This window comes from Vidua macroura, chromosome 3, assembly GCF_024509145.1.
Source record: "Vidua macroura isolate BioBank_ID:100142 chromosome 3, ASM2450914v1, whole genome shotgun sequence".
NCBI classification, from domain to species: domain Eukaryota; kingdom Metazoa; phylum Chordata; class Aves; order Passeriformes; family Viduidae; genus Vidua; species Vidua macroura.
Genome location: NC_071573.1, coordinates 42,984,624 through 43,054,092, shown reverse-complemented (window position 1 = coordinate 43,054,092; position 69,469 = coordinate 42,984,624). Strand labels below are relative to the sequence as shown.

The window sequence follows — 69,469 nt, the reverse complement described above, 5'->3', positions numbered from 1 at the left end:
GCACAGCCCTGTGCCTGCCCCCTGTAGCAGAGTCTTGTTTACTGATCTCATCTCTCTTGGTGTTTTCCAGATCATTGCCCCACCTGAGCGTAAGTACTCCGTCTGGATTGGTGGCTCCATCCTGGCCTCCCTGTCCACCTTCCAGCAGATGTGGATCACAAAGCAGGAATATGATGAAGCTGGCCCATCCATTGTCCACCGTAAATGCTTCTAAACATGTTTACGTGATCACTTTGCCAATCACGCTCAGGATGACAACCTTCAAGGTTGCAGGCAGCCGAGGGCCCGCAACAGCCATGTAACTTTCTATTTTGTAATGACTTCTGGTTACTGTTGCTGCAAAGCTCCATGTGACACAGTGTATGTAAAGTGTACATAAATTAATTTATTTTATCTCGTTTTGTTTGTTTTTAAAACCAACGCCCTGTGGAAGGAAACAAAAAACTTCAAGAAGCATTAAATCATCAGTCATTCTGTCACACCCCTAATGCTGTCTTTTGTCGTCATTTGCTCAGGCTCTTCCATCACTTGTGGACGTAGTCTGGGGGCGGTGGGCGGTGGGACAGAGGTCCTCAGATAGGAGCGGGACTGGGGAGGGGACAGGACCCCAGCCAGAGGAGACAGCTCTGTGACTCCCTGCACCCTTCCAGGTGCAGGCTGCTCGGTGGCACTGAGGACAGTGCAGGGGAAGCTGCGTGTTGCATCGCGCTGCTGCAAGGGGGTGCCCTGACACTCTGCAGCGTGCCAGTCCCAGGCGGGAAAGGGTTACCTGGAGCCTTTGCTTGCAAAACATTTCCTTTGGCTCAGCCTGCCAAAAAAGTAGCCCTGGCATGCTCCCGAGGAAGGCAAGGCTGCGGCTGAGGGCAGGTGGAGGGCGCAGGTTAAATAAAGAGCTTTCCACTCCACTTATGGGAAACCCACCTGCCATCGTGCTGTCCCTGGGGGGCTGAGGGCAGCCAGGGCCACTTCCTCACCCTGCCTGACACGCTTGCCCTTGCCAGTGGTCACACATGAGGAGCTGCCTGCGAAGTGACCACCCCCATCTCTGCCCCCTTGAACCACCCCTTCCCGGGATCACATCCTGTACTCATGAACTCCCCAGGAGCCCGAAGGAAAATCCCAGGGGCTTCCCCTTGCCACGGGCGTTTGCCTGCCCTGTTTGCCGATGAGGAGGCAAAGCAGAATGGGAGAAGGGAAAGATGCTCCTGGCATGTCTCATTTCTTTCTTACTGGGGCGAGGGGGGGTCCGAGACCCCCCCTTTATTTCCAGCATTCACGCACACACACACAAACACACCCCCCAGGTGCGCTCTCTGGGAGCTCCACTCCCTCTGGGAGCCATCCTAAAGCCCTGCCCGGCTTGGCACATGTTCCTGGTCAGAACACATGGGCAGGAGCCATCAGCCTTTGAAGGGAGAGGACTCTGGGAGCGCAGAACCCTGTCATGAAAGCAGTGCCTGAGTTTTGGGGTGTTTTTTTGCTGTGGGAGACAGCAGTACTAGGGAAAAAAGAGATTATTTTCAGATGAACTTCCCGCCCAGGAAGGTTTTTTTTCTCTACTGTGGCTACGCTAAGGGTGCATTTGTTTTGCACTTTGGCTGGTTTTACTTGTATTAAAGTGAGACCCACACGTGAGTTCACTTTTGCTTAGCACTATCCCAAAACAAAATCTTGTGGGAGGAGCTGCCCTGGTCTTTCCCTGGTACCTGAGAGCAGGGAGGGCCACAGGGCAGCCCTTAGGGCTCTCAGTGACTGTGGATAGACTGGAAACTAGTTGCCTCTCAAAAAACAGTTGCTTCCCAAAAAGCAAAAACGAACTTTTGTTGCCATTTGTGTAGTGGCACGTGCTCTATCTGTCAGCTCCCTGCTGGGATTTTGGGAGGTACTTAACATTAAGTCCTCATTAAGTACTTGACCCCTGATCTCAGGTTCAGTTGTGGCTTAGGTGATGAGATGGATTTTAGCACCTGCTTCTGTTATTTAATTAAAAGACTGTTTTAAAAGCACAGATAAAAGTTAGCTTGGAATAGTAGCCTAATGAGTTAGACAGCATTCACAGACTCCACATTTTCACATATTAATTTATGGCCCTAAACCCACAATGGAATAGGCTGATTTTTGAAAGGGGGAATGATGCTGAGGTCTCTCTCAGCTCCAGCCTGATCAAAATCAAAGGGATCAGGAGATGCTTACTCCTTCTGAATGAAGACCTATATTTTGCAGTACCAAACTTGGGGTTAGGACCCCTCATGAGCACAGCTGTGGACAGAGGTGAGTCCTTGAGCAGTCAGACTGCCTTGCACTGAAAGTCTAATGCTGCCACTGGCATGTCATTGTCTGCTGCCTCTAACAGCAGCATTTGGTCTTACTCTAACCCACAGCATCAGGTATTCTCAACAGTCTCTGTGCTAGTTTCATCCAGTTGAATATAAATGACCTAAAGTACGTTCTTACAGCTGAAAAGAAATGATTGGTTTGTTGTTTTTGTTGCTTAATCAGTGAACAGGAATGTCATGAGTCTTCAGCCTATGAAACCACCCCGTTCAGGTTTTAATTTCAAACTTAAATACTCTATCCTGAAACCAGCCTTTTATTTGGGCTTGGGGTTTTCCTCAATATTTTTACCAATTGAAGACACAGATTGTTTGGAAACAGGTGAGTTGGGTTTTCATATGGCTCACAAGCCCCATTGTTGAGAAGGTGGTTTGGAGAATTTTGCTTGTGCATAGCGGTCTGAGTTTGGTCTTTATTGTGCAATTCTCTGTAATTTCATTACCCTCCCTGCGCCTCTAACAGTGATGTTGGCAGCAGGCAAAGGATCCCCAGGACCCAAAGGATCCCCAAGACCAGCATCCTCTGTTTTGAGAAAGGCAAAGGGATAAATGGGACATCAGAGGAGTAAAAGGGGATAGAAAGAAGGATGCAGGACGCTTGTGTACTGTGGGAGGGAGGGTAACAAAAGGGAATGGCTCTTACCTACCAAAAATATCCTCTGGGGCTGCAGCTCACTCCTTGCTCCACTCCTTGCTCCACAGACATCTGGATCCAGAGCTGGACCAGTGCTGGACAACCCTCCATAACTTCAGTCTACATCCAGTGGGCAACACAAGAAACTGCCCTCAGTCCAAATATCACCAAGGGATGGAAAATCTTGAGAAAGGAAGAGTCCTTGAAAGGATAAAAATTTTGTGGGGCTGTTTAGATGAGCTTGGGAGGCACAGTCATAAGTGGATTTTGATGTAAGCGTCCCCCAGATCTGTAGATGCCTGGGCCATTACCTCAATTATATAAGGAGCTATGGGAAAACCTGAGTTCTGAGGGAAAGTCTTGAGGGAGCCTCTGAACAAAAGAGCAAAGGAAATCCTGGAGATGATGAGCACACTGGAGGGGTTTCCTAATTTTATTTTGATACAGATTTTGCTAAAGTGAAATCGGCATTTGCATAGAGAGCAGAATGCGGCCCAGGATGGGCTACCCTCCCACAACAGTAATGGCTTTGTGCAAAGGGAACTGGCACCCCAACATGCTTTTCCCCTTGGGTCCCAAAACTGCAGAAATAAAAAGCACTTTGACCCACAGTATTTACTGGCCTTGGCTTTGCTGGGAGGACCTGAGCACCCCCTCAGACCTGACATCAGTACAGCCTCACTGTGTCCTCTGTTGACTGTGTGCCTCCCATGGACGTTTGGCAAGTAATATTTATTCAATGAGTTTTACTAAAGGGACACTTGAAAATCATCTTTGCTTTTCACAGGAAACTCCTAAAGTGAGGCATTAAAATGAAGACCTTCAAAGATTCAAACAATTTTATTTTATAGGAAAATTTTGTGCTGTTTCTATTTCATTAATCCACAGGAAAAAAATAATTGAATGGAACGTTTCTTGTTAGGGTGTATTTATTTATTTATTTATTTTTGAACCAGACAGGCATTTTTTCTTAAAAAAAAAAAAAAAGTTGTATAGATTTTCATGGCTCATCTCCTGGGGCTGGAAAATGGAGTGCACAAGGGTGACTGTAACCTATTGATCAGCCAGTAGATAATTGTAGTCAGTGCTGGTGTGCAGGGCTCCCACGTGGGACAGATGCTGGTCAGCGTGGGCTGCTTTAGCAACAGGACCATTGGAAATATCCCCCAGCCTTGTGTACTTTCCTGGGAATTGCTGGCGGTTTTGGGGATCCTCTTCAGACCCTCATGGCCAAAATATATTTTGGAAGGACCAAAATGTTCTGGCTGCAGGCTTTGGGAAGTAGTTGTATTTGCAGCTTGCAAAGACTCTGTTTTTCATTTGTCCAGGATTTGAAAAATAAAGCAGCTGCTGATAGCTATGTGGCAGGGAAAGCTGGAGCTTTGCTGGCTCCCACTTGGGCTGTGGACTGTGTGTGATGGGGATGAGCAGATGTTGGAGAAATCTTTCATTTCCCCTCTTGTCTCCTTCTTCCCCCCTCCAGGGCACCCTGTCAACCTTGAAACTGCACTGCCCTGTGCAGAGCTGGGGCCAGCAGTGTGCAAAACCCCACACTGTGGTGACTCTGGGCAGCTCATCCTCTGTGCTTGCAGGGACCACAGCCAAACCCTGTCTTGTCTCGGCTGCTCAAGGCCACACTCTGAAAATAAAGCTGCAGCTTGGAGGCAGTTCTGGCTGTTGATGTTCAGGGAGTGCCACACGCAGCCTGGGAATGAGCCTCTATGTAACCCCACCTCAGGGAGCTGCATATATATAGATCCCTGGAAGCAGATTTCTTCATTGGCACATCACTCCCACCCATAACTCGCTCCAAACAAGCACTCCCTGCTCTCCTGTGCCCTCACTGCTTGGCTTCCAGCAGCTTCTCTCCTTTCCAGGGTAAACAAGGCTTTAAAGTTAAGAAATCTGCTGCTGGAGGGAGGAGGGAAAAGGGGGAAGATCACCTTATAAGAAGACTCTGGCACATGCTCAGAGATGAGCAGCCCAAAGTCAGCATCAGCAGGCATCAGCCCTTGAGCCTGGCTCCCAGAGACACAAGGACCTGGGCTGTGGTTGCAGTGGAGGTCACGCCCTGTCGCACTCCTGCTGGGTTGTCCTCTCTGCAAAGCAGAAGTGCTGTAAGGCTTTAGGCGCAGGTGTGTAAGGAGATCTCTGTATGGATGTAGCTCTGTTCTTTTCCCAGGGGAAGAGCTTCCCTGCTGTGTGCAGGCAGGGACAAGAGTGGTCCCATGGGCAGATTGATGGTGGTCACAGGAGAGTCACCCTTCATCTCACACTGCTGGTTCCTCAAACCCCCTGGACACAGGCACTATCTAGTCTGAGTGCAAAATAAAGGGAGTTTACACTGCTGTTTGCCATGGCCAGCGCTGAGCTGCTGGTGTTGCATTGGGTAGGTCAGCACTGGGAAGGAGGAAGGGCTGGGGACCGGGGCAATGCAAGAACCACAGGACTGCCAGCCGTGCTGAGGGAGCGGACAATGGCAGAACAGTCCTGCTCTTCCCAAACCTCCCTGTGGCTGCCTGCAGAGGAAAGGGAGGAAATCTGAAGCTGATCAACCCAAAAGAAGCCCACAAGGTTTCCCAGGGCAACTGTATCTGCTTCTATAAGGCTTTTTAATTCCCTTTAGCAACAATAATCACAAAAATTAGTTACAATAACAGAGGCATAAGAGTCTAAACCGGTTTGAGTTTGCTAGCATTGAACAATGCTGTCACTGGGCTACCTGCCTGCAGAGCACAACCAAAGGGCACCGTGGGGAGCCCTGCCTGTCCTGCACTACATTCTGTGCTGAAGATTAGGAGGTCCAGGTGCTAAAGCTGCCCACTTTCTTGCCACAAGTTTTTCGGAGTGGTGTGGGGGGACTGAGGCACTTTTCCAAAGGCAGGGTATTTTCTCTATAGGGATTTCTTGTCCTGGAAGCCTTTATCCTCAACACTAGAAAAATTTTTAAACAAACAAAAAAAAAATCTACTAAGAGCTACCAGAAATTCCTTATCCCAATAATTTTGAAGTAGTGATGGTGTTATTCCTACTTAATCCCAGCAGCGCTGCAGCAGGTGACAGGCCATGTTTCTGTGACTGTAGGAACCAAGCAGTTCACCTTGAAAAGCTGATTTTCTTTCTCCTTTCTCCTTTCCCATACCAAGCCTCCATCACAGTTTTCCTCTGTGACCATGAGCAAGTCAACATTCATAGCTCTGTTTGTTGCCAGCGAAGTGGCCTTCCTATTTTCCATCTCAAAGGAAGATAAAGAAGAATAGCAAATGCCCATAAGGGGTTTTGAGATGTTGTCATAGAAGGTGTTTGGGGAATGTGAAATACCTGTGATCCTAAATTTAGCTCTGAAAGTCATGCAGCCTAGCTTCCTGGCACAAATACCAGAGAAAGTCTTGAAATCTGAACATTTTCCAATTGCAGCCACAAGCTGGAGGCTGCAGTAGCCACAGGTGGTTCTGGGAATCTCTGGCTGTGCCTCCTGCAAGTCCCTTGCCTTGCTGAGAGCCCAGACCTCCCACTTCTTCCCAAGCTGTTCCCACCAGCAACCCAAAACACCAGTAGTTTCTGTCCTTGTTCTGGGTGTGATGCCTTTATATTGGGCCTCCAAGAGCTCTTTGTAATAAGATTGTTTTTCAAATCTAATAGAAGTGACAAATTTAGGAGAATTACAGTGTTCAAACCAGTCTATTCAGGGAGAGTATGCAAAATCTTTCTTGGGATAAATCTTTTAGAAGAAACATGGTGATTGATTTTAGACCTTCTACTTTTAGATATATTCCTTCTTTCCTTAATTTTTGTTAGTCCACTGAAGACAGACCATCCTGGCCAAGACTGCATGCTCAAGCTATTACGATTCCTCTGTTCACACTTGATGGGTTAAATACCAGACCGGTTAATAAAGAAGATTGGTTCTGCTTAGACAGCAAAATATGGTATTAAGTGGAACTTGGAGCTAAATTCCAAAGTCAATTAAAATGAGTGTAATTTAATCCTTGATGTACTTAGCTTCTGCTGACATGTTGCTTTATCTTTTTTGAGTGCATGCTGCACAAGTGCCTGAGCAGAGAAGAAATTGTTTGACAGAAAGTTGATGTAACTCCTGTCACAAAATCTTGATCATAATCCAGAAACCAGGTGTGGCTCTGCCCAAACTGGAGGTGCTTGGTTTCTTCACCAGTTGCAGCTTCCCATGGCAAAGGCTGCAGCAGGACTGCGGGCAGCCCAGGGGCTGCACCTGCTGAATGTGCATCACCGTTTAAAAATAAAAAGGGAAGAAAAAAGAAAAACACAGAAAATACTGCAAGGTCAGCAGATGGCAGGGGAAGGATTCATGCCTGGGCAGGGGGGGTTGGGCAAAGACAGGACAAATACTGGGATGGAGGCATAGCCACGTAAAGAGAAGGTGAATGGGATGTTCTGCAACACAGCAGAAATTGAGAAGTCTCTGGGTGCTGTACTGGCATTACACTGAGTATTAATTTCTACTATTTGTGCATGTTATATTGGCTCCATTTCAGCATTGCAGCAAAGTTTCAGCCCGTGTACCCAGTCTCAGACACCCTCTGCTGCAATGCAAACCTGCTGGAGTTGATTCAGCCCCACTGAAGCTGAGGGGGACCAGCAGATTTGATGAATGTTTAAGCACTTGACTGATCAGGTCCCAGATCAAGTTAAAAAGCCATAGCAATAAAAGCAATCACAAGAGGAAGCAGAAAGGAGAAAGAAGGAATAATTAATTTTGCTACTGTATGTTCAAAACCTGGCATGGCTTGAGGCATGGAATATATAAGATGTATGTGTTGAATCACTTGCCTGTTCTGTAGAGATTTTATTGCTTATTTCATAATTCCCATCTATTTTTATCCATTTTCTGTGGAAGAATGTCTGAATTAATGATCAGTTGAGCAAATGAGGGTATAGAAGAAAACTGAAGAGCAGTAAGATCCAAGTCTGGACCACAGGTATTCTGCAGGAATTGTAGTTTTGACGAATAAGTTACATGGGTGGAAAAAAAAAAGCATTAAAAGAGAAAATGTTTTATGACATAATTGTTATGCCATTGACTTTGTGCTGGGGAAGAGTGCTGAGCTGCACTGGTGGAAGCAATGGCAGGCTCAAGCTCAAGGAGGTGTTTTCCTTTCTGACTCTAGTTTATCTCTGACCAGCACAACGGTAAGTGGCTTTGGAATAGTTTTGGGAAAAGTAGCATAAATACACTGATTGCACATGGGAAGGGTGTTTTTATATGGGAGGTGTAACTGTAAGGAGGGTTTGGTATTGCTAAGTGAATATTTAAAACAAGCGTCTGATAAGTTTTTCACTGGCAGTTTGACTTGTGAGTCATGTTGCACAGCCCCCAGGCATGCTCCTCTCTATTTATAAAGTCATGCCTGGCTATATCTGACTCACCAAATAAGCCTTTCAAGCTGTGGAGGGGATTCTAGTGGCATAGTGTGGGAACCAGGGAATAATTCGGAGGAGTAAGCGAGGTTAGAAAAGACACAACAAATCATTGCATGCTGACTGCCCTCTGAAGACCAGATAAAATGTGCTGCTGGGCTTCTTCACCATGAAAAAGTCCAGGATGCAGGGATGTATGGCTTCAGTCTGCTGGGCACAAGGTGGAGAAAGAAGAGTAGAGTGAAGGTTTGTCTGAGCCGAGCCCCTGCAGGTGTTCCAGGATGTGTGGAGGAGCAGGGGGAGGTTACCCCAGGGAAGCATGCCAACAAACCCAACAGCCAGTGGATTTCTCCCTGTGCCCAGTGCCTCCTATGGAGTGGAGTGGAGCCTCAGTGGGGGTCCCTGCCAGCATCTGCCCTGGCTCCTGCCATACATGGGAGCCGTTTCCGGGTCACTGCCCCTCGGCTGGCTGTGGCTGTGGGGTGCCTTGGTGCTGACAGGGCTTAGATGTGCATGACAGGAGGGACACAACTCCAGTGTTGCATCCCGGACCGACAGCAGAACGCCGCACTCCAGAGCTGCATCCTCCTGCCCTCCTGCCTCTCCTCCAGCTGGAGCTGCAATAAAGTATGTTTCCAAATGCTGATAACATAGTAGTTATCAAGTAGGTGCCGGACAGGGGAGATGAGGCAAAAGGACATGGGGAAATGCAGTGGAAATTGTACTGGGAAGGACAGCAGGGGTGCCAATAAAGGTGGAAGGAAGAGTCCTGGCCTGCTTTGTCCATCTTCTCGTCACAGACAACAGACAAGGTAGGACAAACACATGCAAATTACTTTTAAAGAGTGGTTTGGTTGAATGTTATTTCCCTGCCAGTTCATTTTCCACAGTGGTCATCTGCAAATGACCGGTAAATGAGAGATGAGGCCTGAATGTGGGACACACGTACATCCTGAGCCTGCCTTTGCAGAAGTGGGGCCCCATCAAATGTAATGGTTACCTGGGGAGACAAATGCCATCACTCCAAATGTCCCCCTCTTCCTCCTTCTTCCTCCCACTTTCTATACTGACATGATATCATATGGTCTGGAATATCACTTTGGTCAGCTGGGGCCACCTGTCCTAGCTGTGTCCCCTCCCAGACTCCCATTCTCCCCCAGCTTCCTCACCAGTGTGGCAGTACCAAAAGCAGAAAAGCCCTTGCGTCTGTGTAAGCCCTGCTCAGCAATAACAAAAGAATCTTGATATTATCAACCCCGTGCTCAGCACAAATCCAAAACATACCAGCCACTGTGAAGAAAATTAACTCAACCAAATCCAGCACCTTGGAATGCAGATCGGTGGGGTTACAGCATCCCCTGTTTTCTGAGACTTTAGTGACTGAAGAAACTGGTTTTATTCCTGCTCACCTCTTTCTGTGTGCAGGAGCTAACTGCTTTCTGCTGGACATAGTTTTGCTCTGAAGGACTTCACAGGAAGCCAGTTTCTTTCCTATCCAGCTCAGCAAGGCAGCAGTGCCATAGTGTTCATTCACCTACCCTGAATGCCTTTCTCCGAAGAGGTTTTGGAGCAGACATTGGATCTGAGCACCCTGGGGACAGCATTTGGAAGCAGTCACATAGGGCTCTACACCTACAAATGAATGAGTGTTTCATTCATTTGAGCCAGAGGAATATGTTTCTCTGGTCTTGGAGGGCATAGGGACCAGGATTATGGGGTTGACAAGGGTGCCCACACAGCTGCAGGAGTGTCAGGAGCACAGGCCAGAGCCCCAAACTCCCAGTCTCCTTTCTCAGGAGTAAAGCCAGCTGCCTCAGCAGCCACTGCTAGCAAAATGCCCTGCTCAGTAAGCTTCTCCTGTGAGCTTGGCTCAGTGAAGCTTTGTTAGTTCTGTATCCCCCATGTTTCTCACAGTGTCCATCATCTCTGACCCAGGGCAAGTGGGGCAGCAGGTGAATGTCGGTGCTGGGGCAGGATCTGACAAGCTCCACAACCAGCTCCTTTTCTGCTCCAGAAACAGCCCTCTATACCACCCTTGCCCCCCTTTGGTGGCAAAATCAGAACGTAATTTTCCAGAAGCAGACTGGCTGATGCTTACAATGATGTTCCTGATGATGGATGGCTCACTTTGTGTGAGGTGGCAGGGACAAAGGGGGTCAGGGCACCAGGGTGGATTTTGCAGGGAGAAGTCTGGTTCACAGGAGGCTCAGGATTCCCACCAGCAGGCTGGGGAGATGAAAGCCAGCCTAATGCTGCTCTCCAGAGCCAACAGGTTCCCCATGCTGAGCAGATAATTCATGATAAACAATACATGCAGATGTCAGCACTCTCTGGGGGAGCAGTTCACAAGTGGTGCACAGGTTCTTTTCAAGAGCATCCATTTGTCAAACCATTCTCAAGATAATTTCTGGTGCTTCAGAGGGATGTTGTGTTTCAAGCTGGGGCTTTTCCCACTGGGCACAGGTTTTGCTTGCTCCCCATCCTCTGACAACCGAAATCTGAGCGCTAAACCATGTGACAGCAGAACTGAGGTACCCTTCTTGTAGGGATGCTGCAGGATCCACAGCTGCTTTTTGATTGCAGCTGGCCTTTTTGGTGACTGTCCTTGTGAGGAGGCTGCTTTGCTGGAGTGGGTTTGGATGGAGAGCACTAGAGGGGAAAACCAGGTGCCTGGAGATAAATGTATTTAAGGTTTTATCTGAAGAGACCTTGGGGAAACGGTGGTAATGTTTGCTTTTCTGTATTTTAAATCAGTACTGAGTTTGCTGAACAGCTGGATTTCCTCCCAGGAAGTGATGAGGAAACCCTTAAGACACAATGGACGATTTTACAAAACGCTGTGCCATGTGAGAGGCTGCGGATACACACCCTGCTCCCTGCCAAGGTAGGCTGGTGGTTCAACTACACAACTGGAGGAGGCTTGGGCTGGCGGGTGTGTCGCCTGCTGGCCATGCAGCAGGGGCCAGGGGGTGCAGGACAATGCCAGACCACAGGCCAGGATGGCTGACATGCAGGTCTGACGGCTTCACAGTGGCGCTGACAGAAGGGATGAGCCCCTGCCGCAGGGCTGTTCTGCCGCCGGCAGCCACCAGCGGGTCACCCTCCCCGGAGTGTCTTGCTTTTCCTTGCCTCAGGCAGAGCTGGGAGGATGCCGAGGTCATTTACCCACACCCAGAAAGTCCTTTTCCAAAAAGAAAACTGCAAAGCTGGTGAGCGGTTCGCAGTGCTTAGCACGTATGGGAGTGCTCAGGCTGCTGGCCGGGGTTGCTACCAAGGCAAAGGAAGGAAGGGGCACGATAAGACTTTAATTTCCCTCCTCACTGGGGGATAAACGAACCCTGACTGCGGTGGCCTTTCCCAGCCCGGTAGCCAAAAGGCTGATCACACGCCTCTCCCTAGCTGCCGAGAGCTGCTCTCAGGGGGTTTGCACATCTGCAGGCGCTAAGGGGTTAAAAATAGATCCCACCCCGCTGATGGCACATTTTATGTCCATTTAAACGTGTGCCATGCATTTCCATCCTCCGTGAGACTTGAGCAAATGCCTTCATGGTGCTGACATTTTGTTCAAGGCTCTTTCTCTTTCCTACGCCCACGGCTGCCCGGGCTGGCTCCCCACTCTGAGCGCTATTTTGGGGGGCTGCGTTTGCCCCCGGCTGCCCTGTTCTGAACGAGCAACTGCAGTGTGATCGCTGCCATGTCTGTGGCGCTCCTGCCGCAGTCCTGCCCCGACACACAGCCAGCAGATAATGGATTTGTATTTCTGAGCAAGTCAGAGAGCTGCTCTCTAAACGAGTAAAATGTCTGGGGTGTTTTTCTTTTCTTTTTCTTTTTTTTTCTTTTTTTTTTTTTTTTTTTTTTTTTTTTTGTTTTGTTTGTTTGTTTGTTTGTTTGATACCAGCCTCTTGGGTGTCATCCCAAAAGAAGGAGAGAAAGATGTGCTGGGATTGAAAAAGGAACATGAGCAGAAACAACAGCAAAAGCAATCCTGTCCAGCGGCCAGATGGCTGCCTCAGAGCTCCAGAGGGAAGGGAGTATGAGCCAAAAGCAGCTTTGGGTGGCCATATGAGCTTGAGACAAGACTGAAGAAAAGTGTGTGGGTACAGATGCTTCTCCATTGCCTGTCTCTCCCTGAGTGGGTGCACTCGGGCTGCCTTCTGCCCTGACTCGTGGAGGTGGCACCATGCAGGTGTTACTGAGAACATGAACTCTGGAATGTCTTGCACACTGCAAGTGACTGTGTTGGAGTCTGACACTTGGAGCATGATGCAGGTCTGCCTTCATGACTTTTTTGGGAGCAAGATCCCACCACAGGGTGAACTGCCTCAATCCCTGTTTATCCTTTCTTTCAGGGTAATTTCATAAATGACACAAGTTATTCCTGACAGAATTCAAAACCCAGGCATTTTCAGATTGGGTTTCTTTGTTTTGAACCATCCCCTTTAAGCATGGTGAAAGAGAGGTGAATGCAGGTGCCCACTGTGGGCCCAAGACTTTAGCAGAGCCTTTAGTTTTGGAGGGAATATATGTGGATTTTTAGAGAGCAGCCAACTCTAGATTTACTCCCCATTCACTAGCCTCTTGGGAAAAAGAGATGTGGTGAGCAGTCCCCTCCACATGTGCCCACACCCCACTGCTTGTAAGAAGCTGTGGGAAACCCACATCCATCATGAGAAACACTCAGGCTGTAGCTGAGAGCTGGGTGTCCTGCACTGCCTGTGGAGCTGCACATATGGAAGCCAGCTCTTTGCCTTGGCCATGGGACAGGCAGCTGCTGAGCAGAGACCCAGGGGTCACCAGTGAGCCTGCTTCTCACTGGGGCTGCTCAAGCAGGAGATAAAAAGGGACATGTGGGAAATGTCTCCCAATTCTCCTGCCTCTTACTCAGCTGGAATGTAAACTTGGACTTTTCTCAGACTGAGTAGGCAGCCTGCAAATATGTTGCTGGGGGCAGTGCCTTGACAAGCACCCTGTTAGTGCTGGCTGTAAGATCTGTTACCTTACTAGGAACTGTTCAATTGACCAGTCAACAGTGGTGTGCAACCTTGCAACCTTAAGGGGCCAGGAAAAAAAAAAAAAAAAAAGAGAAAAAAGAGCTAATACCAGTATGGACTTTATTCTTTGCACTGTGACAATTTAAAACTGGGAGCTGAGCTGTGTGAACAGCCAGCCTCACTGAGTGCCCAGTCCAAGACTCAGGACTGCAGAAGCCAGAAGACACTCAGGGGTGGGAAATGCCTTTCCCTGCTCCTGGCCACATTCCTAGCACACAACCCAAGGAGCTGCACCTCTCTTTTCATCTTTTAGCAAGGTGGATGGAAAGCATGGACCTCTGACAAGACTCAGAGGAGTTGCTAAGGTTGCTGTGAACTCTGCTGCTGTGGGTGCTTGGAGGCGCAACCACTAAGGTGTTACAGCAACAATATTCAAGCTGCTCCAAGAAAAAAAGTGATACTTGCACAAATAACAAGACTTGTGATCAGAGCTGCCAGAGAGGGGTTGCTGGGCTTCCCTAGCAGGTTGCAACTCACAGCAGCTGTGGTCAAGTTTCCCAGAACTCTGGATACCAGGATCAGGCAGTTCTGGGAGACTTCTGCAGCCATGTGCACTACTGCTGACTAACCTGCCCCTAAGACCATTTGCACCAACTCTTCTGATCCTTCTATGACAGCATTACCCTGTGGGCAGCTGGTGTAGGCCTAAAAAGGATAATAACCCATGAAACCAAAGAACCTGCATCTGTAGGATTAACCAGGCTACTATGAGCAGCATGATGGCTTGTTCTGTGAAGTAATTGGGACAGCTACCCCCAGTATTTGGCAAAGATACACTGATCTAAATGAAAGCAGAGTTTACATGTCTAAAAGGATCGTGTTTTTCCCTATCTGGCAAAATTTTCTTTCTGATTTGGAGTTTATGGTGTTAAATACTTTAAAAATGCATTTCTTTTTAAGAAACAACCTTATTTCTTTTCCCTGGTTTCTTTCTCCTCCAGACTTTACCCAAGCAAACTCAGCAGCCCAGTTTCAGACTCTGACAGCTCCTGATTTGGCTGGAAGCCAGTCTGTGGATCTGAAAAATATGTTGACATGTAATTTTCCCACTCCTACTGCATATAAACTGTCCACTATTCCCCTTATTGACTGGAGCTAGGGAGAGGTGCAACGGCAAAAGACTGCAAGTCAAAACCATGTGTAAACAACCCATGTGATTACCCAGTGTTTTTCTGGATCATACTCTGCAAAATAACATCTATGCTCATTTTTCATTACCTGCTACTTTTTGCATAAAACTCAGGCTATCTCTGCTCTTGACTTCACTGTGGTTATTTCAGACAGAAATAAGGCTGTTTCCCAGCCCTGGCTGATATCCTGCCTGGTGGGAATGGTGCTCCCATTCAAATGGGGGTAGTGGAGGAAACTGGAACTCCTGGGGTTTGGCATCAATCAGTCATGTGTCATGGATCTGGTCAGAAACTCTTGACTTACCTGGCCACCTGGTTTGCTGCGTGTAGAAGAGCAATAATAGGGATTAAGAGGCATAAATAAGATCCTCAGGGAAAAGTGCTTTAAAAGGAAAAAAAGCATGTTTAGAATTTCAGTGTTATGATTCAAATGGTGTTTTTAATTCATTTTTTAATCTTGCAAAGTATGCAAGAGAGAAAATTCTAATATTAGTATCAGCCTCATAAATGATGTACTTCCTCATTTAGGAATCATTTAATAATTGGCTATTCTCAGTACATGGAAGTCCCTGCCATGAGGTATTGGAGCCAAAACTCATTAGGATTAAATTAATAATAATGTTTATACAGCTACACTGAGAATATCCAGAGCTGCTCTGTCGAGGACAGGAAATGATTCTTGTCTTGTTCTTCAGCATATGGAGCTGCTTGGCTGTAGCTGGAAGGGTGAGGGAGGAGTTGCTCTTTACCTGTGGCAGTCTCAGCACCCTGCCCTGGAGCTGCCCAGTGTCTCTGGAGCTGGTTTGGGTTGCTGGGTCCTGTTGCCTGGCAGTTGCAGCACTGTACATGTCAAGATTAGATTGTGGCATGAGGAAGGTGCCTGGCAGCCACATCCAGGCTTTTGCTTACATCAGCCTCAGGTAATGTGTGAAGTACAATATCAGCTCTGCTGGGGGTCTCTGCACACTTCTGTCACAAGTCTTCTTACACAAGTTGTCCCCAGTCGGTTTCCAAGCTGCCCCTTCCCCAGGCACTGGGGAATGCACACACAAACTGTTGGACTGGGAGGGTTGCACTGTGAAGGAGAAACTTGAGCAGGAATGTGAAGGTGCAGCTTACCCCATACCACACGGGAGCTGGGTGCTCATTGTTTTGTCAGCAAGAGTGCTAACATTGTACTCTGTGCAGTACAAGGGAGAGAGATCAGGGCAACAGGGAAAACAAGTCCTTTGGGAAATGAAAGTTTGATACTGTAAAATATGTGGAAAGAACAGCAGCATTTTCATAACCACAAGTGACCAGCTAAAACTGTGCAGGTTGGTTCAAAATGACATTTTGTACAAAATAACATTTTATAAAAGGAAAGGAAAATCTGCAGCCCCCAGACCTTGCTGTTTATCTGAAATCCACTTATGTCATCTGCTTGTGTAGATTGAGCACAGTATCAGAGTAAGAAACCAGAGTCCAGGTTAACTGGGAATCTACTTTCCTCTCCAGACAGCACTGCTACAGCTGCTTTCTCCAGTTCTGTCTTCAGTTACACGTGTTTATAAACCTATTGTTCCTTGTTATTTTCCAAGAAATACCCTCTGTAACAGCAGATGGTGCTGAGCACATGGCTGGACCCCAGTGCGACCACTAAGGCCAGAAGGAGAAGGCACCAGGGACAACCCAGATGCCACTGGGGCCCTCAGTGGAGAAAATAAATGAGTGAGGCAGCTCCCAAATATAATCCTCAGGACAGCACTGGATGGCGGGAGAAAACTTCCCTGGTTTTATTCCAGGGAAGTATGCAGGCAAGGCTCCTGCATGTCTGCCTTGGGCAGGACACCGTGAGTGTCACAGCATGGCGAGAAGGAGCTCCCCAAAGGAGCTCCTCTCTCATTTTTGAGGCTATTGAGCAGGGGTAGGTGCCCTGCTATTTCTGTGCCTCTCTTCCCAGTAAATACACTGCCCAGACTCTCCTTCCTGGCAGCCCTATCACCACCCACCCCTGGGAGCAGCAGGCAGAGCTGAAGGGAGCTGGGGAAGTTAGGATGGGTTTTAAAATGGAACTGAACAGGTTTATGGATGCAGATCTGCAATGTGTGCCTGCAGCACCGGGCACTAGGTGTCACTGCATTTGGCCTCTCCTGACTGCATCTTTCTGAATTGCAGTTGGACACGCTGGATTTCTCCAACATCCTGCTGTCACGGGGCTGTTGACATAACTGCAGGGGCTGGGGGGCTGTGAGGGCTGGAAGGAGATACCCAAGTGCTGCTGCAAAGGTCAGGCAACATCTCTGTCCCCCTCACTCATGCCTGGGCACCACGGGGTTGGAAAGCCTCAGCCAGCAGGTGCAAAAACAGGGCTAAATACTCCTTGATCTGAGCATCGATTAAAGTAAGTCAATTTGGTTATGCTAGCTGTATCGATGATTGCATCACTCTGCCGTGCAGGCAGAGGTGCTGTGTGTAACACCCGCCCCCTCACCTTAAAGCCACCAACAATTTTATTTCACTGGAGGAGTCTGGGCCATCGCTTATCATCCTGGGAATCCGTGCCAGCTTGTGGGTTTTTTCATTTATATCAGTTAAGGGACACACAGGGCAAGGCAAGGAAAAATACTGTTTGCTTCCTTATTAGTTAAAACAAAAAAAAACAAAAGACAAAAAAAAGGAAAGGAAAGGAAAGGAAAGGAAAGGAAAGGAAAGGAAAGGAAAGGAAAGGAAAGGAAAGGAAAGGAAAGGAAAGGAAAGGAAAGGAAAGGAAAGAAAAGAAAAGAAAAGAAAAGAAAAGAAAAGAAAAGAAAAGAAAAGAAAAGAAAAGAAAAGAAAAGAAAAGAAAAGAAAAGAAAAGAAAAGAAAAGAAAAAGTCTCCTAGAGCTGTTTTCTGTTTCTGAAAATCCATCAGTGCCCCCGTGTGTCGGAGCGGGGGCTGGCGAGGAGGCCGAAGAGGCTCTGTGCAGAGCCTATGCATGGCAAGGGCAGTCAGGTTTGCAGGTGTCCAAAATAGGGCGCTCGCAGCCCGTCGGGCAGCGGGTGGGGCTGGTCGGGGGGAACACACTGTCCCTCCCAGAGGGGGCTGAGAAGTGAGCGAGGCGTGGCAAAGGCTCTGCAACAAACCATTTTCAAGGACAATCGTGTCCCACAGGGGCACGATTCGCTGCGATGCCCTAAATACGGTGTGTGAGAAAAGGAAATATCCAGAAATCGCTGAAGAGCCGAGAGTGCGTGTCCGTGTGCGGGCAGGCAGGAGGGCGGAGGGCGGCTGTAGAGGCCGCCCCGGTTTCTGCATTTGTTTCTAGAGCGTTTCGTATCCCCAGAGACGGCGGCCACCCAGCGCAGGGCTGGATTAGGCGAATCCTGTTCTGGCGACGTGTTTTTAAAGCAGATTAGTGCAAAATGGGGAGAGGTCCCTGTTGCTGCAGAGGCTTTCGCCTCCCTCCGGCCGGCCCCAGCTGCTGCGCATCCTTTGCTCTTACAGAAGCAGCATGGGAGGCAGCAGCTCCCCCGCGGTTACCCCGCGGCCCGGGGTGCTGCACGCAGAAGATGCTGCTGCTGCATCAGTTCTGACGCACTGCACGGACTCGCTGGGTTTCGGTGTGCCCCGACAGGCGGCAAGCAGCGCCAGGCGGGCCGCTCAGCCGGGCGGCGGGGAGACTTTCCCGGGGCCTTACTTGGTGCAGAGATCATCCGGGCCCCAGCACGCCTACTGCTGGACCCAGGGCTGCGGTGCTTTGGTGTATTCATGATTTATTTTATATTTGATTTAATTTTCATTCTATCTCATCCCGTTCGCTGTGCCTCATGCCCCCGTCCCCCCCCGCCATGCATCCCTCCCCGCTCGGGGCGGGGCCGGACGCCGCTGTTTGGATTTAAATGTAGCAGCGGGAGGGGGCGGGCTCTGCCGGCGGCTCCCGACTCCCGGCTGCGGATCCCGGCTCCGCCATGGTGGTGCCAGCGCGGCGCGTGAAGACGGAGTACATGAAGCGCTTCAAGGAGCCCAAGTGGGAATCGTGCGGCGCTTGCTACCTGGAGCTGCTGCACTACCGCCTCAGCCGCCGGCTCCTGGAGCAGGCGCACCGGCCCTGGCTCTGGGACGGCTGGGAGCAGGACAGCGGCGGCGGCAGCACCGCCGGGTCCCCTTCGCCGCCGGGCGCCGGCAGCCCCGCGGCCGCGCGGGAGGAGGAGGAGGCGGCGGCGGGAGCGGTAGCGCCGAGTGAGGCGGGACGGGCGAGCCCCGGTAGGGAGCACGGCTGTGGCGGGGGGGACACGTGTGTCCGGCGCGGCTCGAGCCCCCTCCCCGCGGCGGGGCCGTGCTGCCTTGCCCTTCTCCGCGGGGCTCGGCACAGATGGCTCTGCCCGAATAGCCCTGCCGCGGCCTGGGGGCCGATCCCCGATCCCGGGGGCGCCCGGGCCCAGTGAGGGGACCGTGCGGGGGCACCCGGCCGCCGCCTGGCCCGTCTTACCCGCCCTCAGGACATGGCCCGAGGGTGGCAGGGCCCATCAGCTGGGCCCCGCTGCCTCCAGCCGGATCCTGGCTCGGCCTGAGGAGAAGCCATGGCTGCGGCATCGGAGGTGTCTCTTTAAAGAGCAAGTGGTGGCAACTCTCATCCTGAGTCACAGCCACTTATGTAAACTGTTGCCATGGGATCCAAGCATCTCTGCAATTATATAAGTGAGTTCTCTGGCAAAAGCAGCAGCAAGTTGGACTATATGCCAGTGGCTGGCTCTAAATGCAATTGCTTTCCTGGACCTGCACATGTAATGTGTCTCGGCTGAACACTTGGTACTTAATGCCACCTGAGGTTTGATCTTGGGTATGCAGCTGAGTGTGGTCAACTTTGTAGTCTGAACAGGTGCTGACCTGGTAACTGTTCTCTTCTGGCACAGAGTAATTCCCTTCTGCTGTCTCAGGAGCTAAGAGAGTGGTTAGACAGATAATAACACGGTGAAGCTTCTCAAGCTGGTATTTTTTATCCCATAAGATATGGTTTCTTATCTGTAGTGAAAGAATACTGTATCTGACAGCCATTGATTGGTGTTTAGAAAGATGCCTTTTGAATCAGCTGTCTCTGTTGTACAGCAGCAGGGAAAATCCTTGAGAACTGTTCAGTTAAGCCTTATGCTGTGTGTTTGTTGTTGTGGTTTTTTTTTTTTTTTTTTTGTTAGATGTGCTTGTCTGGAGTGGGGGAAACTAATCTGATCCTATGCCCTTTGGGACCCGAGCTTTCCAGAATGATCTGTATTCTGATATCCAAGACTAAACTGCATTCATTGACCTTAAGAACACCACATTACACAAAAGCTTTAGCTATGCTGTCATCTGTTTCAGAGCATATTAGTGATGTGGGGTTCTGCAGTCAGCTGGGTGGGCCTGTGGTACCCAGGTCTCACATGGGGTGCACACAGCTGCTGGGTAATACACTGCACCTCCCCAAAGCTGTTGTCTGATTTCAGCTGAGATAATTTTATGCCTGGTGGCTGGTACAGTCCTGTGTGTTGGATTCAGTATGAGAATAATGTTGATAACACATTGATGTTTTTAGTAGTTGCTCAGCAGTACTTACCGTAAATAAAGGATTTTTCAGTTTCCTATGCTCTGTCAGAGAGCAGGTGCACCAGAAGATGTGAGGAAGCACAGCCAGGACAGCTGACCCAAAGGGCCAAAGGGACATTCCATGGCCAGGAAGTCCTACCCAGTGTATAAACTGGGCAGAGTTGCCCAGGAGCCACCGACTGTGCATCACTGGTTTCTCTTGGGTTTTATTCTTCCCTTTTCATTACTATTTTACTTCATTTCAATTACTGAGCTGTTTTTATCTCAACCCAGGAATTTTTCTGATTCTTGTTCCCATCCCACTGCAGAAGAAGTGTGTGGCTGCGTGATACTTCATTGCTGGCTGAGGTTAAACCACAACAGCTCACCAGTATGTAAGAGGCCTAGTATATAAGTATGTAAGGCCTAGTTTTGCTTTCCTCAATCAGGCCTTGAGAAGTTAGACTGGGAGCATGTGTGGAAGAACTCCATAGTATCTCAATGAGAAGAACTAAGGAATTGCAAAAGATCAGGGAGTGGTTGCATGGGAAAAGGCAATGCTCTATAAAGGCTTGGCTTTTAGTGAGAGGAGGGGGAAGCTGTTGAAGCTGTACTCAGAATCTGGCATTCCCAGCTTTTCTGATGCACTTTGAATATGTACAAGCCTGGGGCAGTTGTTGTAGGGACCTGAATTTATCTTCGTTCTTGTTGAGCCTATGGGTAGAGCACATAAACCTGCTACAATCTAATGGCACCAGCAGTTGCCAAGGCTAGAGACTGCTGGCCAGGGTGCTCAGCTCACTCATTAGCCTGCTCCCTGATTCCTTCCCTGACTCCTCTCTAGGGAAACATCCAGCTGGAGTTACTTGGTAGTCTGATTCTAGTTGGGATTCTGCAGGGAATAACAGCTGGCTAGTTGTGCAGGCCCTGTCTGTGGTCAGTGATGGTGTGTGTGACTATCCAGTACATCCAGTTGTGTCCTCAGTCCTGCAGCTGTGGCAAAGGGACTGTGCAGCTCCAGTGGCCTGCCAGGCTGCAGGGTTTGGGCAACTGTGCTTCTGTAACTGATATACCTTAGCCATGGATGCTGTAAGGGAATGCCTAAGGTTTTGCTAGGTCCTTGCTATTTTTTACTTATAGTGGGAGTACTTCACATTCACTTCTTTGCCAAATGGCTTAGAATAAACATTTTTTAACTTCTGCGAGTATTTAAGAGCTTTGCTAAGTCTTTAGCAGAAGGACTGAAAACAACTCTGCTTAGACAGCTGGATTTAGTGGATATTTATTGTATCTTAATGCACATATAATATATAAGGAGGTGACCCATTTAGTATTGGACAATCATAAGGATACATTTTTCTTCTGCTTAGTGGCTGGCTAATTAAGGCATGTGGAAGAGATAACATAGAAACTACCACTCTGAAGCTTTTGCTATTAAACTGCCTTTTTTTTTTTTTTTTTTTTTTTCACTCTGAAATAACTTAATTACACTGAAGTGCTGTGGGGGTAGCTGAGTGTGCTCATGTTGATGACATCTTTTGTCTTTTGAATCTGACATCCACCCACATGCTGGAACATCCTAGCTGTTACCTGGCTACTGCTGCTTCCTGCTGTTTTGTGGGGAATCTGATTTCTGCCTGAGTGGTATTGACAGTGCTTGTTGCCAAGATGACAACAAACTGGTCAGCACTAATGTTGTTTCATATCTGGGCATGTGAACCCCTGGGGCAGCATATGGGATAAATGTGCTTTGTTGCTGTGTCTTGCACTGAAGCTATGGTTGAGTGATACCAAGGTGTGTTCGGAGGCAACTTTGGGTTAATTCCTTCTGGCCCTCCACTTGTGGCAGCTGTTTGTGGGATTGTTCTGTGGAACATGCCCAGGCACAAATATGCTTTAAACATAATCCCACAAAATCTTGACCTAAATGAACTGGTGTAGTTGTGGTGTAGACACATCCTCAAAGCTGTCAACAACCCAGTGGGCTGGTAAGTAGAAGACAGAAGCTCTTGGCAGCAGTGCTGCTGTCAGACCTGTTGCTTGTGAAATGACACTGCTGCACACACATACAGGATGAAGGCATCTTCCAATCTTTACTGCCATTTTGTCTTCAGCATTTTTGTGCAGTGGTCTTAAGTGACAGCAGTGATAAGCTGCCATCGAAGGAGTTGTCTCAAAAGTATCTGGAAAGTGACTGATCTGGATTAGTGGAACTAAACAGAAGATCTGATTTCAAACTTGTTCCCTGATCTTGTCTGTCATCGTGTTGCAGGTGCATTTGCTGGTACATGTATGTGGGAAGGAGCAGTTTGTGATGGGGCTAGAAGGGAAGGGTATCAATTCAGGGGTTTAGAGTATTGTTATTTAAAGTTGCTCCCATTTTTTTTCCTTTGCTATCAAGCCAATCCAGTAATTACTTTCCAAACTCTGCCACAGATGAAGCTTGTGTGAATCTAATCACCTCTGAGCTGCTGTGCCTCTGCTAGCTCCAGTATTGACTCACGCAAGATCTGCCTTGAAGAAATGATGTTGCAATCTGGTTCATCTGTAGTAACTTACTTTCTACCCAGCTGTAGTTTGTTGATACCCGCAACTGGTTATATAGCCCCTTCAAGAGGGGTAGCAGACCTGCCCCACTTGGGGAAGTGTGGGTACAAAAGCCACTGCCTGCAGCAGTGCAAGCACAAAGTGCTTCTCCTGATGCTGAGGTAGTGCTGTAAGGAGCCAGCATCTCTATATAGAGATAATACTGCTGAGGCCTGTGACCTGGCCCGTGGGTCTAATAAGAAGGCTGTTGATATCTGTAGTAAGTCATCAGGGCCTTTGAAATGGGGGTCCTGTCTGCCCCCTGGGGGGGTGCAGTGTTGTGGGAAAGAGCAGCTCCCCTGGAGCGCTTCCTGCCTAAGTGGGGGATGCAGCAGGGTTTAAGTGACCTCTTCTGGGCAGGAGCTTTCAGCAGCCGTGTTGGGTGGGCCTGACAAGACTTGTTCTGCCTGTTAAGCACTTAATCCTCTCCTGTCTATCCAGTGTGCTCTGCTTAGCATCCATAATGCAGTTTTAAACGTTTCTAGCTTTTCCCCTCTCCTGTCTAATCCCTGTAGTGCTGCAAACCAGTCAGTTTTGAGTTTCCTGTGTCTGCTGGAGCTGGTGCTCTGCATGGGAAGGAGAAGATGGGTAGGAATTGCTGGTGCCTGGACTTCCTCCTGAGCAGCTGTGTCTAAGTCCTGCTGTCAATTGTTGCTATTCTGACTTCACATGAAAAGTGTTGCCTAAGAAAATGGCTTGGATATAAACCGTGGCTTTAAATAAAAGGCTTAAATAACTGTTAGAGATCTTGTGCCTTCATCAGCTGAGTTCTGTGTAAATGGCACTGTGGCAGTGGGTTCATGGAAACCCCTGCTCTAATAGCAGGTGCTCGTAAGTGCTACAGTACACTCTGGCATACAGCTTTTACTGAAAGGCTGTGCACAGGACTCTGAGTGCCATTTACCCATATGCTTTTATTGCTATTTTGGGACAAGCTGGGTCAATCCTTTCTGGACCAGCTGGAGCTATATCCTGGTGAGCAGCATCCCCAGGCATGGCTGTTACCTTGTTTTTTAAAGCTGAACTATCCATGTAATTGCAGAGCCCCCACTTTCCTGTATTTTTAAGTCTCTAAATGCCACCCACTTCTGCTGTTTATGAAGTCAGTGTTGCTCCATCCCCCTTTGCAGAGAAGGAAGATGACATTTTCCCTTGAATGTAGGATGGAACAGCTTTCCAAAAGGAAAAGCACTCTTGTTGCAGAATTGACAGCAATATGTTCCCTTTCAGAGTTTAATTTTCTCAAAACAGTTCTGATAATGGACCTAGGCAGTCCCTCCTTTGGAGTGGCTGTGTAGGGAGATGCTCAGATAATATTTTGTAAGGAGATAACTCTGTGCTGCCCGTTTGCAGCTATGATGAATGAGCTGCCTTGTTTCAGAGTGAAGCTGTGTGTCCCAGAGCACAGGGAAAACAAGCAAAACAAGCCTAATACCACACTGAGCTCACTACTGCTGTATTTTACTAGCCTCGTCTATAATAACTGAAACTACATTCAGCCAATATTTAGGTATGTAAAATTAATCTAGCCATTTTTGCTCTCAACATGCCACTACTTGACTAATTTTTTTGTTTTGTGATGTCATTCAACTGAACTCTCAACAAATACAGCTCTAAATACTTTAACATTGCTGGCCACCCTTTACCAAATACTCAGCTGCACTGCAGTATCACCTGTAGATGAATGATACACCTGCACATTTTGGAAGATGGTTATAGGCAAGCCTGAACAGGGCCCAGCACCAGGGCCTCTTCGCTGCTTGGCAGCATGTAGAAACCGTGCGGGCCAGGCTAACAGCTAGCAAGAGAGCATAAGGCTTGCCTTAGGGGAATTCTGGGGCATGGAACAAGCCTTGGTATCTTTACCCTGCAAACGTGAAGTGAGTGCTAGAGTAAATGGATTCCTAATCAGTGTGCCAGGCAGGTAACTTCTATTTCATCAGAACTGGATGGATACAGAACTGAGATTAAAGCAGCATCAGATTGGGCATGCATATGCTTGAAATCACAGCAATTATCAGGAATGGTTGCTATTGTCACAGGATTGGCAAGCCCTTCTGCTTTTAATGATGAAAACACTTGAGTAAAAACTGCACTACTTGTCCTTGGTCAACCTGTCAATATGTAAGCAAGCTCTAAACCAGAAGAATTCCCTATGACAGTGAAGGAATTCCTTCTGTCCTTCCTAGTGTATGCCGGTGGTGGCTGAATGTGCTGAGACTTGGAACAGAGGTGGTGTGAAGCTGGTCCCTACCAGAAGCAGATATAGATGGTGTGGTAGAAAACTTGCAAGTTTGGTGTGTTTATGTCAGCAGAGTTTGAGTGATCACTGTGTGAGTCTAGCAGAAGACAGAATCTAATGATCAGACTTGAAAGGAACTGGTTACTAGTGGACTCTTATACTCTTAGGTGAATAAAAGACACGTGTCTTGTAGGTGATCACACACTGTAAGGCAAGAAGATTGGCTCTTATGGAACAGTTGTTTCTCTGTGTTTTTATTAATTAATATTTTATATAATGCTGGTTCAGTCTTCAGTGATGATCTAAAACAGTAGCGATTCAGCCTTCAAATTCTCTCTCACAAACCCTACTCTCCATACCCAGTGCCTGGAGGACTATTGCTGGCCCCTTGCTATGGAAGGCTTAAATGTGTGGGATAAATGAGTCTTGGAGAGTAATGCCTGCAGAGTGTGGTACTTTAAACATACAACATAATTCACTGATCAGGTAGCAAAGTGATGTCTACTACTTTGTGGGTTTTTGCTTCACGCTCTCCTTCATAAGCAGAAAACTGTAGCGATATATGTATAAACAGGGAGTTTGAAAATGAATCACCTTTTTCAGTGGAAGCTGATAATATGAGGGATTTAATATTGCACATAGTCTTATCAAACTTCATCTCTGACTGGCTAGCAGCACCTGTGTGGCATTCAGCACTCCATCTGTTTGCTGTCTGAGACATGCAGGGATGAAACAGTGAAGACAGAAGATCACTGGAAACAGTCTTTAAGTTCTGTCTGGGGCTGTTAGTTATCTGTAACCTCATCAGTGAAAGGCATTTTTAATTATGTGAAAGCTGTATTGTAGTCACTAAAGAAAGAATGAAGACATTTACGCAAGGTATATGTCTGTTGCTAAGGGAGCAATGACTTGAATTTCTAAAAAAAGCACAGCTTCAATGATGTATTGAGAGGCTGTGCAAATCAGACATTAATATGTTGTCATTGGGAGCTTAAAGCATAACTTTTTTTTTTTTTCTCAGAGAAAGAAAAAGAAGATCAAGAAAAGCAGGAGAAGGAAGAGCAAGAGAAAACTGTAGAACATACTTCTGTAAAGGAAGCAGACAAAACCAGCCGTACAGGACGATGTCCAAGTCGAAGTGCCTTGTCCAGTCGTAATGATCGAAAATCAGCCAAAAGTCCCCAAAGGACAGATGCACCAAAGGAGAATAAACATCCATTTGCTCTGTACGGGTGGGGAGAAAGACAGATGGATACTGGGAGCCAGAAAACTCACAACGTTTGTGCTTCTGCTTCAGTGAATGAAGTAAGAGCTTCTGTTTCATTTAAAGCCAGTGACTACTTAGTGCCTACAGATGTCTTAATAGCTAGGTAAAACTTCTCAGGTGTCCCTTTATTTGAATGTATGGCGATTCCAGCAGTAGATTCTAGCAATAAACCTGAAGAGTCTTGAGACATCCAAATAAGAGCTCTTTACTGTTGGGTTGGAAGCTTCCCAGGTTTGACAAATACTTTCAAGTTCTAATTAAAAGTGCCTGTTGTGTTTGTGGCTGTTACAGTGTTACCAGCAAAATTGGCTGTAATGAAAGTATTTCTGTATTCTGAACTTAATGAGAACAAGAGAAGAGCAGGCAGTTAGCACCAGGCACCCCATAGCAGGCAGGCATATAAACACTGGGGAAGTGCTTGTGCTGTGAAAGAGTGACTTTTGCTGGAGCACTTCCTAGACTAGGAGCCTCACTGAGATGGTACAAGTACTTTTCTGCTAAGATGTCTTGTCTAGCAGCCTATTTTGGTGGCTTGCCAGTAGGAGATGTTGCTGGCAGCAGAATAGTCTATCAGATGGCTGATGGATTATAGGCTGGTATAAATATTACCAAAATAACACAAATTAAATTAATGTGGCCATGGACAGCACCAGGATTCTGCTGTACTGGGGTTCTTTTTCCTAGCTTAGAAACAGCAAGGAAGTGTTTTAACAGATCTATTTCTTTCGTCTCTGTAACTCTCCTAGGTTGGTAAAACACAATCGTTAATGCATCCCTGCCAATGTCTCATCCTTATCTTACTGCTAATGTAGAGTCTGAGTCTGTGACACAAGATACCTGAGGATTGAGGTGGGAGTGGTCGTGCTGTGCAAGATGGAGCTGGCCTTTGATGAGCTGTTTTGGAAGGGATTCGAAGCCCAGGCTTTTCCTTCCTGGACAGTTTAAACCTTTGACCAAAAGGAGGAATGTGGGCCTTACAGCTTTGGAAAGAAGCTGCCTTTCCCAATAATGGACACTAATGCTAAATTGATAAACTTTGGTCAGTGTGCAAAATAGTTGATTGGTGCTTTATGTTGAAGCCTAGAAGAGACTGAAGCCTGACATAAGCAGAATTATTTATATTTTATCTTAGACATCTAATATTTCTTACACTAGAAACAGTAATGGAACACCTCAGCTCTGGTCTTGAGTTTGGACTGAACAGGCAGAACATTTCTGAAACACTCCCAATTATGTAGTGTTTTGTCACTGAGGATGTTTATGTAGAAACTGACTACTTACTGTCTGCTGCGGTTACTATTTCGTGCATGTTTGAAAGGTGTTACTTACCCCCTTATTGAGATGGGAGATAGGGTTTTCAATCTGGAGACAGATTGCACATGCAAATGAACATAGAAACTAGCTCTTCACATTAGATGTTGGTGGAAATACAATAACTTATTAATATAAAAATGTACGTAATAGTGTGCTCAGCACATTGTTCAAAATTAAGATCTTTAGTCTCTAAGGGATCTCTGGGGTTTGGTCTTACCAATATGGCTTAAGTTTTAAGGGATGCTTAGGCATATTGAGGGTGTTTAAGATTATCAGTGATAGAGAATTGAAGTTTTTAGAATACATCTGAGTAAGACTGAAACATTCAAGATTTTTGCAATAATTTAAAAGTTGGAAGTGTGAAATATAATGCAGAACAGAATTTGAAATGCTTTTCATGAAAAAAAAACCTGTGTTCAGTTAGTGGTACAAATTAGAGAAGAAAATATAATCTTGCTCATAATCCCTGTTCTTTCAGGATGGGGACTGGGACAAATAAAAAGTGATCCTCATAATTCCTGAGGGGTTCCTAGGCTGTTCTATTTCCATAATACTAACTCTGGTCTTTTAGATTCACGAATCTGCCCTACGAGCAAAGAACAGGAGACAAGTGGAGAAAAGGAAGCTCGCTCAGAGGCGAGTGCGATCAGCAGAGGCCGAAAACACTTGGCGAACAAAGCCCTCCCCACCAGACAACCCCTGGATGACAGAGTACATGAGATGCTACTCAGCAAGAGCTCTCTGAACCTGGATTCCCTTAGGCATCCTCAGAAGAAGTTACGCATATCAGGACACTGGTGCAAGGAACCAAACCACTTATGCAAGGTTTTTATAGGGAGTTTCCAGCTGTTAAAATATTTGTTACAATGTTTTTATCTTGGCTACCTACCTCACAGTGGGGTGTATCCTTGGAGCCATAACATTTTAAGAGGCTTTTAGATATAACTACCCAAACTCTTAAACACTTCCCCTTTTGGGAATTTTTCTAATGCTTCGGTTAGTTTGTTTTGAGGGTGGGAGGGGGAATCTTAGCATACAGGGAGTCAAAGTAAACACTGTTTGATCAGGGTTACAAATAATCTGTTTTCCCTTATTTAAAGTACAAGTCATGGGGAGATGGTACTGGGGAAAGTCTTTAAAGGAGTGATAGAGGTGCCTTTGTATTTATAAAACTATTTAACACTTCCATGAAAATAAGCCTATGAAGACAGGCAACAGCAAGCCAGTGTGTCTGGTAACTAGCACTAATAAATGTAGATGCTTTAGGCAGGCAAATGCCAAGTATTGTCTGTACATAGAAACTTTAAAAACAGCAACAAAAAAACCCCAACAAAATCAACCTTGTTTGATTAGTGAATCTGCTGATACTAACTTTTATCACTGTTTCTAAGGTCATTAGAATAAACCGCTCATTTTCAGGGCAAGAAACAGCTACAGGATCATTTTGCTGTAACTGTTCCTGTTGTACCAAATAACTAATGTAGACAATCATTATCTGATAGCTGCTGCTCACTAAGGAGTTACTTGTTCTACAAATATAGAGCTGTACCACTGTACTAACCTCGTGGTCACACTTAGTCTGTACTTAATAATGTAAATGCATTTATTGAAGGAGAGGGCTGGCTCCTTTCTGGTGAGGTCTATTTTTAACACTTCAGAGTATCTATTCTCAGTGGGGGTCAGAGTGCAATATGCATTCTGCTTGGATGTATTGTACAGGTATATTGTTAAAGGGTTTAAACTTGAAAATTGTGTTGATAAAACTTGTAGATGAAGTCCTGAGAAACTTGCTGCCTCTCGAAATTGATGCAGAACCCCTCACTTATGGGGGGATGGGGAAGGGGGGGTAAGGGCTAGGGAAAGGAGGGATGTATCCTTTAGTAAACAAGAACATATAATGAAGCTTGAAAATTTTTTTTTTGTAGGTCCTACTTCTACACAGTAAGATAGTCATTGTGATAACCTTGGTGGTTTTGTTTCCTTCAGGTGGCTGTAAATTATCTTTTTTTTTCAGTTTGCTAACTATGCTTTAGGCAGATGATTGCTGTAGTTGTGAGCTTCAAAGTTTTGTTCAGATGTATTGTATGTTAGTTACATATGTTGGTTACCTCAGTTTAATTGTTTAGAAGCTTGTGTTTTACAGGCTGGACACGTTCCCACAGGAAGCATACTTGCACTTCTAGAGCAGAAATCTGCACTAGTTGTAGCGTCATTCCACAATCTCAGTGAGTAAGGAGGACTCTAGAATTACTATTGCAACAGAGTACGCATGCTTAGTGAAAAGTCTGATTGCGTTCTTGAAGGAAGCAATTGTGCAAAGGGTCCAAGCACTGCTGCCTCCTAGTGTCTATTACATCACTAAAGGTTTAATTACTCATAATTTTAATTTTGTTAAAATGTCCTAGAATCCATGAAATTATAATCTGTTTTTTATTTAACCTGCCTTTTAAGCATAAAGACCACACTTCTTGAAGGCTACCTATTTAAGATCTTACAGCTTTTAAGTCTGGGAAAGCACAGCATGATTAAGAATGTTTTATACGCAGCAAAATCCCTGTAGGGGATTTTTGACTGCTAAGTAAACCATAGGCTAGAACTTCCTGAAACTTTAGAACAGCGCCCAAAACTGGAGAAAACTACTCCAGAGAATGCTTTTATTCCATATAAGATTATTTTGATTTCCTTTTATGCTGTGTTTTCCTCTTTAAATAACTGCTGTAAATATGCTTAGCTTGCTTCTGATGCTGTTGCAGTCCCAGAAGCCGCCCAAGCTTTGCACAACAGTGTCAAAGCACCAACTCAGTAGTGTTTAACAGCCTTATTCAATAAAATCTTGCCTGTTCCTGTTGCCCACATGCTTTGTAGGCTTTATGTAACCACAGCAGATGGATTGTGCCCTCAGTGCATTTTGTCATATTCAACAGTTTCCTTGACTGTGTAGGGCATGACTCATCTTGCCATGCTTTTGAAGACAGCTTCTACAGTTCTCTCTTCCAACAGGGAATGGAGGAGCCAGGATGACTATGTGCCTGCCTTAAGTACCTGTGTTTGGATAATATGTATCTCCCATTAGGTGTTTATGTTTTCAATAATTATAGGAGGCCTAAGTGTCTTCTGCCTTGGATACTGAGAACTAAAGTTAAAACATGGTCTCCAAATGAGAATTTTCAACAGCATCAAGACTGCTGTATACTGAGGAAATTGTCTAGTCCTAATCCTTATCTGGTCAAGAGCTATTCCCCACAAAGACCACTTACTAAAAGACAAGAGATACACTAATAAGTCTTTGTTGTGCTTCTTTGTTGTGCTTTTTCAAATGATCTGTAGCCAAAACAATTCTGGGTGCTATGTTGGTACTATCTGGGTTTAAGTATTACAATACCTGATATGACGGGTAAATTATTCTGCAAATCAGGTAGCCTTCCTGCATTTGGGTATTAATTGACTATAAAGCTACTATTTTGCTTAGACTATATGAAATAGTATAGTTCTGATCACTGCAAGCTCTATGTGTGAAGTAATTGGTCTGGAAAATGGCTGGTGCTTTGATGTTAACAAATGAAAAGCTAATTGCATTGTAAAGCAGAACTTTCCAGATGTAAAAGCTTTAAGTGTATTCCACAGATTCCTACAGGAGGTGGCCATTTGCTTCAAATTGGACTCACTGAAAAGTAGAAAACCTAGTGAATGTCTCCCTATCAATTAAGGAATTTCTAAACTTTGTCTTGCATGGACTCTTGAATTTAGCAAAGTGGTGAACACTTCTCACTCCTGCTTTAGAAGTAAAACACTCTGGTAAGAACACAGTAAATACTCAATTGTCCAAAGTCTTAATTAAAATGACTGTTTATTCCTTTGTTTATGGAAGTACTTAGATAAGTGAAGCAAAAGTTTTACAATGTGTAATGCTGCAGTTTAACTATAGTGTTGTGAAGACTAGTGTTTACAGTGTAAAATGTTACCATGAAAACTGCATAAGAATGTCCTGTAAAATACAGTAGCATGCCTGTTCAGTCACTGCTGTCACATCTTTGCAACTATGAAATACAGACTTTTTCACAGGAAGCTGAGATAGTAGTCAAGGTGATAGCTAAACTTAGAGCCAACCTTAACAAAACTGAGGAACAGTTTCTGGTAAGAATTTTATCCAGGTAGCACATGCAAATTTAAAGGGAATTTTTAACACATAGGGAAGTGTGTCTGTTCTCATTTTTTATGGCATAATGTAGTGCCACTGAACTATAAGGGCCTCCTGGACTTTTTTTTTTTTACTGTGATAGGGACCAAATACTAGCAGTCTGAGGGCCTAATGTATGGTAACCTGGATGTTTCAGTTTCTTTTTCAGCTCAGTTAGTGCACTCAGCAGCAAAGCCATAAATAGAGCCTGACTCAACAACTTGACAAGTAGCCCCATGAAATTAGGGGTACAAGTGAATGGGAAGCTGCCTCAGCTATTATTAGCACTGAATTCACTTTAAAAATAATAGGGAAATACCATCTAAGCTTGAAGCAATATGTGTTTTTTTTAAGTTTTTAAACAGTATTTGTTTTTAATGCCTCTGTATTGTCTATTTTAATAGTGTAGTGTCAACTTGTACATGTGAATAAAATAAGTGACACAAAGTGCCTGGACTGCTTGTACTGTGCTTTTTGGGATCTCAGATTTTTTTTTTCCCCCCCTTACAGGATACTTTAGTCCCTGCATGCAAACTGTGGCTTCTGCTTGTCCCAGATAATCTCTCCTGGAATGTAAGTGACAGACTTCTGTAATGACTAAGATTGGGTATCAAGTTAGATTACAGTTACCATTCCAGCCTTTTATGTTCCTCCTGTAACTCTCCTAGAGATTCTTAACATCCTTTCCCAACCTGAATCACTGTTTTTGCCCTACTATGATAAGAAAAAAACCCAGCTGTACTAGCTATCTTAAATGCTATGCCTTTGAGAATATAAATGTTAATGCTTTGGAGGAAAAAGGATAACAGAGAAAACAGCAAGCTGTATCACTATGAACAGGCATACTCATGCAAACAGGAAAAAATAAGCTTTTAAAAGCTGGCTACACTGAAGTTCTCTATGCCATGGGTTCTTCAGTAAATGAATGAGACTATTTTTACTGAGGATTTACAATGTATTTCTTGAGATTTTTATAGTGTTAATTCTTCCAGCATATAAAATATAATGGAAATGAGGTGTACAGACTAATCAGGTTTTTCTATGGCATTCACTTTTTACAGGTCTTAAGGGAACACTTGAGCCATACTGCAATACCCATTTGAATACAAAGAAAGGATAAGATGAGGCAACTGTGAATTCTATGTGAGTTGCCAGTCAGTCATGTTATTGACTTCACTTAACAGATAATGCTTGTAGAAGTACACAGGATTTGCTGGAAGAAAATCAAGGAAGATTCTTCATTTGGTGCTAGATACAAGCATTAAATGAAGTAGTGTAGGCCAACAGACTCATTAAAAGACAAGACACAGGCTTTAATAAGACATTTAAATCTCTTAATGGGCTGAACAGCTAAAGCTTTGCATCCAATGAAACCTCAGATGTAGGTACCTGATGGTATTTCATGTAAAACTCCCACCTATCTTGCTTTGGTAAAGTAAGAATTTTACCCTGAAAACATACATAACCTATTTATGACTTACTGTTCAGGTGAGCTAGGTGTCAACTATAATGCCAAAGCTTGAAATATACTCCAGGGCTGATATTGGCATGATGTTTATTTTTAGAAATAAAACTCTCAGAGGAGCAATAGTAAACAATAGAGTTTGCACTGCTGAGAGCTATTGCTCCCAACAGTATTTCTCTAAGGAGTTACAATTTTAGAAAATTTCTTTTTAGAATGTCAGCAAGATATGCAGCATAAAAGGTTGAGATACTCCAAAACATGCACATTAACCAGCTTAATGTGTATACAGTGAGGAGTATACATTAAAAAATGGTAAAAACATGTCCAAACTCATTATAATGACAGTAGTCTTTCCTTCCAGGGAGGAAAGGGACAGCTTTAAGACAGTTACTGAAAGAATAAAACTGCTTACTGCTTTTTAAACCAGAGACACTTGACCAAAATGATCATAAGAACAAAGTATAAAAGAGGCCTTGTGTGTAAAAGGGACAGAAAGAAGTAGAAGAAAATCCCTGTGAAACCCCTGAAATTTGTATTTATAAACAATGGTCCTCTGCTCCTTTCAACTGCTACTCTAATAAGGGAAAGAGGTTTTGATCAATAGCCAACACCCCTTCCATCACTCTAACAGTGACAGGAGAGCAACCTTCAGCTCTGCTTGTGCCATGTCAGTGCTCAGCTCTAGTCAGTGTGCCAAGAAACCTGATTGGGTTGTGGAATAGACCACCCAGTACCTCATCTTTTCCCAGCATTCCAGAACTGTTTGGGGTTTTGGCACCAACACCCTCCTCAGCTCTGGTGGAAAAGGCATCCCAATTAATAACTGGCTATTTGGACTGGTGGAGGAGACAGCTCCATCCAACTTCCTGCTCCCGAGGACTTGCAGTTCTGAAAGCCAAACTGAGTGAGGATAAGACAGGTAAGTTTCTTTGGAGTTCTCTGATGTTCTTGAAAATGTTATGCTGCTTCAAAAAATACTTCACACTCTTATGAGGAAGATAATACCATTGGGAATAATTATTGGTTCTGTAACAAATCCAATCCTAAATACAATCAGAGAAGTGACACAACATGAAAGTTTTTGGACCCCAACAGCCTTTTTAAACCTAAACCCAGGCTTTTCAAGTACAAAGCATGCTTAATTCCATTTAATTCAGAAACAAACTGAGGTGCATACTTTTCAGGTAAGCATCTGTTTGAACCAAAAATGTCAGGACAAAAGGAATAAACAGAACTCTAATTTCATGAAAGATGGTATAGCTCAGTGTAGCATTCTTGCTCTGCTCTTGTGCTTTAACTTGCCTTTTCCAACTTGATGTATCAGGATACAGAAGTATGGGTCATAACCACACATTAAGAATTGATCCTGTCAACAACTTTTTAGAAGGTGGCAAACAGTAGGAAAAAATAAACCAACAACCTCTCACTGACAGTTGCCAGTGGTTTTGTAATTCAGGTTGTAAATACAAACTATTGTGCAACAAACAAATGTGACAAAGCCTATCTCAGTTAAATTTGTTTATATGATAAAAAAATAAAATATTAAACTGCTTATAGTGCAACATTCTAATAGCATACATAAGTATACCATGCTTTGTAAATTTACTGTTACATTATTTACAGTACATTGCAATGCCTTAAACTAGAGGTGAAAAAACAAAAATAGGTAATGGAAAACATTTACATACAGGTATGAGCCTTAATATTGTCCATCAAACCATCCAGTTCATTTTGCAGACTTGTGTGTTGTTCACATACCTGCCCCCTACCACAGGATACCTTTCTATCAGTGGTCTGCTCTGCTTGTAGATAGTGGAAAGATGCTTTTAAAAACTGCATAGCCTCCAAGCTTTTCTGTTTCTTCAAACACCATTTGCAAGTACAGCTATAAAATACATAAGAACTCTATTAATTACCCATATCTGATCAATCTGAAAACTGACTCTTGAAATAAGATCAGTGAATTTTCATTTCTGTAGAGCCATACCAAAGCTGAACAAAATTAAAGCCCTTTTCTAGCAATCTCTTAGTTGAAAAATGGAATTTTGTAAGAGGAAAGCAGTTCAAGGATTCATTATTTAAAATTCTGGGTTTTAATTGGGAGCTAAGCTCCTAGAACACAGGAAAAAATATGAGAATGTAGAATTATGTGCTGCCTTATTTAATGTTCCATAAAGCTTTTGCTGTGTGCACTGCTCAAGCTGATGAATGAATACAGTAAAAGTGATGCAGGAACTATGCCTGCAGTATTTATTTGATATCACTGTCCTAGTACTAGTGAAATAATGATTAATTATAGCAGAATAATTAACTACACAGGGAGAAAGGACTGTACTAAGAGCCACTGAATACTGCAAGGAGTTATGTAAAATCCAGTGACTATTAAGAAGTGTCTTAAGGACAACTGTCTTCTAAACATAAGAAAGACTAACCACAGAGCTGTTCTTAGGAGTTTATGTGATTTATGCCTCTTCTCCTAAGAGACTTATGTCTCTTCTCCTAAAGGGAAAAATTCTTTCCTCACTTTCTCTGAACATCTTTGGAAGAACTTTAGAACACTGCACACCTGTTTCCTAGGATGCAATAGCCCCAGATGAACTACTTTAGATGACAACACTGCTTAAGCAGCAAATAACTACTATTCTCTTGTTTACATTTCTGCTAACAGCAGAATAACTTCAGGCTGCTTTTAGGTAGGGACAAAAGTCAGTGGAAGTTTGAAATTCAGTGTTGTCTTTAATTTTTGAGTCTCAGTGTTTAAGCCTCATTTTCAGAAAAGATTTTATAATATCTTAGGACAAGATACTGTACCATATATTCTGTGAATGCTTACTTCTACTAATGTTTGTTCCCAATGCAACAGAACTGATTCACTTTCTCTGCAGTGCATTAGGCAGCTATTAGGCCTATAATGCATTTCAGGAATAGAGCGTTTTAAAATGTTTTCCCCAGCATTACTCAGATTAAGCTAAGATTTAGAAATACTTCAGTAAGAGCTCTAGTCTTCCCAGAAGATGAGAGTAAAAAAAAACAAAGTATAAAAACATCAATCCATTCCACTTTGCATTGTTTCAACAGACTCTCTGTAACTTTACAGGCCAACTGTGAAAAAGCCAAGCACCCAATACAGCACATTTATGAAGTATGCTAGTTTGCCCACCACCCCAAGAGTTTTGTAGCCTTACCTTCTGTATCTAAATTAAGTATTTGGGGTTTTGTGTTTTGTTTCTCTAACACCCACATTCTTGAGCACTTTGTGCTTGTGCTCTGCGTGGTGATCTCAGCTGTCTCAAGGCAGCATCTCCATACTGAATACCTGAGCCCATTCTCTCTGGATCCAATTCTCCTGATGAGAAACAAAATGGTCACAAGAACATAGATCATGTGCGAATAATACATTCTAAATTAAACATTAACATTAAAGAAAAAGCATAATTATATTCTAATCTATTTATGGAGAGATTATCTCAATTCTGTCTGCTTTTAGGCAATTTCAAACCTGAATAATTTTCTCCTCTAATTTAACCATATGCCCTTGACCATGATGACAAAGCAATCTGTCTCAGGCTGCAAACAAGAAATGCATTTGCACTACCTTGAGCAAAAGAAAGGTCTAAAATGTCTTCTGTGAATACAGTTAAAAACTTCCAGCTTTCAGAGGCTCATAGCAAAGAAAATAGTACTGCAGATACCAAGCCAAACAAAAAATGGATCAATCTGATAGAAGGATTCTGAAAAGAACTGCTCCCCAGGGAAAATGATCAACCTTTCCAACTTCTTATATCCACTTCTGCCTACTTCATACCCTGTGTCTTCATAACTGTTCTTATGGCTGGGTGGTGGTCTGGCCAAGAGAGACCACCATAAGATCCTTACAGTGTCCATTTTTGCATGATTCAGTGGATGTGTGCTGACAGAAAAACGCCAGGAGCAGTTCACAGAAAATAAGACGTAATTCTGTGGTGGCAGTGCCTCTTTAAAGCAGTCATCAAACTACAGTATTGTGAAAAACTAGCTATACTTTCCTTTTTCATTTAAGTTTTGGGTTTGTTTAGGTTCTTTTTGTTTGCTTAAAAATGAAAGCTGCTGTTTGGCATTGATTTGATGCAGTAATCAGAAAATTCCTCTGAACATATCATATTATTTTAATCTAAAAATATGTGTTTGGCATTGGAAATGTGTAATTAGAATCTGAGACAGACTTTTCAATATGGCCAATACTTAAAACTTTTAAGATATCAAGCAGCTAGAAAAAAAGAAAAACTGGAATGCAAAATAGCTGTAATGATATCTAACACACAGGAGCCTGTCTCCAGCAGAAACCTGCCCCTTGTGTTGAGAAGGTTCTGGTATATTTCTAGATCTGCAAAAGTAAAAATGATTTCAACTGAGAGGCAGAGGTCACTTCAGAGAAATAGTTGCTAGAAACATCCCTGATATTTTTAGTATTACTGTTCATACTATCTTGACTGTATTTCCTATTACATATGAGAAGCAGAATTTAAGTTATGACTGCCCTGATATTAGGTTTTTATTCTGGACTATAAAAACTCTGAAATCAGGCTTGGTATTTGTAGGGATGCAGCAACCCACAGAACCTACACTCAGACCTGACTTAAGATAAAGAGGTCTAACCTACACTCAGACCTGATGTTAAGGTAAACATCACCCACAATTGATACCACCACCCCTTTTTGGAATACAGATCTCACTTAGACATCCATTCCTTTTAAAGCATAAGAGAAACACCTAGAAAACAAATAGGTTATTTTAAACAAATAGGTTATTTTACCAAAATGAAATTTTGGGGTTTTTTGCTTTAATTCTATTAGAGGACTTTGAATGGTGATATTTCCATGTGCACTTTTATTCATTTTCAGATAAAATAAAAGATTTTATAAATATAAAGCTTAATTTACCTGATTCAATTTTATTGAGTATTTTCCTTGCACACTGTACAAAGGCCTCTTCAACATTTTCCCCCGTTAGAGCACTTGTTTCCAAGAACATCAGCTCTACATTTGACACCAAAAAAAAAATCCTCAAAACAAGTCTGGAATAGCAGGTATAGTAATTCAAAACATTAAAGCCAGGAGCAATAAAAATATTTGTACAGAGATCTACAGTCAAAAAGCATGGTCCAGAAAAACTTTTGATGGCAAAACCACAAAAAACATCCTCTAAAATTTACTCAGGCACCCTAGAGAGCTGGAGCACAAAAATAACCTGGGCTGTGCATGCAAACCTACGCTTGAAACCAAACTTCATAGTTTCCCATTAATGGAGGTTACATGCAAAAGCAAAGCCAGTAACCAGAGCTGGTAGAAAAAACTAATTGATTTATAAAAGCAAAACCAAATTTTACTGATGGCAGGACTGCAGCACAGAAGAAGCTCAGACCAAGACTGGCTTTAGCTGATGCAGAATCATGTCCTCAGACTGGAAATTCTGAATACTACAGACCAGGTAACTGTTGTCTGGATCCACGCCCTGCACTGAACTCAGTTTTCAATGAGTAAAACTCATTGCTTCAAACTTCAGCAGACCCCATACAACTTTGTGTGTTATCTACAGCTGTTTGAAGACAAGGCAATACCTGAAGTGGTATTCCATTTCCTACAGAATATACCTCGATACAGAGGGTATTCTTAAAGGAGCAGCTTTGAGTAGAAGAACCACTGGTAATGAGACTGAAGTAGTACCTGTAGTTTTCACTGCAAGCACTGCCTCTCTGGGCCTCAGGTACTGATAGAACTCTTTTCTGTAGACAGGGTACAAAGTACAGCCTAACTGCACAAAAATGTAAATGATCTGAAGGACTACGCATCTTTGAATGCTACATCAAGGTTTTTGTATTACTTACCATTTTCCTGTGCAAACCGGGATGCTTCTAAAAAAGTGACTTCACGATCTGCATCAAGATCCTTTTTGTTTCCACACAGTATTATCACAATATTTTGACTTGCTAACATTCTTGCATCCGTCAACCAATTAGTAAGTGCATTGTAGGTTTCCCGGCTGTGCAGGAAATGAAATTCTTTATTAGGACACACTCATTTCTCATGAACAGATCACCGAAACAAAACTCAGACAGCAAATCTGTGTTTGTGGCAAACAAAATGCTGGTAGTCAGGCAAGGCACCTACACATCTCAGTGTGCCAGTGATGAACTGGGAAGAGTATCAAATTCCTTCATGAAACCATTGAAAAGCTTGAGTTTTTAAAAATCAAAATTGAATTATTCACAATATATAAACACAATTATAAAATACTGTGTTAATGTGAAAAGCTAAAATTTTAAGCTCTTATCTAATTTTAACCTTTTATATGACATTTTGGGACAACAGAATGAGATATTATTCCACTTGGAATTCAATGACACTTAAATTACCAGTGGGATTGTAAGAATATACAAGGCTTGCGTAGATGTGCATGCCTGAACTTTCACACAGGTGTCAGGACCTACACTGCAGGCAGTCACCCTGCACACACCACTTGCCATTGTAGCAGTGGTCAGGAAGAAAGCAGTAAGACTGACAGATGATTCCAGCTGACCTTAAGCAGAACACAGATTTCGAAGCTTGCTGAGAGAACCCTTCACTCACAGAACAACAAGCAACAACCTAGTGAACCACCATTAACCAACCCAAAACTTATATGACAAATATCAGTCAATGGTGGCAGGAAGAATGTGAACACATGTAATGGTAAGGAGTTTTATTGGCTTTTATTGAAAGATGCAGAGATGAACTGCTGATCCATGATCAGCAGTTTCCACAAGAAAGGGTGCACCATCTTGGTTAAGGGTGGCTGAAGTCCACGCTTGTTTCTGTGGCAGGGCTTGCTGAGCCAGTGGCTGCATGTAGTCCACCATTATTAGACCAGTGGAGGGCTAATCCCCACAAATTTGTGTAACTCTTTAGGATTGCTCACATCTGACATTCGCAATATCTCATGTAAGCAAGTTCCAAAGCTTACATACACACTGAAACAGAAGTACTTCTTATACTTTCTTTTCTTTCTGTCCAATCTCGATTATAGCATTAAGTACTTGGGGAGGAACCATTGTGCATTAATTGGATCAGGCAGTCTATGAGGAAAGGAGTTGCTGGCTTTCTTACCTGGTTATATCATAGACAAGCAAAGCACCTGCAGCCCCTCTGTAGTAACTCCTTGTTACAGACCTGAAATAGAATTACAAATGCTCATTTCTGTGGTGCCTTCACTGTTTAAATCTGGGTTAATATAACACAATCTGTATTATGAAACAGAATTCTTATTTACATATTTAAAACAAAATGTGCTTTTTACACAATGTTATCAGCTGTGCAGCAGCAGACTAATTACAATCAGGATTTTGATGAAGCACTTCGATTAAATATAGCTGTACGAGGATTCTCAGAGTCCATTATGACCCACATGGTGCTGAAGGTACACAAATCACCATAATACATGACCAGATATAGAACTGGAGACTGATATCTGGTCAACACACTGAAGAGACCTCATTAATGAAGACTATATATCACAGCCCAGCTTTATTTAGTCAGAAGTATATCCAAAGGACTTGTCTGAGTTTTGGGCAGCAATCCAGTTAATGTCTTCTATCAGGCTTCTACCATCACACTCACCTCTGTTAACCAACTCCTCTCCCAAAACAGAGACCTCAGACACACACTCAATCTGCCCCCCTCCCCCAAATATATGAAAAAAAATTCATGTCCTATTTGATGGTGAATGTACCCAGGAATCCATTAGATTTTTACTATGCCTTTTTCTTAGATTTTTATCTATGCCTCAGATGTAGAACACTTAAAATACAGCATTAAAAGGACACTGATTGTTATAAGCTGACAAACTGATTGTTTTTTCTCTAAGAAACTTAAGATATCTCAGTCTTTCCAGAAATGTATTTACCCCAATGAATTTGACTGATTTTTTTCTTCTCTAATAAAATGGTAAATAATTATACTGTGCAATTGCTTTCATGCAGATTTTGAACAGCTTAGAGCTTCCTAACATTTACTTATTCCAACCAATAGAAGGTCTCCTAAACATAGAGTTAAGTGCATACTCTTAGTTAAAACAGTTAATTACGAATTTGGCTGGTGAGCAAGATTTTAGCCACCTACTCCACTCATATACCTTAACAGAAAATACCCAATGAAAGAAAGGGCAGAAACTCAGACCCTGCAAGGCAACACTGCACTACTGAAATCAATGGATCTGTGTCACTGTTTCCACATTGGAAGTTTAATATGAAAGTAGACAAACAATTCCACTGACCAAAAAGCTTTGCCTGCTTTCAAGCAGAGATAAATAACATCCACCACTCACAGCAGCAATTGTAATAACACTTAATAACATGGCTGAAAAGCATACCTGAACCGCTCTTGACCTGCTGTATCCCATATCTGCAATTTTACATATTTACCACCAACATTTATGATCTTTGAACCGAATTCCACTCCTATAGTATGATTTGAGTCATCTTTGACTATGAAAAAATAAAGAAAACAAACCTTTTTTGAAGAATATTTAGAGTGAATAGGTTTTACATAAAACAATTTAGATATTATCAAAAACTCCTCAGTGTTCAAATTACAAACTTCCTGAACCATCAAATTCAGTGCAGCTTGTAAGATCACTGCCACCACACAGAAATGAATGTTCTTACAATTTTTTGACAGTTTAGTCAATTCAAACTTGCTACTAGAAAGGCCTGCTTTAAATAATTTCCAGTTCACTTTAATAAGTGGCAAAATACTTCTTGTACACTTTTTTCCAACTGTGTTTTCTAATACTTTGATGCCATTTAAAATTAAAATTAATGAGAATGCACACAGTCTTGACCATGAATATGCAAGAGACAATTCTTCTTTAATGCACAAAGTTAAGATACTTGCTCTATGTATGCTCTTGATATCACAGAATCTCAGCAATTTACAGCTTCTCATACTAGAAGCAAGGGCTTGTTTCAAATTCACTCAGAATCAAGCCATGTTCCTAGTGCTTACATATCATTATCCTTAAACATTCCTCAAGAGACAAGGTGAATTACTGTTTGGTTGAGAAAGACACCAGTGACCTTAGATTTACAAAGGTTTCTAAATGCATATTATTTTTGTTTAATCTTGATGCCAAATGTACAATCCAACAGGAATTTTTCTCTTATGCTGTTTATCTCTGAATAACATTCACAATTGAGTCTTTATCAGTATTTATCATAGACCACAGTCCTTAACAAAGAAAACAGAGTTACTATTTATTTTGAAAGATGCTGCATGCTTTCTAAATCTACTCAAGCAATTCAGCTTTTCTTTCATTATTTTTTCTAAAAGATCCAAGTCTCTACTATATATCCAGGGAATCTTGCAGCTGCCAATTACACCTCTCACAGAAATTAAGTCTGTACTTTCACCAACATCTTGTTATATTTTTTTGAGAATAACAGAGAGTAATGCTCCATATTAGGCTTTAATCTAAAGACAAACAGTGAGCAATAAGAATTTACAGCATGATTCTGAACATAATCTAAATCCTAAATTACTAAAATCCTCACCTACAGAAATAAGAGAATTAGGGAAGCTTCCCTACCAATGATAGGTACCCTACCAATGTAGACAGAGCCTTTACCTCTGATACAAGGCAGTGGAGAACTCTTACTGTCCTTCATATGTACTTACATTTCTTTTCAATAAATTGGTGTAGCAAACAGGATTTTCCAGTTCCAGCATTTCCTATGACCAAGAACTTAAACAGGAAATCTGAAGATTGAAAGAAAAAAAAAAAGCTAAATTTTAGTATGGACTCACATTTTTGTGACAAGATCAACTCACAAGCCAGCTATTTTCTTGTAGCTGTTATTTCAAAGAGAAGGGAATAGATGACAAAATTAGCAAAATAGCAATAAATCTGAAGAATTATCCAGTGTCTGCAATAGTGATGTTACACAGCAAGAACTAAGAATTCTTCTTTATGGAGAGGCAAGAAAGACAAAACAAAGTAGAAATAGCTGAATCTGAGTTCAGTTAAAATAGGCTCAACCACACCTAAATGGTTGGCTTGTATTCCAGTAATGTGTTTTAAGAGTGTGTAAGCAATTAACTATAGTCAACACAAATATACAATGATAACACTTCTTAAAATCTACAATTCTAGAGAGGAGTGGTTGTGATTTTTTTTTGGTGGGGTTTTTTTTGGGTAGGGGGGGATTAAAATATACATTAATTTAAACTTCTCTATTAACAGTTTAATATTCATAACTTTGTTTTTAATCCTTGTACAGCTGGGACAACCACAGTATTTCTCTGCAAAATTTACAGGGAAGAAATAATTTTTTTCTGGGATGCCTAGTTTCACATTTCTTCCACATGTTAAATTAATATACATGTATTTCTGTTACCTATTTATGAGCCATTTATATCAATGTTCTTTGGTAATACACATTTTCAAGATTTATGGCCTTTTTCTATTGTTTCAATAGTTACATAAAACACTTTAATGCTACCACCACAAATCTGATTTCAGTTTTGCTAAAGACCGAAGAAAGCTTCCCTGTCTTATACCTCTCAAAAATGATAAACTGATTAAAAAGCTTACAACTGCTTCCCCTAATATACTGCCACCAAAGCAACATTTACAGCTCATGCAAGATTCCCTATTTATTTTTCTACTAGCAGCAGATTTTTTATTCTTTAGTGCACAGTTTCTCTAAGAAACAGAGCAGGACTCCAGAAGACATCTGGTAAGCATGCAAGGAAAATTACTTAGTTTGCAATATCAACAAAAATAAAAACATTAGTTTTGTTAAGAGTGTTCAAAGCTGTCATGTGGGCTACATGGATATTGGCCCAGGGTATGGCAGAATAAAAAGAGGACTAAATTATGCTCAGTAAGTCAAAGAACTGATAAAATCCTCTACCAGGACCTCGTTTGAGTACTTAGTTTCAAAAATCAAATTTAAGAGGTCTATGTACTCATTCCATTTCATGAAGGAGTTCTTGTTATGGTATATCATAAACAGTCCCTAGCAATGGCAAAAGGAACAAGCAAGTTTCTCAAAGGCTAAGAAGATTCCCACTGTTAAAAAGACAGGGCTGTGAGTCCTGGAAATGAATACCGTTCTTTGTCTTCACCTGTCTTCTGGATTTTATTAATATTTAAAATGAGGTAATGTTTTACTAAGGATTTTTGTTTTTATACATTCTGCCCTTCTTGTTTCAAATGCTGTAACAGGCTCAGAATAGATTCTGAATTTTACTCTTCTCAGAAGACTGCTGTTTCTTGCTCACAAATATGATCATTTACATGCTCAAGACTTTCTATTCCAAAATCCTTTCATTTGTCACACCCCCACCCAGCTGCTCATGCTTTCTGGATTAAAAAAAAAAAATTACAAAAAGGATTTTCGTTCAGGTTGTGAAAAATTTGTTAACTCCTGTAAAGAAAGGCCCTTCATGTCATCTCAACTGCAAAGCACGCTGAAGCTGAGAACCCTTCACTCTATCAAGTCTTCACTGTTAGCATGAAATGCAGATAGTGTGAGGATAAGACAAAGTCAGGCCTTGAGACAGCCATGTCGCTGCCAGTCACTGATCTGGAGGAGCATCAGAGCAGCAGTGTATTTTTCCCCAAGGTGTTTTAAATTGAGGTGCTTTATATTTTGCTCTGAAAGCAACAGTGCTATTTGGGGATTTTATATTAATGTCTTTAAATTGATAATATATTTTAGCAGCACTTCATAATAGACTCCTAATTTCTATCCAGATTCTACTGTGCCTGACAAATTTAAAAGAGACTCTCTCCTACAAATAAATCACTTAGATGGCAGTTCAATGCCTGCTTACTTAGTAGACAAAAAAAAAAAAAAAATAATCTGACAAAATAGCAAATAGGCTTTTTAAGATGAAACTTGAAACTAGTCACAATTCAACTTTTTCCACAGTATGAAAATAAGAGAAATGTATTTTATTCCAACAAACTAAGAGAAATGTGTTTTAGTCCACTTCATAAAATGAAAATGTCAGCCACCTAACGAAAATTTTAAAACCATTTTGCACCAAAGGCAGCAATGTTTCCAAACACATGTAGACTTAAAGACACTGTTACCTTCATAAATATAACCATGCTTCTATCCTTTTAAATTCAAATTTTATGTAAATTATTCAAACTAACAAAATACTTTTAGACTTATGTTATCAGTTTATCCATGAGCACTGGATAACATGGTTCAGGAAATATGGAATACTCTGCATATTTAATCAACTGCAAAGAAGGACAAGAAAAAGGCTTTGCCAATACCAAATGTTAAAAATACCAAGATTTGTTTTAAGTTCACAGCCTAGCCTATTAACAAATAAGGTAATACCAGGTAAGAACAAAGAGAACATTTTTTGTCGCCCTGATTTTTAAAGATTTTCTAAAGCCTTCTAAGTTTACATTCTTGTAGCAAACTTTCTCACACAACTTTCCATAAATAACTTATTGTTTTTGCATTCCTTCATAGAGGAGGAGAAATTTGATGGACTGGTAGTTTGTCCAGTGTTGTTGGAGAAGTGGCACTTTCACCCTCCAATCCACTGGCACCTTTGGAAAACTATAAATGTTGGAGTCAGAAATAAACTTCCTTTTTTACCTTCACAAGAGCAGAGGCCTGCATTGTGTTTTCTAGTGTCCTATAGTGACAATTTTTCATCTTGTTATTTATTCTGCAACTTCTTTCTTATAATGTCATTCTGTATGATAACAAGTACCACATCAACTACATTTTTATTACTTATTTTAGCACATGATTTAGGACATGAAATGTTTTCTCTTTAAGCTGTACAAATGTATGTAAAATTTAGCACAGTTTGGAAGCACTGTGAGATCAAATGAGACAGGGCAAACAGCTTCTTTTAGACCATCACTGTGGACTCAAACTTTATATATTCATTCTTAGCAACTTCAGCAAATGCAACTCATATTCCAGTGTTTGCACTACTGCTTAATTGCTCCAGTTTTTGGTTTTGGTGTCCTCTTCCCAGAGGAGTTAGTTCACTTCATTTCATAGCTTTTTTTTTATCTCCTTTTTTTTCCAATTGACAAAGCAGCTCAGAGCTCCAGCATTCCAGTCAGTTGCTAATGCTGTCACCCTAGAGAAACTTTTCTTTTGAATGCTCTTGTTCCTTCTTCATAGAAAAGCTGAAAAGCAACATCATTCAGATGTTACAAATGCTTGCTGCCATGCTGGCTACTGAAAAGGTCTAGAAAAGTTAAAGCACTTTGCCTTTAAATAAGATCGTCTTTATACAGAAGTGATTTAGGATCAAAACTGAACTCTGTGCTAAAGGAAAAAAAGGTTACAAAATATACACTACAGAAATCATTAGGAGATGAAACGCAGCATAGCATGGCTGTTTAAGGAAATAAGATATTAGAAAGAATCAGCTTACTCTCCTCTGAGAGCTACATGCATCACCTGATCCCAAACAGGGTAGGGGGTGCAGGAAATAAAACATTTTCTAGCACAGGCAAAAAGGTAAAATTGTGGCTTCACCCTAAAGATGGACCAGCAGAACAAGCTGTTAAACGACATAAATTACATCATGTTTTTTGTGTTTGTTTTTTTCTTTTGGGGGTGGTGGTGCAGTATGAGCTGAGGGGAAAGGAGAATAGAGACAATTGTGGGCTTTGACTCGAGCACCAGCAAAAACAGATGGCTGATATGGCAACCACCCCCAGACATCCAACCTCCTCCTTTGACTGAGGTCTGCTCCAGCAGAAGAAATAGTCAAACAGCTTCTGAGATGCTGTAGTTTACTCCTTAAAATGCAATGAGAATTAAATTGTTTCCTTCACACTGCTAATACAGTAGGGTAGGGAGGAGGCCAAATTATATCCCCAATCTCAGTTTGAAGTCCTCCCAACTCCTTGCTATAGAGTAGAATTTATATTCACTAATGATGACTCTTTGGAAACTCTCTCATTCATGGCACAGGGCAGGAGGAAAGAGTGCTCTGATGCATTCCCACTGGCACATGCTGCCCCTAAATGAAAGGAGGAGCTATTCCTACTGCTTATTCCTTTCTCTAGCAGAAAGTTAACAAGATAAACAGGTAGAACAGATCAACCTGGCTCTATTCCAATCTGCAAAAAGAATGCTTCAGAGAGGGAAGTTCTGCTTTCTCACAAGCAAAAGAGCTATGTTCTCTAAGGAATAAAATCAGATTTGAAACAAACTGAAGACCAGGGTGATTAATGCAAACATCATCAGGTAAATGGTGTGGGACAGCATGGTGAGAAAAGGACAAATCAAATTATCCAGACCAAAAAGAATTATTTTCAAATGGATGGAAAGACTGTACAGCCTCTGCCAATGACAGAGATTGGTAAACTTATGTGACCAGATTGGGATTTGTAGATGCTGGTGGAAAAAACACAAGGAACTAAGAAGTGAAGAGATTTGACTTGAATTTTACACATTGCATTTACTCAATGCTTGTACAACTTCCATCCTTCTACCATTTAAAATCCAAAGGTTGCTTTGCATTTATTTATTAAGAATAAGTGACTTTCTGTCAGGCTGTCTTTACTACAAAAGCATGTATATTTTGCACTGGGAAGCAAGCTAAAACATGTATGTTTTGTTATATGGCAATTATCCATAGAAAGGCCATTGCATCTCAGAAAACCTGAGTTAAAAGAGTTTCCTATGAGTAAGAGATCTGTTTCCAATGTTAAATGTCTTTCTTCTAAAAGAAAGACTCTTTTCTCTCCAAAGCAGCAGGAAAATGTTCTTTCTAAACCCAGTCTCAAAATTCATGGAGTTATCTTGTATTCATGTTTGGTTTGGTTTTGGCCCTTTGTATGGGAAATAAATTGAACATGTAAGAATTAAATAGATATTGAACTGAACACATAAATAATTGAACAGATAAGAAAGCTAAGAACAGAAGATACACAACTGATGTAATAGGTTTGCAGGAGTAAAAATATGAATTGTAAGCAAAATTTAGTGTCAATACTGAGAAGCTGCAGAATTTTGTTTGAAAAGAGGGAAGAAACAAGAATCTCAATAATGGACAGAACGAGTTGTGAAAAGTGAATGAACAGAAAACCTTCAAAGAAGACAGAATCTGACATGGAGGAAGAAACTAAGGAGGAAAAAAACCCAGGAGACATGAAATTAACAGCAGTGGCCAATGGAAAGACTCTTTATTCCCTATGGATTGAGAAAAATACTGGAAAAAATAACCCCCCTTTCAACAGAAAGACAAATTGAAGCCCCACAGCACAGTTAAAATCATAGGAAAGACAGACAGCAAAATGACATTGTGAAGAAAAACACCAACCCAAACACCAACCAGTTTCCTGAGCCTATCTGTATGGGATAAAAAGCTTGAGGTTACATAATTAGAATGGGTCATAATTCAGGTGACAAGAAAAATCTAATTCATGATTTAAGGATTTACGAGCTACAGGGATTCCAGGAGGGGGATACAGTGATCCTTAGTCTCAGTCACCAGGAGGAAACTGACCTAATACTTCTCCCATCCTCCATGGCCATTGTAACAGCTGGTCAGCAACAAACCACTCTTTGTTAGGACAGTGAGCACATTAAATCCAGAGTTTATCAAGCACAGAAGATCCATAATTTAATCACATGGTACTGCTAACTTTGATCTGTCAATGGGGCTGCTACATAAGTGGACAGGACACTGCAAAATTAGTTACTGACTACTGTTATGGTCAGAGATTGAAGAGCCATTAGTTAAACCTTATGCTATAACTTAGCTTTTATTCTTCTGTGTTCTCTAGAACTTGACACTCCAGCCTTCTAGCTCGGAATTTTTTGTAGCCTATGTGTGCATAGGACAAACACGGAAACTCCAAAAGGTGATATATCAAACAAGAATTAAACAAATACAGGACCAGCCCACATCTACAAAGCTTCCATTTCAAGGGCTTGTTTTCTTGGATAGCAAAATAATATGAAAGTATCAACAGCTCCAGTGGGCTTACTATCCCTATTCTGCATCACTGGAACAATGCAAAAAATGCTTCAATGTTCTGGTTTAAGATACCAATCATCTATTTGGCTTACCTAGTATTACAGTATGAAAGGAGGACCACCACTGAAATGCTGTCATCTCTGGTTTTCTACCAACTCTTTTGCTCAGAGACCACCACAAGCATAGCCAAAGTGGTCCCAGTTCTAGATCACAGGAGTACAGAGCATGAAGAACTTGTTTAAACTCAAATCTAGGTGGACAAAGCACACCCCTCTGGTTTCTACATGTAACTTTTACATGTTTCTAGAACAGATGGACAAAAGAAGCAGGGTTTGGATATCCTAATGTTGGCACTTCAAGGGCTGCCCCACATTCTTGCCTCTTTTTGCCCCTTAGTTCTGTGCATTTGCTGTACACCAAAGCACTGACTAGGACAGAACATCAAGCACTGATGACTACAGCATTGAAAATAAAATTACTTGCACAGCAGAAACAATCGGGTCACTTGGTCTACTCCTAATGGACATCCCAGCCTCCAAAAGTTTCCAGAATTGTTGTGTCCAATTTTGCTTTGATTATTCAATTATTCCCCATTCATTTCTGATCCTACTCTCATGGACTATGAATGTGAACCTACCACATGGCTTCAGAATATGTTCATATGTACAACAGCATCTTTATACTGGAAAATATTACAGAACAGTATGGTACGGAAAGGGTAGAAAAGAAATCTATTCAAAGCAGAGATTCAAGTAAAATTATAAAGAAAAGAAATTAATACTATTCAGTTGCTTCTTATCTCCTCCACCTAGCCAGCAATACCAGCTCTGCTTGCCTCTTTGACTCCTCACTTCTCTTTGATGCTTCCCAGCGACGCACTGGACACACCCTGTCAGTGCCTGCACTCCGACTTACTCCGTCGCATAATTTCCTAACAGCAGAAGTCAGATACCCATGCCAACACAGGGACACACGAACATACCCATCGATCTTTTTCCCCCCAACTCACTCTCACAGTCAACTCTTTCTGACGCCTGCACGTCTAAGACAACAGGACCGAAACCTCAACTTGACCGCAGAAGCACCCGCCGTCTCCAAGTAAAGGAAGGGGCAGCTTCTCCCAGCGGACACGCACTGCAAGTTTCCTGCTGGACTCCCCGGACCACAGCAAGCAGCGCCCAAGCCGCTCCCTGCTCACCCTGAGGGATAACTCGGAGCGCTCCTGCCGGGCCGGCCGGGAGCCATGGGCGGGGCAGGCGCTGGGGGCTCAGGGGGACCCACCCGAGCCCGGGGAGCCCTCACGTCACACCGGCTCCTTCTCCGCTCCTCGGGAGGCACTGCCTGGCCCCGGGCCCGCTCCCCCGGAGGGGAGGAGGGAGAGTGGGTCCCCTCACCCCGCCCCCGGATCCTACCGTAGGTTTCGGACATAGCACTCTTCGACATCCCGGGAGGGGTGACCCCCGCGGCCGCTGACTCGCTACTCGCCCCGCCCGGGGTCGGCGCTGACGGCGGAGAGAACCGAACAGGCCCCGCCGCCCGGGCCCGGCTCAGCCCAGCCCCGCCCAGCACCTCCCCGCCCGTGCCGCGCCGCTGCCGCGCAGGCGCGGCAGCTCGCGGCCGCGGCCCCGCCCCCCGGCGGCCCCGCCCCCAAAACAAGGCGCACGTGCGCGGGGTGCTCCCGCCCCGCTGCCCTCCCAGGGCAGGAGGCGTCTGGAATGCGCTCCCCGAGCCAACGCGGGCTGGTTACCCGTGCGCAGCACCAAGGCACACACCGAGGCGCTGTTCCCGCGGTTCTCCGCGTTTTATTCCAGTTCGTGCCAAGCAGGGAGCCGGGCGGTGGCCTATGAAAGGCTGGCTCCCCGGTCACCGAAACGTTACGGTAGTTATACGTTTTAACAAACAAAGGCGCCAGCATTCCTTGGTTACAAGTTACATAACTTTTCTTTAAATTAGTTTTCAAACCCCTATTTGCTCGTCATTCCTCTCCTTTCTCATGATAATTATTCCGCAGACGCAGTTCTGCTCTCCTGCCGAGTCTGGGGTTGGTTTTGAGTAGGTGGTCGTGGTCTCCCACTGCCGGAATTACCTTTCCCCCAGGTACTGCTCAGTTCTCCTGACTGCACTCCTGGCAGCTGTCGTCTAGACAGCCCATTCTTCTTGGCATTGTCTTCCCTTTTCCTCATTACGAAAGAGATGCAAACATACAATGTTCACAGTACAATTGCTTAATCATAACTGTGCAGCTATAGCTACTGGTAACAAAAAAAAGTTGCAAAGTTTAGTTCAAATCTTCAGGGGATCGAGACCAGCAGTGCCTGGCCTGTATTACTCTTTACTGGATGTCTTAACTCCCCTCGTTAGTCTGGCAGCAAAGAGCACCTCAGCTCCTACTACAGCAGCCTTTCCATCTATGCCATTCCTAAATTATACTTCCTGTGTATCCTCCACGTTTTCCTTTCTTCCAGTCCTTAAAAAATTTCCTCTACTCTTATTTCCTCTTCTGTTATTTCTGGCTTTTTTTTTTATCTTCTTGCTCACAGCTTCCCATCCTTTCCACCTCTCCTTCATCTCCTAAGCTGTAGAAAAAGATGCCTCTGCCTGTCCCAGCCACCTCCTTAGCTGATCAGAGGTCAGCTTTGAAGTTCCCATCTCTAATCAGTGGAACAATATGTGCTGAGCCAGCACCAAGAGCCCCTCAGAGAATCTGCTGATTATTCTTGTTGTTGTGGGTACAAACAGACAAAGAAACTCACCACAGTTTTCAAAGAACCAACTCCTTTATGAGTTCATACTATTAACAGTAATTGGAGGTTGTATGAACAGGTCCCCAAATCCAGCACAGCCCTGATGCACAGAGGATATTGAGGCCTAAGATGTCACAGATGAACGTTTCTTTGGGGCATCTACTCTCCAAAATACTGTGGAAAGCTGAAGAGCCTTCACATGAGCTGTACACACCCCAGTATGTTACAGATGTGAGCTTTTTGTCTGAAAGCTGTTCCCCCAAAATGGTACATTCTGAGGCTCAGATTGGGCTTTAAAGAAGTTTGGTCTAACATCAGCAAATCCCTGATAGATGTTGGTTATTTTTGCTCAACCTCCCTGTCCCCACCCCCAGAAAACAAGCCAAACAAACAAAAAAAAAAACCCCACTAAACGCAAAAAGCAAACTGAATGTCTTAACCAAAAAAAAAAAAAAAAAAATCCCCAAAGATGCTGAAGTAAAGAGATTTTACTAGATTACCAAAAATGTCATGTTATATCCATGTTATATGCGAGAACAAGGAGATTTAGACCTCATGCACTGTATAAACTTTAGGTTAAGGGATAAATTAGTCTTGTTTTTTTATTCTGTGTATCTTGCAAGATGACTTTGTTTTATGGAGTTTATATTTGATAAATGTGTCATTGTGTTAATACCACATACCTTTGCTTCCAATCACTTCTGATAAATTTACATGCACCTATCAATAAAATACATCAAAATTGTAAAGATTTCCATAGAAGCTATTAGATTAATATTGAAGAGGAAGGTAGAGACTGGGAGAATGTTAAAGCAAAGACAGGAGAATGTGAGAGATGAATAGGATTTGATGTTTTAGAAATTTTGCCTTGAAGAATAAATTAGAACACATAGTAAAATTCAGAAATAATAAAGACTGCATTAGGCTAGAAAATATATAGCTGATACCTCAGTAATTTGAGAATGTCGAGCCTGTATGTTAATAAAATCATTATTTCTGAGTAATAAACAATAAGTAGCGAGTATTGGCCTTGTCAGCATCTATCTTAAGTACAAAGGTGAAAAAAAACCCAATGCCAAATGTTTAATTCACATTATTTCTATTGATTACATCTGCTAGAAAATTTTGGCTTATGTAAAAAGATATGTATTATGTCAAATTGGATCAGTACATCATGCACTTCTCAAATTACTTTCACTACAGTTACTGTGCCTTTAACTGGTTATGGTTGTAAAATCGCTGCACAGGAGGTCATATTAAGGTTTCCCTAAAAGTCCTAATCTCATTTTTTACTAGTTTTTACTGACCAATGTACCATAATAGGAATGGAAGAGGACCCACAAGGTCTCACGGGAGCCAGACTCAGGGTGGGATATTCTGTGAAGTCTCTGCCAAAATAAAATAATATGACTTAGGGATTTGCAGATTTTGACACAGCTTTTAATGACCTAGCACTGCAAGGGGTCAGATACTTTTGTTTATTTTTGCTTTTCCTTTCCTTTTTTATGCAAGGGAAGAAAGTTCAGTTTGTAACTGAAGCTGGGCTGTGTTTTTGACTCACCGTCACCGTGGGCGGCAGTCCGGGACTCGAGAGCAGCTGCAGATGGGATAGGCTTTTCCTCGAGGGAGTGGCATGGATGCCTCGCTCTTGTCTGAAGGTGGCACCACAAAGCTGTGTGGAAGGCGCTGCAATAGTCGGACGCTGCTTTTGTCTCTGTTAGTTGCGCCTTTGTGGCTCGCAGTCCAACCTGGCATGCTCAGGTAAAATGGGGATGATGTATTCTGTTGCTCTTCCCTGTTCCTTGCATGCTGAATATGGAAAGGAACCCAGCATATGTGGAAGCTGCTTGATCTGAAGCAGCAATGAATGTGACTCCAGCAACCCAAATGAAATCTGAAGACGAGTGACTGACACTGAGGAGCCTCTGAGATTGCTGTGAACTCCTTGTACGCAGTGCCCTTGGCCAGCTGACTTCATCTGAAAACACCTGGGGTCATCTGAACATTGTCATCTTCAGCTTCCACTGGAGCTGCCCTCAATCTGTGAACACTTTTGTCAATGTGAGCATGTGCAGCTCACACATTAGAACTACTAGCACTGAAATCAGCACTAGGCATTGTTGCATCACTCTCTTTCAAGTACAAAAGTGACATCTATGTATTTCAAATAGCAAGAAATGTAGCAGTCTTTCTCATTAGATTAGAACCTTGCTTTTACAAGGACTCAACCCACTTCACATGGTGTGCAGGTAGTCTGACATCCTGATCCTCTGGGATCCAAGGAGAATCTGAGGATCCTCAAGGGACCAAGCACCTAGGAGGTGTAAACTGGTTCAGTCCCGCTTGCTAGTGCTGTCCCACCCACAGCAGTGCTGAGGGTGTTTACACTGGCACCTCACCAGGGAGAGGGTGACCTCCCATTGTACCCAGGCTGTCACCTGCTCATGGCCATGCCGAGGCACAACAAGGGAATGATCAAACCAGTCTGATACCAGGGTTGCTGGGGTTACCAGGGCAGTCTTTAAAGACTTATGTGTACTCTGTGTTATACCACTAGAAATATCACAGCCAGAGAAACACAATATATAATTGTAGTTATGTATGGAAATTTATGGGTTGGATGCTTCTAAAATCATGGGCTCATCCCTCTGCTGCTAGCCCAGAGTGATGAGAGCTGATGAAGGAGATTGCAAAGGTACATTGGTGCTGTAATTGAACTCCTTTATCTTGCCCATGGTGAACTTTTCAAAGAATAAATATGAAGACCACAAGCTATGCTACTGAAAGCTGGTGACAGCTATAGAATGCCACGATGTGTGCTAAACATCTGCTTTATTCTTTCACTATGCTCTCTCCGCCAGTAGGTATAGGTAGTAGGAGGCACACTGCGCAACCTGATATTGTGAAAAATTACCACAAGATGGCATAAGCTCATTTTAGGATGGCTTTATGCTATAGCTCAGAGATATAAATTTGCCCTGATGTTGGAATGAACACGATGTCTTTTCTTTTCATGCAGAACCCTGCTTTAGGTGTTGTGTCCAGGGAGGCACTTTTACTAACATAAAGCTGTATAGATATGGTATATTTAGAAAAGAAATGCACAGAATAGAAAAAAAAATTAAAGCAAATCAGACTATAGGCCACAGCTTTTAAAAACAGTTAGTGATTTAATATTTCAGGAATCACGTAAATGGAGTGAAGGGGCCTAAATATCTATTTCAGCATGTCAAGGGGTGCACAGGAAAATGAAGACAACAGAAATCTGGGACATGTTATTAGCATACTTAAGTTGTTGCCAGTGTCTAGGATACAGGCAGATTAATTTGACACCCATGTTTTATGAAGTTAGCCTCATGGTGTCACCAATTAACTTCTCTGTTGGTGAAATGATGATAGTGGTATGTAATTGGCTGCATATGTTCACTCTTAGGAACAATAGGAAATGGCTGCGGGGTTTGATATTTTTAATACCATACACTTGACCTAGACAATTTGTTAACAGATTTCTCAGGGACACATGAGGTCATGTTAATGTTCTCCCTTTCATGCTCAAATCAGTTCTCCCTGTTCAGAAGAACTCATAGATAAGGAAAAGGTCTCTCATTTGGGTCCTGTTTCTCAAGTGAATATCCTTGAAGACACAATATAGCAGTCTGGATTCAATTCTGACTCTTTAGTTTCATGGGATGTAGCACCAGGAAGCAGTCAAGGCTTTCTGGGCACTGTCTATATCAGTGCAGAATGGGAGGCACCTCTGGAGAGGTCTTCAGCCCATGGATCACCATTGTCTGTCTGAGGATAGAGTGGATCACCTTCTCTCCACTGGCTCTTTTTTAAGTGGAAGCCCAATGCAAGCTTTGAAAAAGTAACACAGACACCTAAAAGTAGGAACTATCAAACCCTACCCCAGGGGGTTTGATTTCCTCTTCCTTTCTCCAGGCCTTGCTTGTGCTGACGGAGAAAGCCCAGTAATGGGGCACCAGACTGGTGGGGAAAACCCATGGAATTCTCTGAGTCTGTGTCCTTTGTCTGTCTTTCTGCCTCCCCAGTGGCCCATTGCTGCCAGCATGCTCTCAGCATCTTCTGCTTGCACCTGGTTTTGGAAGCAGTCAGGAAGTGTATTCTTTTGGCTGATGTTACATCATTTTGCAGCTTTTAGGCTTGCTACTGGCAATTCATTGTTCCATTTGAATTTAAATGGGCAACTTTTTGTTCAGGTTTGGTGAGTAAAGCCAAATTTCAATATGCTTGTCTTCCTTTCTTATGTGTTACATTCCATGATACATGCAGCCTGTAGTGGCAACCCTGCCTGTGAAAGCTGTTTTCATTAAATAATCTAAATAGACTGTGAAACTCTTGGAATATGTTTGTTTTGTTTTGTGCACAGATGTGGCTAGAGGGAGACATGGTGGGACACACAATGGCAGTGCTAAGCTGTGCTCAGTTGAGAGAGCTTTCTGACCAGCAAAAGAGTTTTCTGGTCACAAGTTTCTGTGCTTTTCAGCCTCAATGTTGTTAAAATAAGTTGCAACTGCATGTAATACTTTCTTGATGCTGCTCTCCCTCTGGATATGCAGCCATGAAAGCAGCCATGCAACCTGGCAAAGGCCAGCTCCCATGTAAAAAGGCCAAAGAATGTCACACTGCACATCTGTCATGGGTGTAAGGAGAGCTCAGCTGCTGGAAAAGGGCTGGGAGAAGAGAAGGCAGTCATGTTTGAGGGGATCTCCCTATGGCTAAAATGTTGATGTAGTTTTTCCTGAGCCTGGAGATGTGATCTATACCAAGATGTTTTGAGAAGACTAGTCTGCAGTGCAGTGTTAAGGCTTTCATTGCTAAATATGTGACAAATTTCTCCAAAGCCACAGAATGTTTCTGTTCTAAAAGCTGCAAGATCAGAATTTTCGAAGTTGCTATTATATACTTATACAACATTCCACAAAAGAAAATCTCTTAGTAATGGATACATTTTATTGGATCAGACTTTGGGTTATTTCTTTTTTAGGCACACATGAAATTCAGAATACGTGAGGTCTAAAGTGGATTTTTATATGCAACAATTTTTGCATAAAATAAATGTATTCACCTTGCATTTGCTAGGACAGAGGTAATTGAGCTGCTCCATGTGCATGAGGTGTACAAACTCCCTTGTGCTGCAAAAAGGACCACCAGACATGTTCACGAGTGTCTTAAGGAAGAATTTGTGTCTAAATATAATGATATCTGTGTAGGAAGTGAGTCTCAATTCCCAAAATGCAATTCTGTCTCTGGTAATGCATGCCATTTTTCATAACTGTGTTTCTGCCTGGTTCCCTTTCACTTGCAGATAACCTTGTAGCTAGTTTTGCCTTGTAGCTATTCTTTTCCGTACTATTTTTTTTTTTTAAGGAAACATTTGAAAATACTTATGGCTTATGAAGAAACTTCCTTGATTTCTTCTTTTTTTAAAAAATAAATTCTGACATGTTGATTGAAATGAATGGGCATAGATTTCCACCAGCCTGTGGTGCTAGTGGCTGAATATTGCTATTGATGGCTTATATAAAATGTGTTTCATGATCTTATCTAGCTTCCAGGTTGTCATTGTCACACAAAACCCACACAGATCGGTTATCACCAGTTAGAGGAGAGTTTGAAGACAAATGAGGCAGATCCGTTTTTTCAGCAGATGTTACAGAATTTGTAAGTCTGTCTTGAGACTTGACCCTCACTGTGTTTCTCTTTCAAAGTCAGCTCAATGTTTTTGTTCCCTGTTGTCTTTCAAGTGTGTTTTATCTACAACAATGCAAATGGGTACATCAGAGGCATAAGCTCTTCACAAATGACTCTTGCTGTTACAAGTGCCCCAGAAGAGCTGTACTAGGTTTTGCTAGGGTAGAGTTAATTTTCTTCACAGTGACTGGTGTGGGGCTGTGTTTTGGATTTGTGCTGAACAAAGGGTTGATAATGTTGAGATGTTTTTGTTATTGCTGAGTAGGACTACACAGAGCCAAGTTTTCTATTTTTTGTACTTGCAGTACAAAAACCTCCCACTGTTGAGGGAGTTGGGGATGCCTGAGAGGCTGGGAGGAGACATGTCCAGGGCAGGTGACCCCAAATAACCAAAGTGATATTCCAGACTATATGATATATCCTACTCAGTATATAAAGTGGGGAGAAGAAGAGGTAGGTGGGGGGATGTTTGGATTGATGGTATTTGCCTTCCCACATAACCATTATGTGTGCTGGGGCCCTGCTCTCCTGGGAATGGATGAACACCTGGCTGCCCATGAGAAACAGGGACTTAATTAATTGTTTTGTTTTGCTTGTGTGCTTTTGTGCTTTTTGCTTTCCCTATTGAACTGTCTTTATCTCAACCCATGAGTTTTCCAGCTTTTCCCCTTCCTGTTCTCTCCCCAGTCTCACTGGCTGGGGAATGAATGAGTGGCTGTGTGGTGCCTGGTTGGTTGGCTGGGACTAAACCACAACAAGAGCAAATACCTTTCTCAGCCACGGGGGCAGGTATATTCTGCTGTCCCTCCTTCAGCTTAAAATCATGTGTTTAAGCCTGATTCTTTTGTATTAAGGTCCCTTTGGATCACTCTGGAAATCTGATTATCCTAGAAGCAGGTGTAAGTGGAAGACTCAGAGTCCAGACTTGAGCTTGTAGCTTTTCTGCAGCTGTATACCATGTGGGATTAGGGATAGTGCTTTTGTTCAGTCAGGGGCAAAGAAATTCAGAGCAGACTCCCATTAAGGCATCCCAAAACAGATACCTGCCTACATCTACTTGGATACTTGCACATGTGCCCATCTGTCAGGACGGCAGTGAGCCCAGAACAGTTGGATCCTCTTCGTGGGTGCTCTTGCTGTGCCAGACTTGGTGTTTGGTACCTGACCCCAGTAAGCAGGCAATGACTCCTCAAAGAGCTACCACACACCTATCTGACCAATGTCTTTTCACTCCTGACCACATTTTCCCCTAATACATGGATTGCCTTGCAGTAAGCAGCTTGAAAACTCTCACAGGCCTTCTCCTTTTAAGGAACAGGTAATATTTGCCAGTAAAGCTCTTTCCAAGGAAGGTCATGCCACTGTCAATCCATAGAAACAGGAAAACAATGACTTTAAAGCACAAAAGGAGAAAATCATGTGGAGTTCAAAGCACAAATGGAATTCTTTGATTGCTGTGTGGATGAATTTTTGCCTGAGAATATACATGTTCTTGTCTATAAGCAGAAGAACAGAAGAGGTTTTCTGTGCTGGAAAGTAAAGTGAAAAAGAAATGGAATGGAACAAAATTTTAGTCACACCTGAAAATACCAATTGCAATTGATTGTCTACAGGAACACCATCATCCTTTAAAGCTATACAAATATGTATTTGCAGGCTTCTGTCTATTAGGCCATGAAAGCTCTTTGTGTTGATTTCAACAGTGTCTAGATGGACAAAGTCAATTAAAACAATTCAGTGTAACAGAAGCAAGGTAGGTCAGCTTCTTCTGGGAGACCAAAGAGGATAATTTTCTGACATCGTGTTGCTGATGGGGGGATGCCATGCTCTACATATCACTGACTTTGCGTAATGTTTTGTCTCAGGATTAAATTTTACTGCTGCTGAGACTTACAATCTCTCTCTCAGTTTCAGGAATCAGATTTAGGTCTGCATAAGGTCCTTAAATATAAAGCTAATATAAACAGTGTAGGACTTAATGGAAATCCTGTAATTGTACCAGTGGATTTATTTCCTGAAGCAGTAACAAGGGTTAGTTGTGCAAAAGCTACAATTGATCCAGCATACCTGACTCTGTATTTTGTAATGTGTATTTTACAGCAGTGTTTAATAATCTTGTCATCAAGGAGATTCACTGATTAAGATAGAAGACTGATTTCAATCTCTCCTTTAGAGACCAATGCAAAGTTGTTTTGGATGATCTCCTAGGTGGTTTCTGCTGCATACATATAAGAAGATAGTCTGCGTGATGGGATAAGGGTACATACTACAAGCCTGCTCTTGTTTCTCGTTGGGGAAAACACCACAGCTGGGATGCTTTATACTGTGTTCTTTCATTTTCTGCATCTTGTGCATGATTGAGTACCTTTCCTCTGCAGAAGGGCTCAGAATATTTTCATTAGTAATAGTTAAAATGTCAGTCCATCTGATACTGTAAAAGGAGATTTTGGGAGATGTGCCTATAGCCTATCAATGCTAAAATTATATTGAAAGGCTTCTAACAAGATTTAAGCTCTTAGTCTGGACTTCCAGTTGTGATCTAATAGGATAACTCAAAAGGTGCTCATGGTTCATAGTGATAGGAAAAGGTCCTGCATCTGAATAAACAATTGGTAGATACTTTAGAAATTCCAGACACAAATCAGGCAGAAGTCCAGAGCTGACTGAAGCGTTCTCTGTTGGAGATATTAGCAAAAATTGAACTGGATCATCCTCAGATTAAAAACCCAACCAATTAACACATCTTGCTTTTGCCAGCTTCATTTCTGATTCATCATTGAAAAATTATTAGAGAAACCTCGAGGATTTAGTAAAATGTAAGTATAGACTTCTTTATATTCTTTATTGCTATCAGCAAAGTGGTTGCTTGCCTGGGCTGTTCCAACACAGCCAGGCATTGCTGAGCAGCTCAGCAGTGTCATCATTTAGGAGGGTTTACTGCTTCTAAATATGCTGTTTAGGCCCTGCTTTCTAGATTTTACACTGCCCCTTTCAAATTAACATCAGTCAAGGTGATGAATGTCTTGTCGCTCTACAAATGGTTTCCACAAAATATAAATCATGACCATATTTTCATATTATCTTGTCTTTGTGACTAACCAAAAGGAAATCTAGTAAACTTGCAAGACCAGCACATATTTATTTTCCTTCTTAGCCAGGAAAATAGTTTATTTTGACTTTTCTGAGTAACATACTTGCACACTTTGTGTTAAAATTCACTGAGATTAGGTGAATGTCTCAACTCTAAATATTACCAACCTGTATTTCTGAAAAATTAGAATATTCCTTCAGGGTTGGGAGAGTCCTGGCTGGGCTAATACTAAGATTGCACACTGATAGGCAGCCTTTCTTTGGAATTAAATTTTAGTACATCTTCAGTGTTTGATACTGTTGGTAACAACTTTGGTCCTGTAATAGTAATAAGATTTTCTAGTGGCATGTCACTATTAATTTCTGTTATGAAAGTATTTCTATTCAACCTGTTGTTAATATTCCAGTTTAAATCATAAATTCTGCAGCCACAATACACTTAGGAGTTACTAAAAATTTTTATAAAAACTTATAGTACTTGCTGAACCTTTCTTTTGGGCTTTGTTGTATTTTAAACAAGTATGCCAATGGTACCTTTACTTTGCCAGCTTTTTTGGGGGGGTATATCACACAACGTTGGCCAGAACTTTTCTCATTAAATTTTCTTATTATTGTTTTGCACAGCTTGTCTTTAAGTTTCCCCTCTAAACCCAGTACATTTATATAAAATTCAAGCTGGAGAGCAATGCTTGTATCTTCCTGCTATTCACTTAAAAGAGAGGCATTGAATTATTCTTTATTCTTAAATATGCTGGTTTCAAAATGACTGTGAATGGATGATTATGCAAAAATATTAGCATCTCATGAACAGGTAGAAACTCCAGAATGTCACAGATGGAATCTTCTTGTCCCAACATCAAGAATCATGTTTGTATAAAGTAGAAGGGTTGCCAAATTGCAAATAATTCTAAATTATGAGCTGCAACAACATGGCAGATAATAAAACTGTGTAAGTGTAGTTATATTTTAAATTATTTAAATAAGTAATAAAATTAGAAAGTGATCTTTCATTCTTAGGTTGTAAAACTTTATTATATTATCTTAGCTATTATCGAGTAAGTAAATGATTTATTTCCCTGTCCATTTATATTTGGCTGAATAATTATTCTAATCCCCTTTCATTATTCAGATAGTGTTTTATAAACTGAATCCATTACAAGTTTGTCTTTTCTGACTGATTATTTTACACATAAAACTTTGCAGAATAATTTTCAGGAAAGGTTCTTCTTAAACAGAAATTTATGCAACAGGTTCTCCTAGTTAAAAATATTTTAAAATAAGTGGATTATATAACTCAAGACCAATCTAAAATGAGAGTTCTGTCCAAAGAGCACCTACTGGATGTCTTGGTGGTTTTGCCTCAAACCTTTTGTAGGGTTGAAAGAAAACCTGTCCCTCAGGTTTTCCGATAATGAGGATCTTTTTCCTGTTTCAGGCTCTTTCAAGTATTTCACAATGTGTAGGCTCTTAATACATGTTCTTTGTATTTGGCAAAATGTAGGAAGCCCCTCCCTTGCCCCAGCTCATGCTGAACATGTACATTCCAAAGTCTAGATTCTTTTTTTTCCCTCTTGGTGACTTTGATCTTCCCAGCAACCATTGAACAAGGCAGTTGGACTAGATGATATTCAAAAGTCCCTTCCAACCCAAGCTATTCTATGATTCAATGAAATTAAATAAACTTAGGCTGCCCACTGATTGCTTCAAGTAATCATCACAGAAATCCTTCGGGTTTCAACTTGCAAGTCCTTACAACATTCTAAACCAACATCATTATTAAAAGAAAATTATTTCTTTATTTAATTCCTAACAAATTGTATGGAATTATAGTCTAATTTCACTGCTTAAGAATAGGTTTGCAGCAGTAATTCACTCTTCAAAATTTCCACACCTCCAGGCCAAGTGGCTATAAATCATAGTGTGTAGGAGCTGGGCTGGCTGAGGCAGCTTCTGAGAGGGGCATTCTCCAAATGATATTATTTCAATTAATTAACCCTGGGAATTGCATTCATAATGCTTGCTTTTAATAGCCCTAATTGGATACATGGACGTCTCACATATTAACAACTCAGTGAAATTCAATCATTTGTGGACATTTCATACTTCAAACTATATAAACTGGTAATGTTACAAATCCTTAGCTTTCCAAGCATTCTCCCACAAAAATAAATATTGCTTTGGCTTCTTGGGTTTAGCAGGTGTGCTCAAGTCAGCTTATAGCAAGTGGAATTAATTGTCTCACTCTCCCTGGACCAATACCCTGTGCTTGCAGTCATTGGTTTCCTTGCTGCTGTTTGAATAATATGATTAATTTGATCCATCCTTCTGAAAAATAGGGTTCATAGAAAACAAGTAATTTACACTGATCTTCCAGTAATTTCAGACATCTGGCCCCTATAGTTGGAATCAGGAATCATTATTGTTATTGTTATTACCCCTGAAGAAAAGTTCCTCAAATAATTCTAAAAATGCTCCCAAGCTTTTGTTCCAACAATGCCTCAGCTATGGCCAGAAGCTGCTTTTAAAAGACAGGCTTGCCTTGTCTGTGTACAAACCATACAGAACTCCCTGTGTGGATGCATATAATTGTATATCTCTTCTAACTACACTTCATTTTCAAGTAGAAAAATTGTACGTATATTATCAATTTAGTAATCCCTCATTAGCATCCTAATGAACTGAAAAATTTCATTTATTAATGACAAAAAGGCTGCTACCTCAATCTCTTGTTAAATTTAAGTGTCCTAAACATAACGACCTTCACAAATCTGCCTGGTCTTGCTTTCTGAACGGTTTATGGGAACTTAGGAAATGTAAAGGTAATTTTTGATTGTACCTAATAAATAACTTCTTCATGTGCAAAAAAAGATAAAAACCCTGAACTACAATCTACCTCTTCTTTCATGCAATTTTACTAATTAAGAGAAAGTTTAAAATTCCTAGTAGTAATTTTTTCTAGCCTTTGTGAAAGCATAAACAGCATATGTACCTGTGAAATCCAGATAGTGTTTGTATTTAGTCAATGTTAATAATTCCTCAGAAGTGAGGTTGAGGGAAAGCACATGAAGCCTGCTTCTCTGTGGTCTCCCCACTCATTGGCTGGTGACCAGAAATCAGACTCGGACAAAGAAAAGAAGTGGCAGCTGCCACAGTGCAGGACATAAAAAATACCTTCCACAAATAACTCTGCAATTGTCTTGAATCAGCTGTAGTGGGAAGTGTTAATTGGTAAAACAAAAGGCTGTTATTTTCTAGTGGGTTATTTTCTACTCTGCTGTATGAGAGATGTGTTCTTGACAGCCCAGGAGTACAGCCTTCCTCTTTGGGAACTGAGTGATGACTTGCTCTCACATGAGCCTGCAAGAGATATTGTAGGGGGCCAGCTTTGGGATACTGGGCACTCTTGGGCACTGTGAAGGATCTGAATAATCCAAGCAGATACTTGGGGCAAAGGATGGGTCATTTACAGCAAAGCAGAGGAAGAAGTGCTGTAGCTTTTGACAGATAACTGTTCCAAAGTCAGACAGGCAGAAAAGGCAATATTCTCACTTTACAAAGTTGTTTTCTGGTGGAAGTTGTATTTTCTTGACCATGGCATATGCTGAGCATCCCACCTGCTGGAAGAACACAGCACCTTAGTGCATCCACCACACAGACGTCACCTGACACCTGCAGATCCTGCTGGCTTGAGGCCACCAGCACACCTCTGGAATGTGGGTGTTTCTGTAGCAGGACCTTTTACAGAAAAAAGTAGCAAGTGATTTCTTAGGAGTGAAGAATGCTGGTTGTTAGAAGGTGTTATTGTAACAATTCCGGTATATCTTGCAGATTTTGGTTCTTAGAACAGCTACATCTGTTCAAGCTGGCGTCATGTAACTGCTTTACCATTTTTCACCCTAGCTGAAGTTATTGGCCTGCAATAGCTTCCTGCTGTGAGAATTTTTTATGAAGTCTATTTTTTTTCTATTGACTCCTATCTGACATTTCTGTTGTTGTCTGCATTCTTATTTCTCATGCAAAGAAACAGAAAATATCATAGTATCTTGCAAGGAAAAATAAATTGTCTGAGTAAAGTCCACAACAAATGTAAATGACAGGTATGTGCTGGGGGAGGACGTGAACATGTTAGGAATGCCATAAATTAACCATTTCTCCTATTTCAACCCAGAATCTCATGTAAGGTTTCAGTTATATCAGAGCACAAATGCTTGAGGATTTGAGCCACAGTGTTCAGCTTTGTCTCATTCATTGTAATGAGGGTTGGGATTCTTTCCTGCAGTGATTTTAATTCACTGCACCAGCCTTGTGCCTGAATTATACACCTGAGCATCTGGCTTTCCAAGGCTTGGAGCTCCTAAACATGAGTGGAGGAAGTTTGGAAAACATTACTGTTCCAAATGTCTTTGCACCATATGAAGATAGACTGTCCTTGTATTATCCCACCTTCTAGTGACATAATAAATGGAACGGAGCCAGCTGCAGGAGGAAATTCACTGTATAAAGTCAGAGAGGCAAGAAGCAGCCACTTTTTTTGATGAGGGTCTGGGAAGTCATAGATGCTGAACAGAGAAGAGGCAAAGCCAGAATATGGGGTCACAAACACATCTCCTGGGGCAGAGCTTGTGCTGGAGTCCTGAGCCTTCCTGAGGACTCTCATCTTGAGCAGGGGGAGCATAAGAGTCTGGGAAGGACTCTTCCTCAGAGGTAGAGAGTGACACCAAAAGCCAGAATGGGTATTTGCTCACGTGGTGTGATGATTTGCATGGCAGAGCTCCAGTTGCAAGTCAGGCCTCAGGGCACAATGGGACTTGTCAGACAAAAACTAAGAATAATTTTTTCCATGTCCTGTTCAATGTCAAGATTTCCATGAAAAACTTCCCTGTGATGTGAGGAAGAAACAGAACAATGCACTGTGTAGCCCAGGAGGACTCTCTCAAAGAGGTGTGAGTGACACATTGTCATTTGTGTCCAGCCAAATTTGTCCTGGCCCATGCAGAGCCAGTGGACCACATCTACACACACGCTCACAAGTGTGCACCCTACATGTGGATTCGTGCCCAAGGACACAGGGCTTGACCTCTAACTGCTCCAAAGGGATTTCTTCATATTCTCCCATGCCTCTTACTCATGATTTTTGTATTTAGTATGGCCACACACTGGAAAAAAAAGCTCTTTCAGTCACATAAATCTCCTCCCTCAGAGTTCTCTCCCTCCTCCTGGAGTATGCTGGGCCACATATTTGGGTGAACTCTGTGAAGGGGTTTGTTTTCTGACATTGAAGGTTTGTTTTCTGACATTCTCTGAATATAAAGCCATGGATTTGTAAAATATTCTTTTTGAATATGCACACATGCTCTGACACCATTGTTTTGGCCAGCAGCCCTTTTCCCTTGACAACATTAGGGAGCTCTCCCTCTGTGCAGCTCCACTTGAACTTTGTTCACTACTCTACATATCAAAAGCAGGAATGTTCACTTCTGGGATGAAAGGAATGAGCTAAGACAAGCCAGGGTAAGTACGTTGATCTGCAAGAGGACACACTCTTGTGTAATTTAGGGAGAGGACAAATACTTCATTGACCTTTACTCTGATATCTGCTTATTTATCTGGATTAGATAAAGAGCCAATGGCTATATCTCAGCCTTTGCAAACAGCAAGTTCTGTCAGCACTGCAGATACCATTTGTTGCTTTATTTTATGGGAAGGAAGTGCGGAAGGAAGTGCGGAAGGAAGTGCGGAAGGAAGTGCGGAAGGAAGTGTGGAAAGAAGGAAGTGCAGAAGGAAGGAAGCGCGGAAGGCAGGAGGGAAGGAATTGCTGAAGGAAGTGCGGAAGTGCGGAAGTGTGGAAGTGCAGAAGGAAGGAAGGAAGGAAGGCAGTTCGGAAGGAAGGCAGTTCGGAAGGAAGGAAGGCAGTTCGGAAGGAAGGCAGTTCGGAAGGAAGGAAGGCAGTTCGGAAGGAAGGCAGTTCGGAAGGAAGGAAGGCAGTTCGGAAGGCAGGAAGGCAGGAAGGCAGGAAGGCAGGCAGGAAGGCAGGCAGGAAGGCAGGCAGGAAGGCAGGCAGGAAGGAAGGAAGGAAGGAAGGAAGGAAGGAAGGAAGGAAGGAAGGAAGGAAGGAAGGAAGGAAGGAAGGAAGGAAGGAAGGAAGGAAGGAAGGAAGATTACCTTTTTATTATTGCTTTCAATTATTGCCTCACCACAAAGCCTGCTTTCCTCTGCCTTGGATGTTTGGAGCTCTTATACTCAGATTTTACCCTGTGGCAACATTCTGCCCTGGAGAAGTTCTTGAGCATGTTGCACATTTAATGAGACTGACAGCAGACAGCTCTAGGCTTAAAGACAGAAACAGGAGATCCTTATCTGAACTCCTATGAACTGGGTGGGCGAAAAGCATTTTGGTCCAGGTCATAGATGGAGCTTCCAACAAGTTCCAGCTTGGTTTCTATAAGACTAACTTAGTCCTAGCACAAAACCAGAAAGACATTCTTCGACTATAGCTTTGGGAATTTAACTTCTGTTTTTATCTCAAATGCTGCTATACCTAGGCCTTTATTCTACTAGTTGCAGAGAGTAGAAAGCAAACCTCTCCTATGCAACCAGTTTCTCATATGATCAGTACCAGCCTGGCATGAGAAGGGTATCTTCTTTTGAATATCTTGGCTCAGTCAAGGTAGTTTATTTCACGTTTGGAAGACCTGGATGCTAAAACTTAGCATGGGAGAAATTTAATTTCAAGCTTGAACACAAAATGTGGTATGTGGTTCAAATTTGCAGTTTGCTTTAACTTGTGCTCAGCACCACTGACTAGACTACTGAAAGGACTCTTTCTCTTGGTACTCCCCTTACTTCTGCTTAGGATGAATGTGAGACAGAATCCTAAATGCAAATATCTCGCAAATGTCTCACAAATGTTCAGGTAAGTTGGACCCAGCCCCAAAATTTTCAGTCTTTTTCTCAAAGAATAAAAAACTTCTGTTCAACCTATATTTTGGAGAACTTTGCATGCAATTTAGTTTGATTGACCTATTATCCTGCCCTGGTAGGGTTTCATTTCTCTACTGAGTTCTGCACAGTCTTTTTCCCAATCAGTACTTTGTGTGGGTTTTGTGTCCAAGCCAAAGACCACAAACACCTTACGAGGATGTCTTCATGGACTTCAGGGACTGCTTACATTAAGCTATGACGTGTGTTTCCACGTGCCTTCAATCAGGGGTTTTGGCAAAATTGTGAAGAAATTTGGTTCTCTCTTACTAAAACCAAGAAATCCTGGGCTGGATTTGAGTCACTCTTTGCTTCCTTCTTCCTATGCTGAAATGTTTGATAACTTATGGATGTCTTCCCAAGCAGCAATAACATTTCATTCAGAAACCTTTGGTAACCTGCTGATTGATATACAGACACTGGCTAAAAAAAGAGCCACACTTTTCCTGGACTCAGTCCAAGAGCTTTGATCTAGAAACATTAGAAATTTGCAAGTGTTTTGTAATAGGAAAGAGAAAGATATTTTACAGAATGTTTAGGAAATGTTGCCCAAAATGGACTCTTACACACTAAGGTGGAGAGGATATATGCAATAGTAGATACACAGCAAAGGTGAGCAGAATTGCAATTAAAGAAGTAAATATACAGCACTTCTGCTTGGCATGCAGTGGCAAGGGCTGGTGGCTGCCAAGTGACTGGTGGGTATAGATTTTCAATACCAGTGTGGGCTGCATGGGTTTATTTCCACAGCTGAGTCTTAATCCCTTGGTTCCTTGAGGTGCTGGATGCAACTCTGAGTGTTTTCCCATCACAGGGTGTGCCTATGTATGCTTGTTATGTCCTTGTGTGTGCATGGTGCACATGCATGTGTATGCATAACCTACAGAGCCCCAAAGCTCACCTTGAAGCTGGGATTATTACTTTTCTCCTGTCTTTGAAAATAGGATGGCACCACAATGAGTTAATAGAGAAGTTATGGTCTGATGTGTTCTTTTTCCATCTCAAAACTGGTACATGGACTACTTGAACTCATCTGTATGTGTTGTCTTTCCCCCTCTGCCATGGCTTCTATTTTCTCTTGTTTGTGACAATCCAAATAAACAGTTTCATCCTCTCTCCTCCCACTTCAGTTTGCACAGTAACAGCTCTCTGGGCTTAATTTCTGACTTTACTTCCTTCCTATCCTTGTCTCCTTCCTCTCCTCCCAGCTCAGTTTCTGGCTTAATTAATACACCTACTACCAGATTTTTCCACTGTTCAAAAGGAACTTCTACACACCTGCACAGCAGGCCTGTCTCCTTGCAGCAGGGAAACCTTTTTGTCCAGGCAAGGTATTAACTACACTTAAATATATATGCAGCCATAGGATTTCAAACATGAGTATCTGCAAGCTGCCATTCTGGAAGTTAGGTTTTTGTTCTTGTTCTGCTTTTTCTGACAATCTACTGTCAAAAAGACAGCAAAGAATCACCTTCAACCACACTTACTGTTCCATGCAGGGGTCTCCATCAGCCTGAGAGTGAGGGAGTTCCATCCATGGGGACCCTCTGAAAAGTGTGTGGTGACTGGAAAATGCAGCCTTCCAGGAGATGAGGCTGTCCAAGAGCTGATCTGAGAATTATGTAATCATCTCCCTAATTTAAGGCAGATTTTAAACACCTCTCTATTCAGCATTAAGATGCTGCTTTCTCCTTAATGGCCACCTTCAGGCTGTTGACAAGACTTCTGAGGCTGTTTATGTACACTTTTATTCTGGATTTGTTGCCTAGCTGGGGATGTTAGGTCTGGGACAGAGCCTAAGGTTTTGGTTTTTTTTTTTTATTACATCCT

The 69,469-nt window shown here is 42.6% G+C and overlaps 3 protein-coding genes across 4 annotated transcripts in view; 2 read left to right on the top strand and 1 right to left on the bottom strand.

Moving 5' to 3' along the window:
- The window catches only part of ACTA1 (actin alpha 1, skeletal muscle), a 2,351-nt gene extending 1,863 nt beyond the window's left edge, over positions 1-488 (top strand). The window contains exon 7 of the mRNA XM_053973718.1: positions 71-488. Coding sequence (XP_053829693.1) covers positions 71-214 — 144 coding nt within the window. The 3' untranslated portion in view covers positions 215-488. The remainder of the gene's footprint in view (positions 1-70) is intronic.
- Positions 489-18,464: 17,976 nt separating this feature from the next.
- On the top strand, positions 18,465-28,493 carry CCSAP (centriole, cilia and spindle associated protein). The gene is made up of 3 exons (XM_053973247.1): positions 18,465-18,770; positions 25,916-26,199; positions 28,047-28,493. The coding sequence occupies exons 1-3, from the start codon at positions 18,476-18,478 to the stop codon at positions 28,218-28,220; spliced, it is 753 nt and encodes a 250-aa protein (XP_053829222.1). The 5' UTR covers positions 18,465-18,475; the 3' UTR covers positions 28,221-28,493.
- Positions 28,494-34,716: 6,223 nt separating this feature from the next.
- On the bottom strand, positions 34,717-50,680 carry RAB4A (RAB4A, member RAS oncogene family). 2 transcript variants are annotated; one of them, XM_053973248.1, is made up of 8 exons: positions 50,525-50,680; positions 42,804-42,884; positions 41,500-41,614; positions 40,239-40,301; positions 38,981-39,135; positions 38,037-38,132; positions 36,303-36,463; positions 34,717-35,002 (listed from the first exon to the last, which is right to left on the bottom strand). In XM_053973248.1, the coding sequence occupies exons 1-7, from the start codon at positions 50,553-50,555 to the stop codon at positions 36,348-36,350; spliced, it is 657 nt and encodes a 218-aa protein (XP_053829223.1). In that variant the 5' UTR covers positions 50,556-50,680; the 3' UTR covers positions 34,717-35,002; positions 36,303-36,347. The 2 variants fall into 2 exon arrangements, with proteins under 2 accessions (XP_053829223.1, XP_053829224.1); XM_053973249.1 differs by lacking the exon at positions 38,037-38,132.
- Between the last annotated feature and the right edge of the window lie 18,789 nt (positions 50,681-69,469).

Excerpts from the sequence above, each read along its gene's own strand:
- RAB4A (XM_053973248.1), bottom strand. The coding sequence starts at position 50,555 with ATGTCGAAGAGTGCTATGTCCGAAACCTACG. Across the intron at positions 41,615-42,803 it reads CCAATTTATTGAAAAGAAAT|TCAAAGATGACTCAAATCAT; the intron begins GTAAGTACATAT and ends ATTTTTTCATAG. Across the intron at positions 40,302-41,499 it reads GCAGGTCAAGAGCGGTTCAG|GTCTGTAACAAGGAGTTACT; the intron begins GTATGCTTTTCA and ends ATTCTATTTCAG.
- CCSAP (XM_053973247.1), top strand. The coding sequence starts at position 18,476 with ATGGTGGTGCCAGCGCGGCGCGTGAAGACGGAGTACATGAAGCGCTTC. Across the intron at positions 18,771-25,915 it reads GGCGGGACGGGCGAGCCCCG|AGAAAGAAAAAGAAGATCAA; the intron begins GTAGGGAGCACG and ends TTTTTTTCTCAG. Across the intron at positions 26,200-28,046 it reads CTTCTGCTTCAGTGAATGAA|ATTCACGAATCTGCCCTACG; the intron begins GTAAGAGCTTCT and ends CTGGTCTTTTAG.